Below are 64,922 nucleotides of genomic sequence, written 5' to 3'. Positions count from 1 at the left end.
AACTTTTCTCAGCAATGCGGGCACATAGAAACATGGGACCAACACGGATGTCTTCAGCTGCCAAGCGCACATGTAATAGGTCAGCCAGTATCATAGGTACTAATCTGCTGACAGATGCCCTTTTAAATACACTCAGGTGGGTGCAACTAGCCCCATTTCGGTATCCATTCACAAGGTGGTGACTGAGCCATGAGAGAGAAATGTCACAGCTGCCCTGTGAATGGATGGGTTGGGCTCCAGCGACACGACTGCTTCCACAATCTGATGCGCAGCGCATTTATAGGTCAGGGCTTTATTCCTCTTCTCTGTTCATTCATTTTAACCAAATTGTTGAAGTTTCTTCCACTTTTTTTGACCTAATAGGATGTTTTGTAAAAATGGGAAGGATGCTGGAGTGTCTGATTTTTCTCATGCCCATTTTAATTAACTCTTAAACTAGTTTATTACATAACCCCATCAGAACATTTCAAGTATTGACCTGTGATGTGTTACCTTTTTAATCAGGAACTTTAAAGGTTTTACACAGCGCTGTAATGTTTTATACCACGGTATTGTATGTAGTGGTTGGTCGGCCATTATTCTGCCCCTTCCTCTATGCTGTCTGTAGTATGATCCTGTTTCTTCTGACTACATTTTCAGTGCACAGAGTTACTGAGATTGTGGAGCAGCATGTCCATGGTGCTCCTAAATTTCCAACTTGTCCGCCATGACCCCTCCCTGAAAACTGTATAGTCGGCCTTTCATTTAGTAGCGAAGGGTGTGGCAGTGAAATTCTGTAAGCTGTTCATTAATAAAACCCAAAGGAAAACTTTTAAATAAAGGGAATCTGTCACCACATGCCTCTCACTTAAACCGGCTGACGTGGGCCATGTGCCAGCTGAATCAAATGCTGTTGGTCCCATATACACATTAGGCCCTTGTGCAAGGCTTAAGGCTCGTCTCACTTCTCGTCCACCTCTTTAGGGCCAGGCAGTGAACCTGTATTCATTCCAGCGCATTCGACTATGCGATCGGCACAGTACAGAAGATTAACAGCGAATGGGTTCTGTACCGCGCATGCTCCAGCGATTTTCCGTACTGCACCTTCTGCGATCACAGTCAAATGTACAGGCTTGAGACTTTAGGAGTAGGCGTGATTTTTTGTCTTCGCTGCCTGGCTCTGTCAGTGCTAGGGGCGCAGACTACAAGTGAGTGAGCGGAGCCTCTGGATGCAATGTCACTGCCCTCATTGCACCAAGGCGCTAATTAGCATATTATAGAAATGCTGATTACTCCACATTGCGGTCACTGATTGAGATGGCACCAACAGCATTTGCTTCAGTTGACATGTGCACATCTTCCATGTCAGCTGATTTGATTGAGAGGTATGTGGGGACACATGGCTTGCTCAGCTTTTCTTATATCTCCAGCAGTTATTGAATGGATTGTTTAGGTTTAGAAAAACATTGCTGTTTCATCCAAAAACTGCACCACACCTGTCCACTGCTTGTTTATGGTATTGCAGCTTGGCTCTATTGAAGTGAATAGGAATGACTACCATGCTCTACACCCAACCTGTGGACAGGTGCAGGGATGGTTTTGGTTGTCAGCAAACATGTTGTGTCCCTCTAAGAGTGGATAGCACTTAGTTCATGGATGATGTGTGTTTGTGATTGTGGCTCTCCTGGCGGCCCTGGCTCCAGATTACTGCAGTTGGTATTTTCTTACATACCAAGGCAGAAGTGACATCTGAAGTGAAGGCGGCTAAAGAGCAATGGTGGGAATGTGTATTTTTAGGATCGCCACCAACAGATTTATAAATGGTCAAAGAACAATCATATCCCCCAATTGTTACAAGGGACTGTAATGCTGTCAAGTATGCATGTCCTGGCCTTCACCTGCAAGCTGATAATCATTATGGTATTGTTCTGATGGTCTCAAGGTTCAGATATTGGTCACAGGACAACCCCAAGCCTATTGTTTTCAGTGCACGTACAACGTATATGAATATATGGCGTGCAGCGTTGGACGCATGTAGTAGCAGATAACACATCCCATGAAACTTTGTAGTTTGGCATCTGGTGCTCAGTGCATCATTTTTACTGTAGGTTTTCCTATCGGACCTCGTCTTGAGGTCTTTCTATTGCTGCTTGAGGACTTTGGTTTTCCTTTACAGTTACGTCAGCGTGTAGCGTACATATGGTCAGCTAAGATTTCAGTCTGGTCTCCTGGACTCAAGATCAATGAAGTAGTAGGTCTTGGCCTTGTACGGCTGGTTTCTCTACGCTGTGGTTGTATGAGTGTGCATTTATGTGGAAGGTGGCTTTTCTGGCAACTTCTTCATACTCTGTGACATATGTTGGACCTTGTTCTATCAAAAGTGAGGAGAAAACTAAAAAAAAAAAAAAAGCCTTTAAACTACCGTAAATAAATGCAGACAGTGGGGACGCAAGGCTAAGTTTTTCTGATATGGGAGGGTTGGTGGCTGCACCCTGGACCGCCAAACTCCCATTATCTGCATTACGGGTTTGTGTTTCTGTTGAAATTTGTGTTCCAGTTGCAATTACATTTTGTTTAAATCATTTGCTGTAAATCAATCACAAAATCAATTAATAGACTCTCTAAGCTATAAAGCTGAAGAAAAGCTCCATGTCTGTGACTGAGCCAGGAAGTTCTGCTCCTCGCACAAGCACTGGTGCCCCGCGGTGAGGAAACATCGAAGGCCTCATGCACACGGCCTTCAAAATACAGATAAACAGCCCCATAGACTTCAGTGGGCATGTAGTCCGTGTTTTGGGGCCAAGTATAGGACACATTCTATTTTTTGTGGATTGGAAGTACAATGCGGAAAAAAACACGAATCATCCTTGTGCGTTCTGCATCCGTATGTCCGTTCTGCAAAAAGATGAAATAAGTCTGAAAAATGGAATACATCTGTATTTTGCTGATTTGCGCATCGCAAAACTGATACGATCATGTGCATGAGGCCTAAAAAAACGTAGATTTGTTAGGCTACCTTCAGATCTGTTTTTATCTTCCAGTACAGAAGCAGAAAAACGGCAGCAGCGGTTATCGGCATATGCCAGACGCAAACGCTGCTCACCTGATCCGGTGGGTTTCCTATCACTTGCTCAGTCATGACAGCTATATCATTTTTCAAGAAATCAGTCATAATATCTGGTTTTCTGGGGAATCTGCATATCCTAATTAAATCTATGTGTAGTTGTCTTATCGAGTGATATATCTGCATACATTGGTTACAGTTGTCTTGCACTGCAACCTACAGTATACAGGTACGGCTGTATTTGCATGGAGGGATATAGCTATATGAAAGTGTTACCTCCTATACATGTACAGGATGTATCCTGTGATGAGTACACTTACCTTCAGTGTTTGGTGCAAGGTAAATTACAGAAACAGCACCACTCTTATCCCATGGCTGTCTCTGGTATTGCAGCTCAGTTCGGTTCACTTTCTTTTAAGCAGTTCACCTCATTCAGTTTTTCAGATTAGTCTAATTATTATTATTTTTCCTTTTTAAGGGTTGTGTTGCACACGGGGGTTTTATGGCAGTGTTTTTTTTTTTTTTTTGTTTTTTTTTTTTCTTCTAACCAAAGCCAGAAGGAGAAGTAGAGGTTCTTCCTTTATATTTTTTTTTTTCCCTTCCAACTTCCACTTCTGATTTTGGCTGAAAAACTGCATCAAAAATTGCCCCAGAAGGCTGAGTGCACCCTAAAGGATTCGTCGTCTAGAGCCGCCATCTCAGATACCTTTATTTTACTTCTTGTTCTGATTGGTGGTATCCCAGCCTTAAATAGTATATTTTATTTTTTATCATTGTCATTTTGGTTCTATATTGTAAGACGTTTTGAATTATTTTTCTCGGCTGAAATGACATGTACAATTTTAAAATGTCAAGTTATTAAAAATGTTCATCAAAGGTGTTTTGTAAGTTTTTCGTTATGGCTGTGTGAATGTGGTAGAGAGGTTTGGAATAGCAAGTTGTGCCTCATGTGCACACAGTTATCGACCTGGGAAACAGTCCGTCGGTCCCATCTCCCAGGCGGAATACTGTACTCATCATATGAGCAGTGTACAGCAGACCTGCAATCTCGTATAAACTGTGTTGTAACACTGAGGGGGCTGTGGCCGACACGGACTGTTTTCCAGTCAAATCACAGTTGCCTGTATCTTCTCTTCAGGCATTTTCTTACTCAGGGCTCATGCACTCGGCTGTTGTTCAACCGTTCCATGCATTGGGGGCTGAAATTTGCTGCTGTGACATTTCCAGACCCTTTTAACTTGAATGGGTCCCATGATCCGTCCATACTGCAAAAAAAAATAAACATGCTTCCTTGGGGTTCCGCGTTGACCTTCCGGATTGCGGATCCACTTCCGTGATGCACACGGCCGGTGCCCATATATTGCGGACCTGCTGTTTGCGGGCTGCAATACAGGCACGGCCGAACAACGACTGTGTGCATGAGCCCTTAGAAGCATTGCCACTGTGGGAACCAACCTCCATAATACCCTAGCGACGGAACATATTTCATATGTGTCCATGAGAGCCTCTGTAAGAAACTGGAGATTTAAAGAGTTCAAAGCTATGGACACTTTGGAATCCATTTTTATTATTATTGCATTCTACTTATTTTGGGTAAAACAATGCTGTCCTTGACGTGGGAGATGGTTCATGAGAGCGACCACGGTAGGAGCCTTTAGGCTGGGGTTGCATGGCTACCTTGGCTGTGAGGCACAACATTTTGTGTCATTTGGGATCTGCAGCTTCTAATAAAATCATGTTTAGCCCAGAATACATCTGAATCAATAAAAAAATGGCCCTAAAGATATGTTCTATCTTTAGCCGCATCTTGTGTATTGCAGACCCATTAAAATCAATCTGCACTGCAATGTGGAGCGCCTGCGCCCATGTTTTGTGGGTCTATGATTTGTGGCCTGCAACACGGACCTGGTCGTCTGAATGGACCCTTAATGTGTATATTAACCTTGATTTAATTCTTGGAATGTTCCTGTTGGGTAAGGGCTATATACGGTCCCATGAGTTACACCACAACCCTCTATTTAAAAAAAAAAAAAAAGTGACAGGATATACACCAATCAACTGCAACATTCAAACTACCTGGCAGATATCTTGTAGGTCCTCCTGCCACAGCAACACAGATGCTCGATCACATTGAGAGCTGAACCTTGAACTCTTTGCACAAAGGCCACTGACATTAGGGAATACAGTTGCCATGAAGGGGTGTACTTAGTTTGTGACCATGTTTAGATAAGTGGTATGTGTCAAAGTAGCATCTACGTGAATGCCAGGACCCAAGGTTTCCCAGCAGATAAGTGTCCAGAGCATCACACTGCCTCCACCACCTTGTCGTCTTCCCATAGGGTAAGCCATGCACACTCACCTGATATAAAAGATGTGATTGACCAGACCACGCCACCTTCTTCCATTGCCTCCATAATTTAGTTCTGATGCCTATCTGCCAATTGTTGGGACTTTTGGTGGTGAACATGGTCAGCAGGAGCATTCTGGTCAGTCTGTGGTCTACAGCCCCATAGGCAGCAAGCTGGGATTCCCTGTGTTCAGTGGCTCTTTGTATTGGATTGGACCAGACTGGCTAGCCTTCGCTCCACACACACATTGAGCCTTGGGCATCCATGATCCTTGTCCTGGTTTACCAGCTGTCCTTCACTTTTGGTAGGTACTAACTGCTGTGTACCTGAAGCAGCACACAGGACCTGCTGATAGCCGTGCGGCTGCTGCGACGGATCCAAACATTTTTAACTTGAATGGGTCTGATCTGTCCACACCGCAATTTTTTTTTTAAAATAGAACAAGTTTGTAGTGCTTCCATGGCGTTCCGTGCCTCCATTCCGCACCAAGTGAATAGGTCCTCATCCGTGATGCGATGAGCACATGGGCGGTGCCTGCATATTGTGGACCCGCTGTTTGTGGGCTGCAATACGGTCAACGGCTGTGTGTGAGGCCTTAGAGGTACTCTCCTAGTTGCCTAGCCATCACAAAATCACTCCGTCCTGCTGTGTCTGTAGTAACACGCGTCTCTTCGTAATTATGTAAGGGCCAAGTTAGAGATGCATCAGATACGTGTCCGTCACCTTTATCTATGGAACACATAGCTTCTGTCTAGTATGATAAAAGACTGAGCTGCTTCCACCCAAAAAAAAAATAAAAAGGGAAAGGTTGGCGGTACTGGCCACTGCTGTGGGATGGGGGTTGGGGGCGGTGCATGATTTCCCATGACCCGTTCTCTACCATGATTTTAAACTGATGTAACTGCTCGGGCGTCATTGAGTCCATCAAACCGATCATGTTTAGCCCATAATGGTAGTTTGGGCTGCGTTGATACGCCGACTCCGCCCCTTCCCAGCGGCGAATCAAGTCAGCACCAAACTCCATTTGATGTCGGGCAAAACCTTCTAGAGCGTCTGAAACGACCTCTACAAGGTTCGCATAATCGGCTCGACTTGGCCTACCAGATCTCTGCCCGCTCACCAGGGCTCTTAAATTTTTGACGGAAACCTAAGAGCCTCTGTTGAGCGGAGGGACCCGGTAGAGGACCCGGATTAGCCTGAGCCGATGCATCAGGGACAGGAGGGCTGGCGCTGGCGATCTGTACTGGTTCCGCCTCAGGAGGTTGGTCAGGCTCCCAAGTGCTGCTGGCACTTCTGTAGAAAAAAAAAAAGGAAAGTTAGGAATTGTTCTTTAAATAAAACATCCATGTTCTATGCTATGTCTACCGTATAGCATAGGGGGCTGGCCAAAACAGGGGAGCCAAACGCTCTGTTGTCTCAGACAGCCCCTTACACTCAGACAGAGAGAACAGTGGTCCAGCTGACTGGGGGGGCCTGTCCAAAACAGGGGAGCCAAACGCTACCCTGTCTCAGACAGCCCCTTACACTCAGATGGAGAGAACAGTTGTCCATCTGACTGTGGGGGGCTGTCTAAAACAGGGGAGCCCCTTTACAATTTATTTTTTAAACAGTTGTTATAAATATTTACCTTTTTGGTGCCATAGCCTTTCGTAGGAACCCCAGGGCCGCCGTATGGATGTATGTGGCCCCTGAGGTTCCTCCGGGGCCTGACCCTCCTTGTTGTAATCCCTCCTGAAGCGGTCACGGATAGATCGTCAACGCGTTATAACCAGTTTGACTATGGAAAAAAACAATAAAAACTAAAATCAGCATGATGAAAGGAAAACAATAATATTTTAATTTATTAAAATGCATATTGTTTTACTTACCATATTTCTCCTGAGCCGCCGCATCTAGATCCCCCCAGGTCTCTAAAACTTCTGCAGAGATGTCCCTCCAGAGCCGCTGGGTATGGCGATAATCGGAGTGGTCCCATAACGCTGGACGCGCCTCCACCAGTCGGATGAGGAGCAGGTTATCGATGCTCGGAACCCCGAACTCCTCATCCTCCCTGGTGGAGCCTAGGGAACCCTGAAAAAAAAGGAAATACAAAATTTCATGTAAATCCTAATACAAAATGCTAATTAAAACTACTAAATTCAATACTTACACGTCTACGACTGCCACGATCATTCCCGCGGACTCTGGAGGCGACTGGGGGATCCTCGCTGGCGGCTCTAGGTGCAGATTGCTAATACAAATTTAAAAAAAATTTAGAAGACTGTACTTAAACCAATTTTTAAGAAATCTATATATACAGACGTGGACAAAATTGTTGGTACCCTTTGGTCAATGAAAGAAAAAGTCACAATGGTCACAGAAATAACTTTAATCTGACAAAAGTAATAATAAATTAAAATTCTATAAATGTTAACCAATGAAAGTCAGACATTGTTTTTCAACCATGCTTCAACAGAATTATGTAAAAAAATAAACTCATGAAACAGGCATGGACAAAAATGATGGTACCCCTAGAAAACACAGAACATAATGTGACCAAAGGGACATGTTAATTCAAGGTGTGTCCACTAATTAGCATCACAGGTGTCTACAACCTTGTAATCAGCCATTGGGCCTATATATATGGCTCCAGGTAATCACTGTGTTGTTTGGTGATATGGTGTGTACCACACTCGACATGGACCAGAGGAAGCAAAGGAAAGAGCTGTCTCAAGAGATCAGAAAGAAAATTATAGACAAGCATGTTAAAGGTAAAGGCTATAAGACCATCTCCAAGCAACTAGATGTTCCTGTGAGTACAGTTGCACATATTATTCATAAGTTTAAGATCCATGGGACTGTAGCCAACCTCCCTGGACGTGGCCGCAGGAGGAAAATTGATGACAAATCTAAGAGACGGATAATCCGAATGGTAACAAAAGAGCCTAGAAAGACTTCTAAAGAGATTCAAGGTGAACTTCATGCTCAAGGAACATCAGTGTCAGATCGCACCATCCGTCGTTGTTTGAGCCAAAGTGGACTACATGGGAGACGACCAAGGAGGACACCATTGTTGAAAACGAATCATAAAAAAGCAAGACTGGAATATGCCAAACTACATGTTGACAAGCCACAAAGCTTCTGGGAGAATGTCCTGTGGACAGATGAGACAAAAATCGAAGTTTTTGCCAAGGCACATCAGCTGTATGTTCACAGACGAAAAAATGAAGCATATCAAGAAAAGAACACTGTCCCTACTGTGAAACATGGAGGAGGCTCTGTTATGTTCTGGGGCTGCTTTGCTGCGTCTGGCACAGGGTGTCTTGAATCTGTGCAGGGTACAATGAAATCTCAAGACTATCAAGGAATTCTAGAGAGAAATGTACTAGCCAGTGTCAGAAAGCTTGGTCTCAGTCGCAGGTCATGGGTCTTGCAACAGGACAATGACCCAAAACACACCGCTAAAAACACCCAAGAATGGCTAAGAGGAAAAAATTGGACTATTCTAAAGTGGCCTTCTATGAGCCCTGACCTCAATCCTATTGAGCATCTTTGGAAGGAGCTGAAACATGCAGTCTGGAAAAGGCACCCTTCAAACCGGACACAACTGGAGCAGTTTGCTCATGAGGAGTGGGCCAAAATACCTGCTGAGAGGTGCAGATGTCTCATTGACAGTTACAGGAAGCGTTTGATTGCAGTGATTGCCTCAAAAGGTTGCGCAACAAAATATTAAGTTAGGGGTACCATCATTTTTGTCCATGCCTGTTTCACGAGTTTATTTTTTTACATAATTCTGTTGAAGCATGGTTGAAAAACAATGTCTGACTTTCATTGGTTAACATTTATAGAATTTTAATTTATTATTACTTTTGTCAGATTAAAGTTATTTCTGTGACCATTGTGACTTTTTCTTTCATTGACCAAAGGGTACCAACAATTTTGTCCACGTCTGTATATATATATATACATACATATACACTTACTTCTTGACAGCCCCGGTCCGGGCTTGGTCCACCTCCCCTGGACGCTGGTGAGCTGGCCCCGGCAGCCACTTCGGGAGAGCCCTCCGCAGAAGATGATGAAGAAATCTATAATAAGAGCACATACTGATTAATGCAACGAATCAAACAGTAAAAAGTCCAAGTGTTGATTTTATACTTATGGGCCACTGGATACGGCGGCGCCTTCTGGGTGGGTTACGCCAGTCTATGGTTGTCTTCTTTGATGACATCTGTACGCAACAGAATACCAGACAAAATGCAGATAACGTTAAAGGAACTTGTAGAGCACTATTTCCTCATATATCACCATTTTTTTTAGTTTTTTTTACTTACTTTTTAAAATATGGATATGGGCTTCCCCACCGCAGATGTCTCTTTCTTTTTTTTTTTTCTTTTTTTGGAACGACCCTAATAATAAAATGATTAAAAAGATTAATCCGACAGAAGCCATAATCCCCCCAAGTTACATAAACACCCCGAGAGACAGCAGCCCCGCATAGTGCCAGCAGCCCCCCACAATGACATCAGGCCCCCAGTTCCAAACAACTCTCCCACAGTGCCCTCAGCCCCCCCAATGCCAGCAGCCCCCACAGTTCCAGTCACAAACACCCCCGCAGTGCCAGCAAACTGCACAGTTCCAGCCACAAACACCACCGCACTGCCAGCAAACCGCACAGTTCCAGCCACAAACACCCCCGCAGTTCCAGCAAACCGCACTGTTCCAGCCACAAACACCCCCGCAGTGCCAGCAGCAACCACAGTTCCAGCCACACGCGCCCTCCCCCCCCGGTGCCAGAAGCCCCCCATAAAGGCAGCCCACACCACCAGTGCCAGCGGCTCCCATTGTTCCAGACACACCCACCCCTTCCCAAGTGCCAGCAGCCCCCCCACCCTAGAAATAGAGAGAGAGAGAGATAGATAGATAGATGGATAGATAGTAAAAAAAGAGAGAGAGACAAAACTTCATACACTTACCAGTCTCACCAAGTCGATTATCCAAAATGGCCGACGATGAGGGGGAGGGACAGATGAGGGGGAGGGACAGGAAGTTACTGGGCATGCGCAGAAACATGAACGTTTTCGAACGGATCCGTGTCAAAGCGGAGCCAGGACAGACGGATCCGTCCCCATTGACTTCCATTGTAACTATGAACGGATCCGTACGCCTCCGCACGGCCAGGCGGACACCAAAACGCTGCAAGCTGCGTTCGGGTGTCCGCCTGCTGAGCGGAACGGAGGCCAAACGCTGCCAGACTGATGCATTCTGAGTGGATCCTTATCCATTCAGAATGCATTGGGGCTGGACGGATCCGTTCGGGGCCGCTTGTGAGAGCCTTTGAACGGAACTCACAAGCGGAGCCCCGAACGCAAGTGTGAAAGTAGCCTCATCAGGGTGAGTACACTTAGGGCTATTGTACGAGGCCTCGTCCAGGTAAAATCACCAGGTATGGCCGACATAAGTTTGAGAGCTTACCGTAGCCAGGGTTGTGGTGGACCATATAGTTTTTCTTGCATTTTAAGGGCTAAGGCACTTGACCTCTCCATGTTTTGCTGTCCACATCTTTTGTGGCCCCATTGAAATGAAAGCATGAGGCCTTACACTGGGGAAAAAACTAAAACGTTGACTTTTTTTTTTTATGTTTGTCATATTCTGATTCCCATAACTTTTTTTTTTTTAATAGTTCTGTCTACTGAGCTGTGTGGGGGCTTTATCGATACTATTTTAGTGTGTGTGACTTTTTTATGACATTTTATTATTTATTTTTTTTGGTAAGAGAAGCGACCATTCAAAATCGACTAATTTGATATTTTTACGCCATTCGTTGTATGGTATAAATATTTTTATATTTTATAGTATGGGCGTTTTTCGGGCGCAGCAACGCCCATGTTTTTTTTATTTTTATTTATTGTAGGGAAAGGGGGGGATTATTTAAATAAATAAATTAATTAATTTTTAACTTTTGTTAACTTTTTTGTAGCCCTTCTAGGAAGCTACAATATACAGTACTCAGATTTTATACAGCTTATACGGTATTTCCATAAAACTACAGTATAAACTCTAATTGCTGTTATCCTATGTTGGCCAGCCACCTGCTGGCCAACATAGGAACTGCAGCTCAGAGAGAGAGAAAGAGAGACTCACCATATTAGAATAAATGACCAGCTTCCCCATTTGCCGCACGGGGGAGCCAGTCTTAACCCGGAAGCGCGCAATTCCACTTTTTCCACCATTTAGATACTGTGGTCATGCGTAAGGTGCTGATGTGTGTGGGAATATATATCTATCTATCTATCAGGCGGTTAGGAACGGGTCACTGCAGTGTTACTGCAGCAGCCAGTTACAGTCTATGGGGCTATTTACATGGACACCTAACAGCCATTTATTTTAGCGTCTATACAGGCAGTGATTCGCCCAGTGAAAAGTGGCCATCAAAAAGTAGGGCATGTTCTATTTGTGTCAGTTTTCACAGCCAAATGCACCCTATTGAAATCAACTGGCCTGTTTTTAATGGCCTTATAGACAGGAGTGCACCTGTGACGAATACCATGCCTGGTGCCCGCTTGACGTGACCTACGTTGAGCTCACGAGACGCAGTATGGTCACTTGTTACCAAAGTGTGATGTTACGCCCTCCAGAGGAGCAGCTAAGGTCAGTCTTGGTACAGTTTACACAGACGCCTCCTGTACACGCGGGCCAAGAGAGGCAACAAGCTGAGAGAGCCTCTTCACTGCCGCAGTGAAACAGCGCGTTCTCAGCCCGGGAAATCTGCCACCAGCTCTCGTTTGATATAGGCCCGGTCCGCTAACGAGATTATATAGGGTTAGAAACCAACCCGCGGTGGCTTATAACTAGGCCGAAACACGGACTTGGGGATTAGTGATCGAGATACAAGATAGCACAAGATTAAATATATATTTAATCGCTGTAAGGGCACACTAGATATAACACAATATACACAGTGGTCTGAGGTTACAGATACAGGTTATATGGGTACAACAGGGTTAAGCAGAGTAAAAGTCAGTTACCGGGAAGATGAAAGGTTCCTTATGAGGGTGGAATAGTCCTTGGCTGCAGTCACGTGGGGGCAGTGATGTCAGCTGGTTCCTGGTCTCTCCAAACACATTGGCACGATGTGACCCCTTTCAGAAAAGACACCGCCCGCTGGCTTGCATAGGGTTATGACCTGTAGCCGGCCGCTCCCCTCCCCGCCTATGGGTAGGGTCCACTCTTCCTTCTCTGGTGCTGGCCAAAAATGACCGATAAAACCCCCTTAGGGCTCATAGCCCCAGACCAGAATGTTGCAGGAAGATGGTTCCAGGCTCAATTGATCCGCCTGGGTTCCGGCTACAACTAGAGTCCAAGCATGGTACCGTTATTTGGTTTCTGTGGAGAGATATGTATATCTTCCCTCCCGGGCATCCTGGCATTAAGCCAGGACCACGTGGATGTTTGGCTTTGCACCAGGATCGCAAAAAGATAAACTAATTATGCCTGGGATGGACGGACGATTCATAATTCCTTATGAAATCTAGGTGCTAACATGTCTGGGAGGTATCATTGGGCAAGAGCTGAGACCCCCTGCTGGGGGTTTTCCTGCAGGATTAGTTTGCCTCCAACCTGGCTGGTTGAGGTGTGACTATCCACCTGGGGCCTCCTTGAAGCCTGGACCCCTGGGGCTTTCTCCTTTTGCTAGCTGACGGCAGATGGCTGTGGGGTGAGAACATATTTTGCATGTACACTGACTCGGTACATGCCAAAAGGTGAAATAAATGATAATCCATATTCCTCACAGCACCCATTTAATGGCCGTTAAAAACAGCTATAAGGGTTTTCAGGAATTAAAATAAAAACAATTCTTCATCCACTTGAGTGAGCAGGGGCACTTGCTCCTCAAACCCTTGCAATTCACTGAGTGCAGCAGGACCTGTGCTCCAGTGTTGTAAGGTCACATGACGCTGGGAACATCAGGTCCTGCTGCATCCAGTGAATAGTGAGGGTTCGAGGACCAGATGTCCTCAAACGTTCAAGTGGATGAGGTGAGTATTTTAATTTAATGTCTACACAGATATAATGAATGGGAGCACAACTGATCACCTAAGGATTGCTATCAAAACAGTGCGGTCTGACACCCCGCACCCCCACTGATCAGCTGCTCTGCAGCAGCTCCAGACTAGATAGCTCCATCTGTTGTGCAATGGATGGAGCAACTGCAGAACAGCGGATCTGTGGAGGACCTGGGTGTGTAGGACCCCCACCAGTGTTCATATACCGACGCCTACCCTGAGCATAGGCCATCACTGGTACAAGAGGTGACCACCCCTTTAAACTTTAAACTTTGGTGGTCACCCCTTAGTGACCACCAAATACGCCTTTTTATGGCGCTCACTAAGGGGCTTCTTTACAGCAGCCTAGTCTAAGCACAGCACGGGTCTCACATGACAGCCAGGCTCCTGCTCTATCGGCCTGATCCCGGCCATTTAACCCCTTAGATAGTGTGGTCAAGTGACCATGGAATTGATTTTAAAGGGAAAGGGCCCCCTCTGTCAGGCATTGGCACTGCCGCATAAAAAAAAAAATGCTTTTCAATTAAAAAAATTCCCCTCCACATATTTGGTATCTCCGCATCCGTAATGACCCAAGCTATACAATTATCCCATCATTTATCCAGCACGGTAAACACCGTAACAAAAAAAAAGCCTGAATTGCTGTTTTATTTGCTTCTTCACCACCAAAAAAATTTAATAAAAAGGTTTCAAAATGTGGGGATTAAGCAACATTTCGGGTAGTTTCACACTTGTTTTAGGATAAACACAGCTTTTTTTTATTGCAACTTTTTTCAATTTTTTTTTTAATGGCGGTGGGTGAAAAACAGTGTGGCCAAATGTACGGTGAAAGTCAATAATGAAATATAGTCATTATTTTTTTTTGTGGGGTTTGATATTTCTAAAGATGAAACAAATTACAGCCCAAGACGTTTTTGTTAATCGTGCCGCACTGGTCAGGTTCACGGGTCACTATAACAGCACTCCTTCTTCTGTAACATACCTCCCAACTTTTTGGACGGTCAAAGGGAGGGGACACTTATGGTTCATTGTGTGAAAGTCCATTTTTCCTGTATAATTATACACTTTAGGCTACATGCACATGACCGTGCTATGTTTTGCGGATCTGTGTGCGTTACGGAACGGACGACTCATTATAGAACTGCCTAAAACGGACACAAATAGGACATGTTCTATTTTTTTTTTTTTTTTTTTTTGCGGGGCCACGAAACAGAGCAAGGGATGTAGACAACACACGGTGTGCTCTCCGCATCTTTTGCAGCCCCATTAAAGTGAACGGGTCCGCATCCGAGCCGCCTCATGCACACGACCCAGTGTGCATGAGGCCTTAATAGTTTTATTTTACACAGTAGTGCAACACTTATCTGAATACATTCCTCCCAACTTTTGAAAATCACAGAGGGACAATATGTGCGCTGTGCATCACGGCAATGTTTTCATAATAGGCCACGCCTCTAACTCCGCCCAAAGCATAATTACTGACTCCGTCAGAACTACAGCAGCTGGGGATCAATAAGGTGAGCGTAAGGCCCCTTTCACACGGGCAAGAATTTCGCGCGGGTGCAATGCGTGAGGTGAACGCATTGCACCCGCACTGAATCCGGACCCATTCACTTCAATGGGGCTGTGCACATGAGCGGTGATTTTCACGCATCACTTGTGCGTTGCGTGAAAATCACAGAATGTTCTATAGTCTGCATTTTTCACGCAACGCAGGCCCCATACAAAATGAATGGGTCTGCGTGAAAATCGCAAGCAAAAAAAAAACACGTAACTCACCTCATCCACTTGATCGCGCAGCCGGCATCGTCTTCTTTAAGGACCTGCAAAAGGACCTTTGATCACGTAATCGCGCTCACCACATGGTGATGTCAGCGCAGGTCCTGCTGAATGAAGATAGAAGGATCTTCTATTTTCATTTAGCAGGGCCTGCGCTGACGTCACAGCGCGCTCCACGTGGTGAGCGCGATTATGTCATCAAAGGTCCTTTTACAGGTCCTGAAAGAAGACGATGCCGGCTGCGCGATCAAGTGGATGAGGTTAGTTATGTTTTTTTTAACCCCTCAAGCCACATTTTAGTAAGCATTCTGTATTAAACAATGCTATTATTTTCCATTATAACCATAAGCGAAAATAAAACGAATAGAACACCTAAACCAAACCCGAACTTCAGTGAAGAAGTCTGGGTTCGGGTCTGGGTTCCACAGTCAGTTTTTTCTCATGCGTGTGCAAAACGCATCGCATTTGCGTGGAAAAAAGATCGGAACGCAATGAAAACTGACTGCAATTTTGTGCCTACTCGCGTGGGTTTCCCACACTGCATCCGGAGCAAATCCGGGACACCCGTGTGAAAGAGGCCTAAGTTCCTTAATTTTTTTTTTACAGCATGTGGAGCCCCCGGGACAATATTTTTCTTGCGCTTCAATGTCCATTTAAATATTTGCACATAAATCATCAGATTAGAGACATTTTAAGGTCCAAATTGCACCAAATAATGAAGTTGTGGTGTAATCTACAGGTAGACACCATACAGATAGTTTAGTACGGAGCAATTTATTAATGCACATTTATGTATTAATTCCCCAGGTCAAAAAGAGGGACACTGCTCTAAGTATTACACCCGGTAATATCAATGAGCTCCAGTCTTCTGCTCTACTCCCCCACAGGGCAGGGAACTACAACTCCCACAATCCCTCCGCCCAACACAGCCGCATGGCATCTCCTCAGCTTCCGCTACCACGAGCAGCCTATAGGAAGTAAATCTGCTACGCTAAAGGTCCCCGCCCATCGTCTTGTCCAATCATCGTGGACTGGTGCTTGATTGACTTCTACAGTAGCCAACCAGACTGTTCCGTAGCAGAAGTGTACAAGAAGCGGGCAAGCGTGCGTTTGACAGAAAAGGGGCCTACATTTCCCGGTGGAAGCTGCTCAGCGGCCGTGCGGGGACGGACAGGAGCCGCTATTCCAGGTTTGTTATGGATGCATATAGGATATCCAGTTTTATGTGCGGACGGTGTGTACATACGCCTGTAGTACTTGCCGTGACACTATCCTTTATGTGAGTAATGCCATTTACTGGTCCTCCATGAGATGTGTAAGAATTGCGCCCCCTAGAAGGAAAAAAGGCCGTGTCTGGAATGAGCCCACGCTGCCCGCGGTCATTCCCGTGTCACGTGAGGACACGGACTTACCGTATTTTTATCGGGCCGTGCACACATCCGTTTTAGTAGCGTCTGTTTTTATGACTCTTATTCCTGTTAGAAGTTATCAATGGATTGCCATCAGTTTGCAATGAAGGTCCAGCTGGGTGTTACTAGTTGGGGGTCTTTACTCTGGCAGCACTGATTGGATAGTGTCGGACTGTGCAGGCCCCCCAACTGGTAATGCCAAGCTGGACCTTCATTGCAGACTGCTAGTTATTCATTCATAACTTCTAGCAGGAATAATAAAGGAACGGCACAACGCAGAGCCACAAGACTAGATGCTGCATTATTGTTATTACATGGGGAATGCAAGTAGTTACTAAAGCAGGCGTCAGGCCCTACCGCTATTACAGCTTCCATAGACTTCTATGTATGCCTCCGATTGCGGACAAAATAGGACTGTATATTTTTATTTTTTTGTGGAACTACGGATGCGGACCGCACACAGTGTGCTGTCTGCATCTTTTGCGGCCCCGTTGGAATGAATGGGTCTGCAGAGTTGCGGAATGGGTGCGGACCCATTCATACAGCTGTCTGGATGGGCCCTAAGACTAAAGTTTGTTACACCGGCATTAGTAGAAAGAGAGAAAGGGAGGGGGGGGGGGGGGGGAGAGAAGCAGTTGGACCATTAAAGGGGTTGTCCAGTTTCATGATATACCTGTTCTCAGGATGGTCCAACTCCTGAACCTCTTGCTGATCAGCTGTTTGTGACTGTGGCGAAGATGCAGAGTGATTCCAGCTTTTTGTCCCATTCACTTGGGTGAGCGGGGAAGCTGTGGTTACTAGAGCCACCGCTACAAAGTAGAGGATGTGCAGGTAAGCAAAGTGGACACAAATAGCTGATCGTCAAGGGGTGTCGGGTGTCGGACCCCCGCCTATCTAATCTTGATGACCTATCCTGAGGATAGGTCTCTAATATAATGAATCTAAACAACCCCTTTAAGACGCCCGCTTGTTGCACTTCAGCCTAGCCGTCTGCCACAGACTGAGCTCGGCCCAACAGAATATAGCAATAACTTACAGTACTTGTTGACCCTTACGCTAAGCTCCACCCACGTATTTTTTTGGGAAAGTGCCACGGACGGCAAATTGAAGCGTTTTGTGCTAAAACGTTTGACTCTTCTTTGCCAGGAAATGGCATACAGATGCGTTAATTTCCTCCAGGCCATACCGTGGCACAGAGGGGCTGCCGCCCTGTGGTCTGAAGACGAGGGGGCTCCGTGCAGCCTCTCTTGGGGGATTCGGCTGCTGCACTCATCTACATGTGTTCATCTTATATCCTTCTTCTGTTTCCTTGCTGTAACTCAGGGCCGAGACGCGCAGCAGCGGCTTGTGGGATACAGTGTGCGGATGATGGAGGAAAACGCAGAAGAATCGGACGTGGTGGCAGCCGTACGGCAGGAGGACACTGACCGTGAGTTACTGTCCTATGTCCGGTATTACAGGATTAGGGCTCATGCACACAACGGTATTTTGGGTCCATGTCTGATCCGCATTGTGCACGGACCCATAAGGCTCCATTCACTCGTCCGGACAAGAATAGGACATGTTCTATTTTTTTCGGGAACAGAAATGTGGACCCATAAGTGCGGGTCCGCATATCGTGCGGCCCCATAGAAATGAATGGGTCCGTAATTCCGTTCCGCAAAATGCGGAACGAAATTGCAGACGTGTGAATAAAGCCTTAATGTCTATGGGCTTACACATAATGCGGGCAGCTCACAGATGTTATCTGTGGTGGTCGTTCTGTAAATTATAGAACATGTCCTGTTCCTGTCTGTTTTACAATAAGCAGTTCTGTTAGGTAAATGTGGCATGCACACGGCGGTATCCGTATTTTGCTTATTTGCGGCCTGCAGAATACGTACCGTCCTGTGCATGAGGCGTAATCCTGTCTTAGAACATCTTATAAAAACAGTGCACAGCATTATGAAAAGAAAAATAATTCACGTTTGTGAAGGATTTGCGCAGATCTCACCTTTCACACTTTGTAGCATCAGTTGACTTGCTGTGGAGGTCAATTTACTTTAAGATTTTCTTTTTTGCACTATGCGGATGATTTTTTCTTAGTCTCATTTACTTCACTGGTTCTATAAAACGCAGTGGATTTGGCAAACACAAATTTAAAGTGTTTCTTTCCTGGGTGGACGTACTCTTAAAGTGAACTGGCACAAAAAATCTCCCTCTTGTGTCTTTGTACACTTCTTTTTACCCAAATAGTTCCAAAATAACTTTCTCCTCTCATTCTCTGCCTGCGTACAGAGGCTACCACCCCAGGCAGGTCGGGCGATCCCCGTTGTCCACCTACCAGACATTTATGACCTATCTCCTTAACCCAGTGTTCCTCCACTATAATCCTCAGGGCCCACCTGCCGGTCATGATTTGAGAATGCCCCACAGAATGGACACTAGTTATATCACCTGCTGAATGCCAAGCGAATCCTGAAAGGTGGTAGGTGGGCCCCGAGGACCGGAGTTGGCCATAACAGTGCTCGGGTGGCAGGGTGATGGGTGAGAGGCCCGCTTTAACCCCTTTATATCTTGAGACAAGACCAGAATCACAGCATTATTGCGTCTACTTTGGGAGATATATTAGAAATTGGGTTGGGAGTGATGGCAGCTAAAAAGGGGAAAACAGGCTTCAGCTGCTTTCACGTCCAACCCGATTTCTAACAGCTGTATGTCCCTATGTAGTGGAGATAATGCTGTGATTCCAGCGTGCCGCTTGGCTGTTCTCGGCGCTCCCATAGGAATGAATATAGGATGGCCGCAACAATGTCTGAGAAATAACCCTTTAAAGGGGACATTTATCAAGCCCTATATGCCACAATTGTGGCCTAAAAAGTTGCACATTTAACTTTCCTGAAGTGCGGGGGAATGGGGTGTGACTTAACAGAAGGGGGCGTGGCTTCACAGCAACCGGCGGCTTTTATTATAACTTTTGCTAGAAAGTGTTGCAAGTTATAACTGAAGTGTACGCCAGCGAGACTTCACTTTCTGGCGCACAGCAGGGCAGAGATGCGCGTGATTTATTAAAAAGCTTCTGCCTCTTAACAAATCAGGCGCGTCTAACACCAGCACGGAGTCAAGACTGCCGTGTGGCTACACCATGAACGGTAAGGAGCTTTTTTATTGGTCGGTCTGAGCGGGCTGTTGGAGTGTATGGCACACCGCTCTGAAGTGAGGAGGGAGGTGCGTGATCTTCACTAGCAGGGTAAGTGGCCTTACTATGTAGGTCCCAGCTCTGAGCCCCCCGCTGATCTCTATAATGAGGAGTCTGAAGCGCTTAGCCGAGCGCTGCTTCTTATCACTGCTGAACGCGATACTGCAAAAGGCCTCAATAATAAGTCTATGGGACCTTCACTACCGCGCTCAGCAGTGGGAAGAAGCGGCTGAGCGCTTCAGACTCCTGTTTATAGAGATCAGCAGGGGTCTCGGCGCTGGACAAGCAACCTCGGACATGGATCTGGTTGCAAGACAGCGAGGACAGGGGACGCCCTCAGGGCATCTCATTCTATTGTCCTGTAGCTGGAAAAATACAGGAGTAGTTTATAGATGCAGCAGACTGTGATGTGACTGTGTACCCAGTGCGGGGCCCAGCCCAAGCCCCCCCGGCTGATACACCAATGTCACAGCATGGCTGACTTACAGATACCCCCTCCTCTCATTGCCAGTGCTAATCCTGGAGATGGCAGGGGGAGAAGAGGAGGCTGCAAGCACCATGAAACAGGAGGCTGCATGAGGGGTAGGGTCAGGTTCACACACGGGCAGTATTGGCCAAGGAAAAGCATCACTGTCCCACTATATGCAGGACACTATCACACTATATACCATATGCTATAACAGTATATATAGTACAGTCACAGTATGTACACTGACTAATATATACATTGCGCAATCACACCACATACACTCAATGTACACTATAGACAGTATTCTATTACACTACACAGTACACTATCACACTATATGCTATACACTATATACAGAACACTCACACTAGATATAGTACATGATATTCAGTACGCTACTACACCACATGCTTTATCAGACTATGTATTATTTGTACACTGTACACTGTATACTATTATACCATGTACAGTATTACTGTCACTATGTCCAATATATAAAGTTTGCCATCATACAATGTACACTATATACAGTACGCCATCACACACATCATATGGTGTATGATTGGGGGGGGTCCATGCAGTGGCAGCATAGCGCCAAAAAAATATAGGTGGCACCATGCAACACCCCGGTGTACAGAGTGGTATTGGGGTATGGCCACATGGAGCTGCCATGATACGGTTGTTCTGCAGTCATATGCCACAGCAGCCAATTAGCCCCCAGCTTCCTTACAGTTAACTAATGACCACACTACATGATCGGTCTTCATTGTTAATGGCCGCGCTGCCATTAACAATGAAGACTATGCAGTGCAGTCTGGAGTGAATGCACTGCAGGCTATTATAGCCAAGTGATAAAGTACAGTCTAATATGGTGGATCTTCCCTGTACTTTACCACTTGGCTATAATAACCTGCCTGTATTCGCTCCAGGGGCATATTAAGCCTATCGTGGAGGGAGGGGAGCAATGTTATTTACATAGGACTGTATTTTGGAGAAGCTGACGCGTGGGCATGTTCACACCGCCACTATTTATTTCTGTTGTTCTGCTCCGTTAGATGAGGAAGTGCTGGGTCGGGCACATAACTGATAGGCATGGAGCTGAGCAGACTCCACTGACTATAATGAAGTCCGTTCAGGATCTTGTCTTTTTAACAGACAAAAAAAAAATCCTACAAGTGAGGCTTTTTTTGTCTGGTCTTTTTGACAGAATCTGTTACAGACTCCTCGAACGGAGCCTCCTACCCAGATGTGAACAATTGTAGGCCTACGTATTATGTATTTGTATTACTGCAACTTTTGTGCTCATCCTAGGGTAAAAATACTCCTCAAAAATGGTAAGAGAAGTATTTTTACTCTTCCAGAAAAAATGTACTGCAATCTCTGGTCCCTTGAGTTGTGCGCCAACTAGACTTACCTCGGACATAAATTCAAAATCTACAATGAAAAAGTGACATTTTCAGGAGGGTTTTTGAAGTTTTAATTTGACTGTTAAAGGGGTTGTCTGGGTTCAGAGCTGAACCCGTACATCCCTCCATTTTCACCCAGGCAGCCCCCCTGACTTCAGCATTGGAGCAGTTCATGCTCCGATGCTCTCCTTTGCCCTGTGCTAAATCGTGCAGGGCATAGACATTTTCAGGAGTTCCAGTGACATCCCGTGGCTCTCCATGGGCCTGCCAGGAAGCCTGGTGATGTCACCGGCACTGATGGGCGGGCTCTAGCTGAACACACCGTCACTGAACACACTGCCGGGCGGAAGCCTCTGCCCGGCGGTGTTACTGTAAATTAAAGAGACATGAAATGCTCCGATGCTAACATCGGGGGTTCTGCCTGGGTGAAAATATGGGTATGTCCGGGTTCAGCTCTGACAACCCCTTGTAAATTATACAATTATAGTGTAAAAAAGTGAAGGTTTATCTGAAGCCCGAAGGATCGTTCTTCATGTTGGTCAGAAGTATAAGAGGTGCTGTAAATGAATCCTCAGTAATGTAATTTTATATTCCTTTTTTATTTGCAGCTGACCCATCAAACCTAGAAGAATTAAAAATCACACAGACTTTAAGTGAGGCCGACATCAAGAGGGAGAATGACGTGGTACCCGAAGATGCTGCAGGTGCACAAAGCTGAATAGTATTGCAAAATGCTCTATACATGTATATAAGGGGACACCACCATCGCAAATTGTATAGCATATTAACAGCCTGTATATGACTATTCTGTGCACCAATTTTCTTTATTTTATTTTTTTACAAAAAACAGGTGGATTATTTTCTGCATATAATTTTTGAAGCCCCCCCCCCCATGTATTCTACTTCCTGTCCTGACTCTTTAACTTCTTCCTCTGTTTGGATGTTTAGCACAGCAACACTTTCTTGGTCAGACCATTCACTGTGACTAGAGAGGGAAGGCAATAGTCATGATACTGTTATCCTAATTTGGTAATTACTATTTTACTAACAGATAACATTTTCCACACAGCAGTAAACTGACAATAGAATCCCTGTCTATATCTGAGTTTTATCTCTGTGCTGACTGCTACAGAAGGAGAATATCTTGTCTATAATTTTCAATGGCACAGAACTGCCGAAATGACAAAAAAAAATAGTTTTCTATGAATATTGAATTGAAAAAAAATCCTCCTTCTGATGATCTTGTCCCTTTTTTTTAAAGGGGTATTCCTGTGTTAAAGCAGATTGTTCAAAATGTATTATAGGAACAGGGCCTTTATCTGAAATAGATGTTGTGCCATCTGGCTGACTTGGCTATACACCTGACTGGTTAATAGTCTGCTATATTCTGTAGGGAGGCACTCCTGCATTAAGGAGGTTCTCCTGGCTTTTTCATGTTTGAGTTATCCTCAGGATAGGTCATCAATATCAGATCAGCGGGGTTCTGACACCCAGCACCCCTGCTGAGGAGATGGCTCGCACGTGCGGCCTCCCGTGTCTCTTCCTACTCGCTGCTGTGTGTCTATGGGACAGCATATCCTGAGGAAAAAGCCCGGAGAACCCCTTTAATGTAGTGGACTGACTTGTCTTGCTTAGGGAGCTTACTATGAGGAAAGATCCTGGTTAAACATTTATGGTGTATCACCTATAAGTCTTTAATGGCTGTTTCTGCGGGTATACATGACAAGCTATGTACAGACGTTGGACTCTTCTTGGCAGAAGTTTCTGAAGTGGATAGAGGTGTGTGTGTGTGTGTGTGTGGTTTTTTTTTTTTCTTCCTGCTGACTCCTACGTTTTTCTTCAGCCTAACAAAATAGAGAGTGTTGACATTGCAAGTCCGTTATGCTCGCAAATCATTTTAATTTCATGTGACAGCCGTGAACGGAGCTATCCTCTGGTCAAGTTTAGGGTGGATTCACACTGCATTTGGAAAGCTCCTGGCATGAATGTCAATGTAGCCATATATCCTTAGGCGAGGCCACAAAATTGTTTCATAAAAAAATCGGATTATTAATTTTTTTTTTAAACAAGTATTCAAGATACAGAACAAATCGAGAGGAAAAAAAGTGATGAGTATAGATAGACTATCAAATTTGGCATTCAGATAATTGTCAAGACTTTTTCTATACTCATCCATATTTTAAAAAAAATACAAATATACCATTCCAGATGTAACTCCAAAATAAAATAAACCGCACACACCACCTCCCAGCGATGAGACGGGTACTATAACACTTGTATAGGTAGTGTGTGTCAGCACGTTGAAGAAGATAGAACAGTCGCCCTGGATAATGTCTTAGCCCCTTCACTTTCCATGATAAACGTGTCTCTCAACTCCTCCGCCCCAGATCACCCACCATAGTTGTCATTCACTCCGAAACCAGGTACAGCTCCGAGGCCTCTCCTCCCCTCACAGCCAAGGTTATCATATGCCAAACTATGCCGCATTGATCCTATAATATACCCACTTGTCCCAGATTTTTGTGAACTTGGCCAAGCACTGCCTTTTAATATATACTCCCTTTTCCAGACACAGAATCTCGTCCATTCTGTTAAAAAATTCAACCCTAGAAGGGGGCTGGGGTCTAAGCCAGTATTTAGCAATTCATTTCCTGGCCTGGAAGAGCGAACGCTGCACCCCCAGACTCGAATTGCTATTTGTTATGTCCAACAGTCCCAACACACACATGTCCTCGGACCAGGCGGGACCACAATGTGATAAGCCTATTTAATACAGGTTAGCACGCCTGTCCAGAAATTCCGAAGCTCCGCACACACTCCCAGAACATGTGCATCAGCGATGCAGGACTCTCCTAACATCTAGGGCAGGAGGCATCATTCCCAACCCGATCTTGAACAGAAAGGATGGAGTCCGGTATACGCGGTGAACAAGAAGTAATTGGGACATACGCTGGTCCTCGCAGACGAAGGTGTTAGTGCGGCTTTCCATTGAGCCTCTGATTATATAACCAACCTCCCCCCCCTCCCATTTCTTGTACTTTTTTCCATTGGGGGACACAGACCATGGGTATAGCTTAGAGGTATTAGTAGGAGGGACACTATGCAAATGAAAGAGCTCCTCCTCCTCGGGCTATACCCCCCGACTCCACCAGGAGGAACTCAGTCTTTGCTTAGTGTCTGGTGAAGGAGGTTGACACTCTCTGATTCTACTCCTTTTTGTTATTTTTATTCTAGATGGGGACACAGGTCGGCATGGCGCCTTCCTGGTCCCCCGTGGAGTGCCCGCCGCCGTCTTTGGGACGTTGCCTGGCTGCCTCCATTTCCCCCCAAGAAGATAAGTGGATCCGGGCTCGACCTGTTAGCTCCGGCATCCCACCAGCTGCTGGGACGCCTGCTGCCTACCCTCCTCCAGAGCACTGTTCTCCTGGATTGGAGTCAGAAGTCTGAAGAGGCGCATCCCTGCTGGTCTGGACATCGAGGGAGCATGCTGAGCAGATAAGTATTGCCCAGTCCCTCCCCCTCCCTCTGTGTCTGTTTGTCTGTGGCTACCTGGGTGAGCTTGAAGAAGGATCCTGATGGGGCACTTTCTTCATTTTGGCACTGGAGTACTGGCATCTCTTCCCCCTTAAACTGTGGGCTTCAGCGCTTCTCTCGTCGGGCCTTGGCTGCTGCGCTCTCTCAGCGCCCGCCGGCAGGCCGCTCCTCCACATGGTGTTTGTTAAAATCACGCGCGCGCTTATTTTCGTGCATATTTTCGTGCGTGCGCTTATGTTCGCGCATATTTTTGCGCGCGATTATTTTTGCGCTTATTTTTCGTGCGCGCGCTTATTTTGCGCGCTTTTTTCGCGCCATAATGACGCGTTCGGGGAGGCGGAGCCTCGGCATGCCGCTCTGACTCTCCTTACACCGGAGACTCTGTTTGCTCACGGCCGTGCAGCTCCTCATCACTCTACTCCGTTTTGTGCCAGGCAAGCTGGTAGCTCAGTGGTAAATCTGCTGCTGCCCCATGTCCAGGCTTTCTGAGTTCAAAGCCCCTTTCAGCCTTCAAAAATTGTTTACATTATTCTAGATGGGGACACAGGTCGGCATGGCGCCTTCCTGGTCCCCCGTGGAATGCCCGCCGCCGTCCTTGGACGCTGCCTCCATTGCCCCCCAAAGAAAAGTGGATCCGGGCTCGACCTGCAGCCCTGGTATCCCACCAGCTACTGGGTCTCCTGCTGCCACCCTCCACCAGAACACTGCACTCCTGGACAAGGAGTCAGAAGCCTGAAGAGGTGCATCCCTGCTGGTCCTGGAGTCGAGGGAGAAGATCTGCAGGAGCAGATAAGTATTACCTGCATCCCTGCCTTACCCCCCTCCTCCACGTCCCTGGGAGCCTGCGGTCCCCGCTTGGGCATCTGCCATGTCCAGCGCGGCCGCTAAATTGGTCTTAGTCGCCAAGGCAACCATGTCCTTTAATCCTGTGGCGCTAACTACTCCATCTCTCTCAGTGGTCCCCACAGTGGGTGACTGACTACGAAGAGGCAGCGTGAGCGGCAGCATCCCACCTCGGATGTCTCCGTCTCTCCACCCCCCTCACCTCGCCGGTGGCGCTTGCGGACTGCTCTTCCCCCTCCCTAGGGAGAGTAATCCGAAGGAGAATTATCCGGCTCGGACGAGCCAGGTCCTTTTTGGACTATAGGGCATTTTCAAATCCTGTGACGCCAACCACCTCTCTAAGTGGTTTTCCACAGAAGACGCCCGACTACTAACAGGGAGCGTGAGCAGCAGCATCCCTCCTCGGATGGCTCTGGCTCTCCCCCCCCCCCCCCCCCCCCTCATCTAGAGGCGCGTTCGGGCGACTCTCCCCTCCCTTAGGGAGCGCAAGTCTGAAGGAGAATTTCCGGCTCTGATTAGGTCATGGAGCGGGACCCCTCGCCTAAGCTCTCCACCAGGGTGGCTGACTTAGTGGCGACTGTCCGAGACACCTTTATTCTCCAAGGGGATTCTCCTCCTTCCACTGGTCAGGAGTTCCCCCTTTTTCCGTCCAGGCAGTCGGAGACTACCATGTTCCCGGTCCATGAGGGATTTTTCCGCGGTCATGTCCAGGGCCTGGGGTAGTCTTAATAAGGTTCTCGACCACCCAGCGCATGAATATACTTTCCTTTCCCTGCTGACGGCGAGGAGAGGTGTCTCCTCCCCCTAAGGTGGATCCTCCGGTGGCCGGATTAGCCAATTATATGGCCCTTCCTGTCTTAGTCAGTTCCTCTTTCCAGGATGCTGTAGACAGACGCATAGACTCTCTTCCAGGTCCTTTTTTCGCTGGCAGCGCGTCCCTGTGACCTACCTTTCACTCAACAGGGGTAGCCAGTGCTCTCTCGGTGTGGTTACAGCACCACCACCAGGAACTGGCGGTACGAGATGCGGCTACTAACACACTGGAGTTGGTTCTCCAGATGTCTCAGGCTTCTAAGATTCTTTGCGAAGCTTCTAGGGACATTGTTTCCCTCTTTGCCCGCAGGTTGGCCATCTCTGTCACTCAGCGCGAAGAGATCTGATTGAAGGTGTGGGACGCTGACGCCTCCACCAAGCGTTCCCTTGCTAATCTCCCCTTTGGGGTTTCCAGACCTTATGGGGATCAGCTGGACGAGTTCATCTCTGCATGCCTTTTGCCGTTTCTCATCTGGTAGGCCGTCGCCTGCTTCCTCCGCCGGGGGTCTCAGGTCGCCCGCAAAGAGGCCTTCCTTTGCACCAGCCTTCCCGGCACTAGAGGGCCCAGTCAGCCCGCCCTGCTGCTCCTAGGCCTATCACATGTCCCGATTGCGGAATCCCACCATCGATTCCTGCGCTTAGCCATTATGGGTCGACACTGTCAGTTTGTCGCCCTTCCTTCGGGTTGGCGACCACCCCGCGGGTCCTTGCCACGGTCCTGGACCGCTCATGGCGCTTCTTCGTACCAGGGGCATTCCTTTGCTGCCCTATCGGGACGATATCCGGATAGAGGCCCCCCTCTCTACCGCAGACCAAGGACAGCGTCCGGATCACTGTTCAGACCCTGGAACGGTTCGGCTGGCTGGTAACTTTCCCAAACTCCTGCCTCTTCCCGTCCCAGAGGCTCTCCTTCCGGAGGGTGATTTTGGACACCTCGGCTGCCAAAGTATTCTACCAGCCTTCAAGTCCTCCCAGGTCCAGGGGGCAGTGTCGCATCTGCTGCGCTCCCCGTGCCTCTCCATTCGGGAATACTTGCAGGTCCTGGGTCTTATGGTAGCCTCTTTCGAGGCCTTCCATATGCCCAGTTTCACACTCGCCTGGCGCAACAGGAGATCCTTTACCTTTTCAGCGGGTTCGGGCAGCTCTCCCTTGGTGGCTGTTCCCGATGAACCTGAGGTCGGGGAGTTCCTTTCTCGCATTCTCCTGGACGATCGCCACCACCGATGCCAGCATCCTGGGTTGGGGGGGCGTTTTCCAGTCTCGCACGGTTCAAGGGATTTGGTCGGCGGCAGAGTCTCGCCTTCCAATCAACTTTCTGGAACTGAGGGCGATTTTTTTTTTTTTTCCGCTCTCTCTCTCCTATTGGACCTCTCTCCTTGCGGGCCTCCCAGTGCGGGTTCAAACGGGCAATGCCGCGGCCGTGGCCTATATCGACCATAAGGGCGGGACCCGCAGCCGGATGGTGATGCAGGAGGTGAAGAGAATTCTGACGTGGGCGGAGACGCACGTTCCGGTGTTGTCAGCAGTTTGCATTCCAGGAGTGGACAACTGGACAGCGGACTTTCTAAGCCACAACACGGTGGATCCAAGCGAGTGGTCTCTGCATCCAGAAGGGTTCGAAGAAATCTGCCACAGATGGGACCGTCCGGATGTGGACTTAATGGCGTCCGGGTTCAACAACAAGATCCCAGTGGTCCTGGCTCGCGCCCGAGATCCGGAGGCGTACGGATGGATGCGCAGGTGTCTCCGTGGCAGGACTTCAGCCTCCTCTGTTTTCCTCTCCTACCAAAGGGTCTACGCCAGTTCGAGGCGGAAGGGACTCCGACCGTTCTCATCACCCCAGAGTGGCCTCGCCGCGCGTGGTTTTTCGGACGTGGCTCGGTTGCTGGCGGACGCCTCATGGCCTCTTCCCGACGGACAGGACCTACTGTCTCAGGGCCCGTTCTTCCACCGGAATTTGCGGTCTCTTCGTTTACCGGCGTGACTGTTGAAACCGCCATCCTGATGAAGATGGGGTTCTCGGATTCAGTGGTTAGGACCATGATCAGTCCGGGGAAGTCTTCTTCCTCCCGGATTTACTATCGTACCTGGATGGCCTTCCTGTCCTTTTGTGAGGGTTCGGGGTTCCCTCCCCTTCGGTTTTCCATCTTGATGGTACTGTCTTTTTTCTTCAGTCTGGGCTTGTGCAGGGACTGTCGCTTAGTTCCCTGTAAGGTCAGGTTTCGGCGCGGGCCGTCAGAGGTCCCTTGCTCTTAAGGGTCCGGTGGTGACCTTTCTTCGGGGGTGGCGCATTCGGTTCCCTGTATGTTCCCCCTTTGTCTCCTTGGGATCTCAATTTGGTTCTGCGCGCTCTGCAGTCGGCCCCCTTCGAGCCTTTGAGGAGGGTCTCTCTGACTGTTCTCATCTGGACTTCCTTGTGACCATAGCTTCTGATACAGCTACATAGCGTAGTGATTAAAGTTCTGGGCTATTATGCAGTGGCTGTGAGTTCACATCCCATCACGAGCTTTTAAGTCAGACTGGTGTCGAAGCTGGCCGCTCTTTCCTGTCAGGAGCCTTTCTGGTTTTCCACCAGGATTAAGTTGTGCTCCGTCCAGTCCCCTTTTTGCCCAGGGTGGTCTCTCCCTTCCACCTTGATGAGGATCTTGTCCTGCCTTTCTTTTGTCCTTCTCCGGCTAACCCCAAGAAACGCACTCTGCATTTCCTGGATGTTGTACGGGTCCTGAAGGTGTATCTCGCGGCTACTGCTTCCGTCCGCCGTTCTTGGCGCTCTGGATCTGCTTGGCTATTTCCGCGGCTTGTCACGCTTGTGGTGGAGTTCCCCCGGCTAGGATTGCCGCTCGCTCCACTGGGGCGGAGGGGGCTTCCTGGGCAAGACGCAATCGTGCCTCTGCGTCTCAGCTGTGTACGGCGGCCACCTGGTCGTCCTTGCATACCTTTGCAAATTTTTGTCAGTTGCATTCACTGGCTTCGGCTGATGCGGCTTTGGCCGCAGGGTTTTGCAGGCTGTGGTTCCTGTTTGACCGTTGGGCGTTCCTCCTGGCGGTGCTGATATTTTTTCCCACCCCATGGACTGCTTTTGGACGTCCCATGGTCTGTGTCCCCCAATGGAAAAAAGTACGAGAAAAGGAGATTTTTGTGAAACTCACCTGTAAAATCTTTTTCTCGTCTTTTCCATTGGGGGACACAGCTCCCACCCATTATTCCTGTTGCAGGAGGGGTCTTTAGTTCAGTTTTTCTGTTTCTGGTTGGACCTTATGGCTTGGTCCGATGGTTTCCATGATTTTTTCTTGCTCCTTCTCCTACTGCTTGTGCAACGCCTGAGTTCCTCCTGGTGGAGTCGGGGGGGTATAGCCCGAGGAGGAGGAGCTCTTTCATTTGCATAGTGTCCCTCCTACTAATACCTCTAAGCTATACCCATGGTCTGTGTCCCCCAATGGAAAAGACGAGAAAAAGATTTTACAGGTGAGTTTCACAAAAATCTCCTTTTTTGTGTGACCACAAAGGAGTCATGCCTCACAGATTTCACAAACAGATTCCTGTATATGGGAGATATTCGTCCACTCGAGGAGCCACATCTGCTGAAGCAATGGGACTGTTGTACATGTAAGCGACAGATTGTTTGTACCTGAAATGCATGTCTTAATTGCAAAAATTGAAAGAAGACTGTATGATGAAGGGCAAACTCATTCCTGAATTGTTCAAATGATTTAAACACGCCATCTCTTTGCAGTTGATAGAGGAACACCACACCCTTCCGCCCCCATGGGGAGAACCCCTTTAGGTGAAACATTTCGGGCAACTGGGGATTTCTCCATAGAGGAGTGACCTGGGTGAAGCCCTGTAGACACAGCAAGTCACAACATTTATACCAAACCTAGCACATCAAATTAAGTGTAGGGTGAGGTAGAGAGACCACTATGTTCTAGTTAGCCTATAGGGGATTCATTTTCTATAATGTGGGCTATCAGCCGCTCAGATGTGTTGTCCACAGGAGTCCTCCCCCAATCCCTCAATTGCTGCAGCTGAGAGGAAATAAAATATAACCGTGGATTAGGAATACAGTATCATTTTACTTCTACCTATTTCAGACATTGGGAGTTTACACCACGCACTGATTTTATAATTTTTTTTTCCAGATGTTTAGGAGTGGATGCACATTATTTTTCACGTAGTGCCCAATATTCGATGAGACCACAATTCCCAAGTACTTTAAACTGTGAGCAACCTGCAAACGGGTGGACAGGAGGGAGAGGCGGGCCGGGGCCGGGTCCAACAGAAACAGAATTGACTTGTCCCAGTTTATACGAAGACCAGACCGGTCTCAAGTCTTGTATAAGGGACATTAATGGGCCTAACGACCCCTCCACATCCCCCACATATGAGCATAACAGGTTCCTCTCTGACTCCCTTTGGGAACCCCACAATTCTATTAGATGATCGAAGCAAGCGTGCAAGTAGCTCAATTGCAATGGCGAATAGAAGAGAGGATAGCTGGCATCCCTGACGGGTACCCCTCCCCAACTCAAAGGCTTCCGATGAACCACCATTGGCTCTGATCCTAGCTTTGGGGTCGCAATATAGTAATTGAACCCAGGAAATAAAAGTATCCCCAAATCCCATGACTCTTAATACCTCCCATAGGTAGTGCCATTCAACACTATTGAAGGATTTGGCGGCATCAAGGGATAGTATAGCCCGACTTCCTGCTGATTCCGACTGCCTCTGGATATTAAGCAATAGCCTTCGAAGGTTAATTGAAGTAGGTCAGGCAAAAACCAGCTTAACCAGTATGTATAATGGTCGAGATTACGGCTTGTAGCCTGTTTGCCAGGACCTTCGCCAGAATCTTAACATCAGATGTTAACAGGGAGATTGTTCTATATGAATCGGGTAGAGTCGGGTCTTTCCCGGGTTTTGGCAATACAAACATTATTGCCTCCTTCATAGAAGCAGGTAATTCTCCTTTTTTGAAGGGAGTCGAACACTGATGGCAACTGAGGTAGTAAAAGGGTGCTTCATTTTATTTAAGAACTCCACCGGTAGTCCATCTTAACCCGGCAGCTTTCTCATTTGGGAATGATTTAAGCACCACTTCTAAATCTGTTAATGACAGAGGTTGATCTAAGTAGGCCGCGCACATTCTGCTGAGAGCCGTGGGTAGAGATCCCAGCAAGGTATCGGAGCCTGCTGTGACCAAAGATCCATCAGCTCTCTGGATGGACAGTATTTTTGATGGAGCATCTTGCGCCTGAACAATTCTGGCGAGCAGCCTGCAAAAAATTGCCTAGCAAAAGCCAAAACCGATGACTCCTGCTGGGCCCAACCGCTGCATCCAGTGCATTGAGAACCATTGTACAATTCATTTAGAAGGCACAAGTGTCCTTAGGCAGATGCCTTTTCAATGTACATGACCTGCCTAAATTCATGAAGGTTTGTTTGTTCTTGTACTGGATCTAGAGAAGTCTTTCTTTGGATTTCAGGAGACCCCTTACAGAGTGGAGACCCCTTACAGAGTGGAGACCCCTTACAGAGTGGAGACCCCTTACAGAGTGGAGACCCCTGCATGGAAAAAATTGGTACAGAGGATGGAGAGAAGGTTCCCTTGGTTTTAGAGAGTGCAGGTTTGTAAGCCGATTTATATATTTTTTCTGCTTCTGAATTTAAGCAGATTTTCCTGCAGCAGGAGGGAGTAGTTTTGGCTGCAACATCTGTAGGGAAATCTGCCTCAAAGCCTTCTCCAGGTAGGGCACTTTCTCTCCTTAAAGAGACCAGCCCTGTATGGAGACTTACTGGAAGTGCTTCATGGTATGGAGACTTCTTGGCAGTGCTGCATGTGAAAACAATATGCAAAGAGGTATCTCCCAAGGAAGGAGAACCAGCTCGCTAGCACCACCTTGTGGAAGTGGCTCCCTGGGATTCAAAATCTTTAACAATCTTTGGGGCATGACTAGGGAAAATGGCCAATTTTGGTTTTGCTATTTTCACTTGTCATGTCCCATGGCTCGTTAAAATGTCTGATTTTGATGTGTAAGGAGCTTCTTCCACAAGGTGGTGGTGAGATGGTTCTCTTTCCTTGGGAGATACCTCTGTGCTGGTTGAAATACGATGATGGTAATGAAGGCGGCTGGGCTGGATGCATTGTAGAAGTTGCACATGTAAATTGATGCACACTCGTTGTAATGCCAAATAATTAGATACTACCTAGAGCTGGCCAGACATCGGGCAGCTATAATGTACGTCCATAGGATATCATTCAGCTCATGTATGAATCGCCTCCTTCAGCACAGATGAACAATCGTATTGTAGATTTGTCTGTTACTTGCAGTAATAATCGTTAGTGCTTGTGTTTATATTTTGAATGATGATCGCTTCACGTAGGTGGTCCTCTCCACCGACTGCACTTGTTTTGTGTTTCAGGAAAGCACATATCTATCCAGCAGGAACTTTCTCACTTAGAAGCTTTAGCTGAACAAACTGATGGTAAGTTTTTGTTTTCTTGGGTTTTTAATACCACCATGATTGGGTCGCCACTACGGTTCCAGCTTCCAGGCCCCCCCTTCACCTGATGGTTCTCTGCAGCAAATGACGTCTCATTAAATGAAAGGCTGTTAATGTAATTTGTGGACGACAGAGTCTGCCAGACTGATGGCTTGCTGCTTCTGTTCGCTATGGTCCAGTAGAGCATATGTATAGGGTTCCATCTTTGAGGGGGACACAATCTGCAGGAAGGTAGTTTAAATAATAAAAACCTTAAACTCTCCTTCCGAAGACCCCTCTGATCCCGCACCAGTGTTCTGTCCTCGCTACCAGGCTGCAGCTGTGATGTAATGTTTTGACTGCCAAGATAACATCCCGAATATAGCTGCAGCCAGTCACTGTACCATGCACTGCTGAGTCCTGTGACTGACTGCAGTGATATATGAGAGGTCACTGCTACAACCAGTACATTGCATCATGGCTGCAGCTCAACAGAGAGGGTGGAGCAGCTCTAAAAGAGGGGTTTTTCATAAACCTTTTTTTTAAATATTGACTAATATTGCATTTGTCCCCAAAAGTTAGAGCTGGGATTACCCCTTTAATGGTATTAACCCTATGTGATAGAAAATATTTACAAGTTGAAGTTATTCATCAAATCCGTTTTTATCTTTTCCTGTGCACCTCTCGTTCAATGTAGGCGACAAGAAACCTTGCCCTTTGTGTCCTGAGCACAGATTCAGGTCCTGTCATATCAATAAGCTCCTTAGACACCTGCAGAACCTACACTGGAAAGTCTCTGTTGAATTTGAAGGTGAGTGTTCGCAGACTGTCCCCATTGCAGTTCTATGTTTCTGTCTAGATTTGTAAGTGAACCATCCATTTTTCGCAACTTGTTTTTATTTAAAAACCTTTTTTCCCTGTTCAGGCTACAGAATGTGCATCTGTTGTTTACCCTGCGTACAGACTACACCGCAAAATGAAAACGAGGTAATGCATGTTTTATCTTGACTTTTTGTAGTCTATCCAGAAGATAAAGGGGTTTATGCCAGGATAAAAAAACCTATTCCCTATTCACCATATACTGGATAGGCATCTACTTAGCGGTGGACTGACAGCTAGGACCCCCACCAATCTGGAGAACAGGGTCCTGATACCCCTGAAGGAACGTAGTGGTGGTGGAGCATGCGTGCCGCTCCATTCATTATCTATGGGAATACTAAAAGTAGCCAAGTACAGCGCTCGCCTACTTCTGGCAGTCCTATTGAGAATGAATGGAGCTGGGGAACATGTGCTTAACCGCCGCTCCATTTATTCAGAGAAATCTGGACACCTGTTCTTGGTATTTGTGGGGGTTGCCATGAGTGGACCCTCACAGATCAGATGCTTATCTCCTATCCTGTGGATAGGGGATAAGTGTTAATCTTGACACAAATAACTGCTGGCCCTCCCTTTTTATGCATCGGCAGTCCAAGACCCTTTCCTGCTTGTCCATGAGCGGTACTGGCCAATCTAAGGGCAGCAGGACATGTCTTGGATGACCAATGCACAGTGTGCTTCAGGCAGTCTGAGAAGAGGCCATCTTGGATGGCAGAAATTGAGTCTGACAGCTGGTGTATCAGCAGATGAAAAGGAGGGCATAAGGTGGTCTGTTTGTTCCCCGGTTAGGTTTCCATTATTTTAATCATAGATGAAATCAAAGTTGTATGGCATATCAGTGCCCACCCTTTACCCACTGCTTCATTCAACTTGCTCCAGAGGTGCTGAAGGGTAGAGAGTGTGGACAGGGGTCCCCTTTTCTAATGAATGGTGGGAGTCCTGTGGATAGGTGATAAAATGTTAATGGATGGAATAACCCTTTCGGGCTGGATTTACGGTGGACCCGAGTGAATTCAAAGAGGTTGCAGCTCAGCGTTTCCTTTTTTATATGTGTCCTTGGTTTATGATCAGTTTCTTGAAAGAACAAAAATTGGTTGGCCCCTCATTTGTATTAATAGTATGGTGCTCAGTGATGGGGTGTAGCCCATGTGAAATCAAATTCTATAAATCCCGGCACTCAATACCAGATATCTTTATGGATGGAATAAGAACTTTTTTCAAATATAAGGTACACATGACCACTAACAATAAATGTGTACTTTGCGGATGGAATAATTTTTTATTTTATTTTTTTCAAATATAGTGATCTCTGGAATTGAGTGCTGTGATTTATAGAATATGATCAGTTTCTTGCCTCTGCTTCAAAAACGGCATAGAAAACCTAAACGTGTAAACCCGGCCTCACATTTTTCACCACACGAGACTAATTGTATTTGATCATTTTTAAGTTACGGAATATCAGCCAAATCATGTGATTTGGTCCTCATGATTTGCCCATTACTTTCCTTGTTGTTTCAGATGCCTGGTAAGATGAGCGCTCATTACCATTGTATTATCTGCTCTGAAGCTGTGGCCCGAAGAAGAACAGAAATGATAAGGCACGTAAAGCGACATGTCGAGAAAGGGGAGACCAAAACAACATCATTGTATGGTAAATAACTCTGCTGGCTGTATACATAGGAATATTGTAGACATGATTTATTTATATCCTTCTCCGCCTACAACCCCCCCCCCCCCTCCTTTCCTGCATCTTGATTGATGTTCTCTTGTAAGGGGAACATCATCCTCTGGTCCCATGAGATCCCACACATGCTCCATTCACTAGCATTTCTGGCGCATGCCCAAATTCTGTGTTCTATAGTGGCACTTGCCAGTATCAGAATTTCTCGCCCATTTTCCTTGGGGGACACAGACCTTGGGTATAGCTCAGCTCCCTAGGAGGCGTGACACTAAGTAAAACTGTTAAGCCCCTCCTCCATTAGCTATACCCTCAGCCTGGAGATAGAGGCTACCAGTTTTAGCTTAGTGTCCAAGGAGGCAAGACACTCCCTGCTACTGCAGGGCTGTTTTCTCCTTGTTATTTTTACTTTTTCTTCTAATTTTGTTATTTTATTTTTTCCTAGGGATACCAGAGACGCATTAGACCTCTCTGCTCTCCCGGGGTTGAGCTGCGCCAGTGCCAACTTATCTGCACTGCTGCCTCCCCCACAGAAGCAATAGGAGGATCTGGGCAGCAATGGCTCCCCTACATCCCGCCAGCTAGGGGGTCGCCCGCACGCCAAGCCCCTCTTCCAGCTTCCTGCCACTGCGGTGCCAGTGGCTGAAGGGGCGACCCTGCTGGAAAGGACTGAGGGTGAAGACGTCGGACGGTGAGATGGCTATTCCAGCCCATACCCCGTCCCTATCTGCAGCATCTACCCCTCTGGGCGCTCATCTGCAGGACAATGCAGCACAGCAGCATCCTCAGCACCCCCACGCCGTTCCCCCCCCACGCTGCTATCTTTCTCCCCCTCATTCAGGGCTGACTCCATTTTTCTCTTCTCTCTCTCCCCCTTCCCGCCGAGAACGGGGGGCGGGGCTTAGCGGGCCCGGCAGGGGGCGGGGCTTACGCGCGCGTCATTTTGGGGGCGGAGCTACGTTCTCCTTCACAGGAGACATTTCAAGCGCTGGAGGGGGCGGAGCTTGTTCCCCGTGCTTTCTGCTGAGGTTTCCCGCGCTTCCTCACTCCTGACAGGAAGCTGGGACACGGTGGGGGACTCTAACCTCCTGTGTACATCGCTCGGCTTCTGTGGGCGCTCTCTGCTGCTCACTGCTGTTCACTGCTTCTCTGCTGCTGCTGCTGCTGATCTGGGCCATCTCCTGACGTTCTTCTGAGGCACTGGTAGGACAGTTAACCCTCTCCTAACCCTCCTGGTCATAGCTGCTATAACCCTTTGTGGTCTCTATATTAGAGTACAACCACACTTCAGCATGTCAGATCCCACAGGTGCCCCCAAACCCTGGTACCATGCCTGTACCGCCTGTAAGGAACTTTTTCCGCGTGGGCAATCTGAGCCGCATTGCCTTGCATGTCAGGCCCCGGTGCAGGGCCCGCTTCCCGCTGCGCCCCCCGGTGCCTCTGAACCCCCTGACTGGGCTAGGTCTCTGTCTCAGGCGGTGGAAAGCCTTACACACGTAGTGGGCCGTCTCGTGGATAGACCGCCTCTCCCGCAGGCTGCCACAATCCCTGTCGCACCCGCTGGGACTACCGTTTCTGCCGCCCCCACTGGTTCCCTGCCTCCCAGCGAATCTTCCAGGGCCCGGCATACTCAGATACGTTCAAGGGTTGAGCGCACATCTTCTCCAGATGCTTCGCTCTCTCCGCCATGCGTGCGAGCTCAGTCAAGTCTATCCTCTCAAAGGGATACGCTTTCTGAGGGAGAACTGGCGGATTCGGACGTGGACATGGACTCAGAGCTTCCGTCCAAATTGGCGTCCGCGGTGGGGCATCTTGTCACTAGCATCCGTGATACCTTTCAGCTACACGATGACCCCCCCAGCTCTGAACAGGCCGGCGTGTCCTTTCTCCGCCCCAAACAGGCCTCCAAGGTTTTTCCCATTCACGCTGATTTTTCTTCTGTGGTATCCAAGGCTTGGACTCGGCCTAACGTCCGCTTTATTACACCCAAAAAGCTGGACATTTGTTATCCCTTTCCAGCGGATTCTGTGACCACGTGGACATCCCCGCCTAAGGTTGATCCTCCCGTGGCTCGCCTGTCCAAAAGCACTACTATTCCTGTACAGGACGGATCTTCCCTCCAGTCTGTTGAGGACCGTCGTACGGAATCCCTCTCCAAGGCCATATTTACTGCCTCTGGTTCGGCCCTTAGACCGGTCTTTGCCTCCGCCTGGGTTGGCAAAGCGGTCTCTGAATGGGGTTTGCAACTGGAACGGGAGTTAGGGTCGGACGTCCCTGTTCAGGACCTCCGTTCCTTAGCCCAACTAATTGTTCAGGCCGGAAAATTCGTCTGTGAGGCCTCCCTTGATGCGGGTGCCGTCATTGCCCGTTCCTCTGCCCTGGCAGTTTCTGTCAGGAGGGAACTCTGGCTGAAGGTTTGGGCGGCGGACGCCGCTTCCAAACGCTCTTTGGCCGGCCTACCATTCACGGGTTCCCGCCTGTTCGGAACCCGTCTGGACGAACTTATATCAGAGGCCACGGGTGGGAAGAGTACTCACCTCCCCCAGTCCAGGCCAATGGGCGCCCCCCGTGGTCGCGCTGGTTCGTCCCGTTTTCGGTCCTTTCGCAACCCCACCGGGTCTAGACCCGCGGCCAGTTCTTCTTCCTCTGGCCCAGCCCAGGATAGACGCAAGAAGCCGGTTTTTTTTCGGACGCAACCTACCTGGCGCAAGTCCCAGCCTGCACGGGCTCCCACAGGCCAGCAGCCCTCTGCCTGAAGGTGCGCCCCCACCCACCCGGGTGGGGGGCCGCCTTCTCCTATTCAGGAACGTATGGCGGGCCCACATCTCAGACGCATGGGCGCTCGAGATTGTATCTTGCGGATACAAAATCGAATTTGCGTCCATTCCGCCAGACCGTTTCTTCCGATCCCGTCCTCCGCGAGATCCCGTACGAGTGGCCGCCTTCTTCGCGGCCATTCACTCTCTAATGGACAAGGGTGTCGTCGCCCCCGTGCCTCCGACGGAAAGGTTCAGGGGGTTCTACTCGAACCTCTTTGTGGTTCCCAAGAAGGAAGGCTCAGTGCGTCCGATCTTGGACCTAAAACGCCTGAACCGTTTTCTCCGACTGCAGAGATTCCGGATGGAGTCTCTCAGGTCCGCAGTGGCCTCCCTGGAAAGAGGGGATTTCATGGCCTCAATCGACATTCAGGATGCATACCTCCACGTTCCGGTTGCTCCATGTCATCACCGCTTCCTGCGCTTCGCGGTGGGGGACGATCACTTCCAATTCGTCGCCCTTCCCTTTGGTCTGGCGACGGCTCCTCGAGTGTTCACCAAGGTCCTGGCCCCTGTCTTGGCCCTTCTACGTTCAAGAAGTGTTTTTCTTCTCCCATACTTGGACGACATCCTGGTCAAGGCACCCTCCTTCTCTCAGACATCCCGCAGTGTGGAACTCACTCTGGAGACCCTGACGCGGTTCGGTTGGATTATCAACCACCCCAAATCTTCCCTTACCCCCTCCAGACGGCTGATCTTCCTGGGGATGCTCCTGGATACAGAGTTGGCGGAGGTCCGCCTTCCGTCGGACAAGCGTCTGGCCCTTCGCGGGTCGGTTCGCAGTCTCCTCCGTCATCACCACCCTTCCCTCAGATCCAGCATGCGGTTGTTGGGAAAGATGGTTGCCTGTTTCGAAGCGGTGCCGTTCGCACAATTCCGATCCCGCACCTTTCAGAGGGCAATTCTGTCGGCCTGGGACAAATCACCGAGGAGTCTGGACAGGACCTTTCTTCTGCCTCCCCTGGCTCGGGCTTCCCTCGGCTGGTGGTTGCATATCCCTCTAAGGGGGAAGTCCTTCCTTCCACTGAACTGGCTGGTGATTACCACAGATGCCAGCTTACGGGGGTGGGGGTGGGTTTTCCCTCCCCGGTCCGTCCAGGGCGTTTGGTCTCTATCGGAGTCCAGACTTCCAATCAATATTCTGGAACTGAGGGCGATTCTTCTGTCCCTCAGACACTGGACCCATCTGCTGAGGGGCCACCCTGTTCGGATCCAATCGGACAATGCCACGGCTGTGGCATACATAAACCATCAGGGAGGCACTCGCAGCGCTGCAGCGATGCAAGAGGTGACCCTCATTCTCATCTGGGCGGAGACGCACGTGCCGGCCTTATCTGCGATTTACATCCCGGGGGTGGACAACTGGGCGGCGGATTTCCTCAGCCGGTCCACCATCGACCCGGGAGAATGGTCCCTGCACCCAGAGGTGTTCGAAGCCCTTTGTCTTCGCTGGGGTCGCCCCGACGTGGACCTCATGGCCTCCAAATTCAACCACAAGGTCCCCCTATACCTGGCCAGGGCACGGGACCCGAAGGCATACGGCGCCGACGCGCTCGTCCTTCCGTGGCGCGAATTCTCCCTTCTGTACGTCTTTCCTCCTTTTCCCCTCCTGCCACGGGTTCTTCGGAGGATCGCGGCAGAGGGCGTCCCCGCGATTCTAATCGCCCCGGATTGGCCCCGCCGGTCTTGGTACGCCGACCTAATGTTGCTGTTGGCAGACGCACCGTGGCCACTGCCCTTCAGGGAAGACCTTCTCTCTCAGGGACCGATCTTCCACGAGCATTTAGGCTCGCTACGTTTGACGGCGTGGCTATTGAGACCGCCGTCTTAACGCGACGGGGTTTCTCCGCGGACGTAGTCCGCACCATGATCCGGGCTCGTAAGCCCGTATCCTCTAGGATCTACTATCGGGTTTGGAGGTCCTATCTGGGGTTCTGTGAGTCCCGGAGCATCCCACCTCTCCGGTTTTCTCTTCCCACAATCCTGTCCTTCCTCCAGTCGGGTCTGGACCTGGGGCTGTGCCTCAGTTCTCTGAAGGGTCAGATTTCGGCGCTGTCTATTCTTCTCCAGCGTCCCCTGGCCCCTCTAGGGCCAATTAAGACCTTTTTACAAGGGGTGGCTCACTCTGTTCCGCCGTACCGCCCTCCAGTTCCTTCCTGGGACCTGAATGTGGTGCTCTCGTCGCTCCAATCAGCCCCCTTCGAGCCTTTACGGGAGGTCTCCCTTCGCCTTCTGTCCTGCAAGGTCATCTTTCTTGTGGCCGTCACGTCTCTCCGACGGGTGTCGGAGTTAGCGGCTCTTTCTTGCTCCGAACCTTTCCTGATCTTCCACCAGGATAAGGTTGTGCTTCGGCCTGTCCCGACTTTCCTGCCAAAGGTGGTCTCCGCCTTTCACATCAATGAGGACATCGTCCTTCCGTCGCTCTGTCCCTCTCCTTCCCACCCCAGAGAACGGGAACTGCACCGTCTGGATGTGGTCAGGGCGTTGAGGATTTACTTGGAGGTCTCCGGGTCCTTTCGGCGCACGGACTCCCTGTTTGTGGTTCCGGAGGGTTCGCGCAAAGGGTTGGCGGTCTCCAAGGTGGCTATTGCCCGTTTCATTAAACTGGCGGTGTCTGAGGCTTATCGAGCCAAGGGCAGACCTCCGCCTTTCGGCGTCACTGCTCATTCCACCAGAGCAGTCGGAGCTTCCTGGGCGCAGAGGCATCGGGCCTCGGCTGAACAGTTGTGCAAAGCAGCCACTTGGTCCTCTCTGCACACTTCACAAAGTTCTATAGGGTGCATACGCATGCATCAGCGGATGCTGCTTTGGGCCGCCTGGTTTTGGTCCCTCCCTTCTTGGACTGCTCTTGAACGTCCCAAGGTCTGTGTCCCCCAAGGAAAATGGGCGAGAAAAGGAGATTTTTGTATAACTTACCAGTTAAATCTCTTTCTCGCTCTTCCTTGGGGGACACAGCACCCACCCTTCTGTGTTTGGTTACAGGGTTATGGTCTGGCGACCCGTTGGGTTGCTGGCTGGTTGTTTCCGTTATTGGTTGTTATCCTTTCACTACTTGGACACGCAACTGGTAGCCTCTATCTCCAGGCTGAGGGTATAGCTGATGGAGGAGGGGCTTAACAGTTTTACTTAGTGTCACGCCTCCTAGGGAGCTGAGCTATACCCAAGGTCTGTGTCCCCCAAGGAAGAGCGAGAAAGAGATTTAACTGGTAAGTTATACAAAAATCTCCTTTTTTCACAGAAGTCTTTTTCATTTATGTAATTTTATTCCACACTGCAGGTACACCTCAAGAAATTTTACAGGAGTCCAACACTGAGGTACAGATTCTGCCTAATTCTGACACTCCACAGAAATCTGGTACTTTTTTTAATCCTGTAATGAAAACGAACAGGTGAGAAGATTTTCATACCTCTTCGAGCGTGACGCTTGGGGGGGGGGGTTCTAGAGATACCTGCTGTCACAACGAATTTCTGACCTGAGTCGGGCACACTAGCGTTTTAACTGGATCCGGCAGGGTTCAGCAAAAAACGCTTCTGTTACGGATTGTACAACATTCTGCATCTGTTAAAACAAACGGATCCGTTCATATCTTTAACAGTGTCAAGACTGATCCGTCATGAAGTCCATTGAAACTCAATGGGGGACGGATCCGATTTCTATTGTCGGAGAAAACTGATCTGTCCCCATTGACTTTCATTGGGGGTCATGCCAGATCCGCCTTTCTCCGCATCCTAGGACGGAAAGCAAACTACAACATGTTGCGCTATGGGAACGCAACTGAATGGAATGTATTTTGGAGCGTTCCGTTCTGTTAAGTTTTCTCCCCATTAACAATGAATGTGGACAAAATCGAAGCTTCCCCCCCCCCCCCCCCCCCCCCCCCATTATTGAGCCCCTATGACGGATCTCAATACCGAAAAACTAAAATGCTACTGTGAAAGTAGCCTCAGTCTTTAATGGGATTGTCCATCCCTCTACAATTGATGGTCTATCCATCACTATCTGATCTGCGGGGCTCTGACACCCCACCCTCCCACTGATCAGCTGATCTCCAGTATTTCTGGAACTAAACGGCTTCATCCAGTGTGTAGTGGACGGAGACAGTGACTGCAGCGCTCCTCACATTTTCTTGTTGGACAGCCATCTTTTAAAGGGGATTCTCCCTTTCTGAGTAGTAGAATATTGTTAGGAAATGCCATCACTTGCTGATCATTGGAGATCCAACTTCTGGGACCCCCCACCAGCCCTCAAAATGAAACCGCAGGGGTGCTTGTTAAGCCTGGGGCACTACTGTGCAGGGAATAAGTCACAAGGACCTATGTCTCATTGTTCCTATTATCGACTTGGTCCTAGAGGTCGGTCCCCCATAGATTATAATGCTATGGCATGGGATATGTTATAACAGTACAAGATGGGAGTACCATTTTAAATGATGGCAGAATGGCAGCATGCTTTTGTTTTCAGGATATAAATATGTGTCTGCTTTCATCCAGGCAGCTGATATTTTGTGCTCTTGCGGTACTGACAGAAGAGAGGAAACCTTTGGAGTGTCTGGATGCCTTTAGTTCCACAGGTATGGTCGTAGATGGTGATTGTGGTAAAAAAAAACTGAATATTTTTTTCTTTACTGATTGCTAACCTGCTGAACAGTAGACGGCGTGTGATCCAGTTCACTTCCTGTGAACTGGATCACACACAGGTGAAAACTGAGAACAATAGCTCCTCCTTACCACTGCGGTCAGTCTATGGGATTACATTGTTTGCCATATACTGTATAAAAGCATTGTTTGTATTTGCAGGCATTATGGGATTGCAGTGGGCAAAGCACCTTCGGGGTTCCGTTAAGGTCACCCTTAATGACATCAGTGACAGCTCAGTAGCTGTGATCCAAGGAAATTGCCACCTTAACAAAATTAGGGCAGTCATGAAGATTGACAAGACTGATGAAGCAGAGTGTGAAATAAAAGACGAAGACTTTGAGGGCACCATAGAAGTTACTCAGATGGATGCCAACGTCTTGATGCACATGCGGGCGTTTGATTTCATGTAAATGATTACTTTTCATAAGCCTTTAGTGATTCATTTTTGTGGTTGATGCTGTAGTTCAGTATCTTGTTTACGCTTCTCTGCAGACACTTGGATCCCTTTGGCACGTCTGTGAACTATTTGGATGCAGCTTTCCGTAACGTCCGGAACTTGGGCATTGTATCTGTGACGTCAACTGACACCAGCTCTCTGTATGCCAAGACGGTGCATGTGGCAAAGCGCCATTATGGCTGCAACATCATCAGGACTGAGTACTACAAGGAGCTAGCAGCTCGAGTGGTCCTCTCAGCCGTAGCAAGGTGGGTGGTAGGTGCTTCAATGCTGTGTTCTGCAGTAGCCTAGAAACCTCGCTAATACAGTATATTTGTTCAATTAGGGCTGCTGCTCGATGTAATAAAGGCATTGAAGTTCTGCTCTCAGTGGCTCTTGAGCACTTTGTGTTGGTGATAGTCCGTGTCCTAAGAGGTCCCTCTCTAGCTGATGAAAGTACAAAGATGATTAATAATGTGATTCACTGCCATTGGTGTGAGGAACGAATCTTTCAGAAGGAGGGGAACATGATAGAAGGTAACAAAGGGCACCTGTCACCATATACCACTATGTAAAATGGTTGGCAGCTGCCTGTCCTCGCTTGTAGGCAGAGTCCAAAGATGTATCTAGCATCTCCATATCTTGTCAATCCTCAAAAAAAAAAAAAAAAAGTTTTTATAATATACAAATTAACTACTTGGTGCAACAAGGGCGGTGCCGCTGCACCCAGGGGTTCCTCTCCCTGTCTTCTATGCTGCGGCACCACCGCTGTGACGGACAGTCCCTGAAGTCTCACAGGATTGTGTTCTGCACATGAGCAGTAAAGGAATGGAGTCTGCCAGGCAGATGGGCAGTCTCCATCCCTTTACTGCGCATGTACAGAATGCAAGACTTCAGGGATTGCCTGGCCTGTTCTTCACAGCCCTGAGGGAGCAGCATAGAAGAGAGGGAAGGGAGCCTCGGGTGCAATGAGGCACACCTCTCCTTGCACCTAGGTGGGTAGTGTGTGTGTGTGTGTGTGTGTGTGTGTGTGTGTGTGTATATATATCCTCAGAGGTTTGACAGAACTGGGGATTAACTGTTGTTAATGGGAAAGTTGGGGCCAGACAGACATTTATAATGTAACACAGAGATGGGCTGACTCTGCCAGGAGGGGGGCAGCTGATACTCTGCAACTGTGTACTCTTCTATGGCATCCATGAGCTCTAATAGGGCATTTTGAAAAGGGGATGCCACATTTGGATGACTGAACACCATAGATCTGTATTCTAGCTCCCTGAATTGGGTGGATTGTAAGGCCATATGACAACATTGTACCCGGTCGTTGTCTGTGTGAAAATCTGTTCAAGCTGTGGACCAAGAATCTGCAATCGCTAAACTTACTATTGATATTATTGTTTGCCTTCAAGAAAACCCATACAAACTACTACCATGTGACTGCCACCTGAGCATGCCAGGGAGATCTGCAGTCATGCTTGGTCCAGTGTGGTGAGTACCCTGATTTTATGTCTCTACGCAGTCAAGTTTAAAAGCTACCGTATGTTCTTCTCAACCGTTATTTTTATTGCTTCAATGCTGCTGAAAAGGAAAATGTAGCAACTTTGCTCATAATCGGCTCCTAAGAGGATCAGACTACACATTGGTCCAGTCATACTCCCTTCCATTCCTTCCCCGGTTCAGCCTAACATACATTAGGTAGGGTTGGCAAGAAGTAGGGGACAGGTGAATAGCAGTGTGAGTGTAGGATTGTAGTCTGTTACCATGATACAGAAGTAGGCATAGCAGCTGTAGACTCAGAACAATAGGGCATTTTTAATTAAAACTCGTCAAAGCTGCTTCAAGGGGAATCTGTCATGTTTCAAATATAGTCTGACGTGCAGGCCGCATGTTATAGAACAGGAGCTGAGCAGAATAAGGAATGAAGGGGAGGGGGGGGAGACATGGAAGGTTGTCAGTTATTGTTTGATACCACCCACTGGACTCCTTAGCCGAAATTATTATGCAGATTTTGTGATCAGTCAATGAAAAGTTATACCGAAATTTTATTTTTCTGAAAAAAATCTATATATCAATTTGCTCAGCTCCTCCTGCTGTATAACATGCTGCCTGTAGATCAGACTACATGCTCAATGTGAGAGGTTCCCTTAAAGCTATGTTTGTGTGACATTAGTGGACATACATGTAATGATGTGATTAGTCACCCCCCCCCCCCCCCAAAAAAAAACATAACGGCCCTTTACACGGGTGAGAATCCGCCAGATAATTGCAAACAAGCTTTCATAGAAACACTTATTAGCAGTTATCTGGCAGAGTAAAGGTGCCGCCAATTACCCGATGAACGAGCAAAGCACTTGTTTGTCAGGTAATTGGATTGTTTGTGTAGACACCTAAGGGTCCATTAACAATTTGCAGACCCATTCACTTTCAATGGGGCTGGAATGGATGCAAATCTTTTTTTTGGGGGGGATCTGCAATTCCGTTCCTAAAAAAAAAAAAATAGATGTCCTATTCTTGTCCGCAATTGTGGACCAGAAAATGCATTTTCTATTAGTGTCTATGATGTGCGGTCCACAAATTGCGGTTCGCACATTGCAGGTCTGCGTGTTTTGCGGATCCGCAAAACACAGATGTGTGATTGGACCCGAAGTTGTTTGCAAGCAGCAGATCATGCTGTGTAATCACACTTTGTCACTGGTAAACAACGAGTCTGTATGGGGACAAGTGATGTCATTAGCAATCACTCCTCTCCATACTGTGGAGGAGATCGCTGCATGCAGCGGTCTCCTTCATTACCAAGCAGGCACTTGCTGGAAAGGAATGCTTCCTTCCTGACAATCGCCTGTATAAAGGGACATTTATGCTGTATTAGAACAATCTGTTCCTCTAAAACCGTAGGTAAAAGCAAAGATTGATGCCAGTATAATTCTGTTTGGTTGCCAGGTCCGGATCCTTGTTTAATGCAGGGTTCTTGAGGAGAATGCTGTTTGAAGCAACAACACGAGGGCTTTCAGACTTGCAGGCCATACTAAAGACATTGATCTGTGAATCTGAATGCACGACGCCTAAACAGTTCGCTGTTCAACCAAGTCAAGGCAATCAAGGTAGAATGTTGTTTTTTAATAAAGCTGCAAACAATAAAATCCTGTGTTTTGGCCACTTCTTAAGACAGGATATGTGATAAATGTCTAATGGGTGGGAATTCATTTATTACCTGTCCACACTATAGGTGGCATGCTTACTCTCTGAGGTCCGAGTGTTGGGACTTCCACCAATTACGAAAATGGGGGTCCCTGAGCTGTATTGTGCATGTGTGACCAAAGCTCCATTCATTGTCTGTGGGATTGCAGAAGACGATACTTGAGCATTTGTCAGTCCCACAGAATTGAATGAGTCCCAGTGGTCATACATTTGCCACCTATTCTGTTCATAGGTGGTAAATTTGGGCTGTGGGCCATCCTTTTAGGAAAGTGCCAAGCATGTACTTTACTAGAGGGAGCAGCCGCCCTTTCATTTTAATTGAGTGCAACACGTGTCCGTATGTCACAAGTGCTTCAGATGACATTACCCCTTCAGTTAGCATTGAATTGGAAGCGTTAAATTGTGTAGGAGCTGTTCTTCCTGGTGTGTCCACCTTTTTTAATTTTATTTATTTTATTCAGCCTTGAAACATTTAGTAACATGTCTGCATGAATGTAACATGTGAAAGTTGGGTATGTCCTGCCATAGATGGGAGTGGATATAGTCAAAGTATGAAGCTGGCCTAATCAACAAGCGATTCATTTGACTCTAGAGTTGTTGAAGTTGCTTTAATTAACCCCTTAAGGACTCAGGGCATACCGGTACGTCCTAACTTGTCGGCGGTCAATTCAGACCTGCGGTCTGACCGCGGGGATTAGAAACTTTTGAGTGCCTAAAATAGAGATTTTTCATGCCGGCGATCCCCTGCCCGCCTCCCCTTGAAAATTCATTGGCTTCTAGTGGGTATACCAGGCACATTGCTGACACCCTGGTATAAACGGCTGACATCTGTGCAGATGTCAGCCGTTTAACCCTTTCCATACCACGGACCGCGGTATGGAAAAGGTTAACGGTCATCAGTCAGGGAGCTCCCTCCCTCTCAATCGGGGGGCTGCTGTGCCTTTGCAGCCCCCCGAGGGAGAGAGCCCCCCTCAGCCCTCCGTAACGACCTGATCTATAAAATGGTCATGTTACTTTCCCCGCACGGTGAACGCCATAATAAAAAAACTGAGAAAATTGAAATTTCTCGCTCATATCATTGGGGGACACAGGACCATGGGTATAGCTTGCTGCTGCCACTAGGAGGCGACACTAGGCTGAAAGCTGTTTGCTCCTCCCCTGCAGGCTATACCCCCTCCAGCCTGGAGAGAGCATATCAGTTTTTAGCTTAGTGTCGTAGGAGGCAGACCTCCCTGCTTTGCAGGGTGGCACTTTGATTATTTTATTTTTTATTTTTCCAGAATCCGGATGGGGGGTCCAGGGTCGCTTGCGTCCCTGCATCCCCGGGAGGCGGGCCGGTGTACCTCGTTCACCGCCTTGCCGCCCCAAGAAGAAAAAGCGGACCAGGGCAGCCTCGCTCCCCTGCTTCCCCCCAGCTACAGGACTACCCTTTCTTCAGCCCTCTTCTGCCCGGACCCCTGTTGCCTGGTGCCAGCGGTCGTAGGGTGGTCCTGCTGGTGTTACAACTGAGGGTGAAGTCTACAGATGAAGATAGGTAAGTGACTCATCCCAGGCCCCCACTCGCGGTATAACAGCATGCCGTACTGCACGGCACCAGTGCCCCTGAGCGGCCCCCCCCCCGCCCGCCCGCCCGCCCGCCCGCACCCTGTGCGTTCCGCCGGCACCTTCGCGGACCTATCCGCTCCGTCTCCCTCCGTTCTTCGCCGCTGCATAGCGCACGGCAGCGTCTTTCCGTGCGGTCGCAGACGGCACTGCGCAGGGCAGATGCGCTATTCGCGGCGCGCCGGGACCTTCGCGGCCGCACGGCGGTGTCGGGTTCTTCCCCTCTGCTGCAGCGAAGCGGCCCCTTCTGGACAGCCATGTTATCGGGGACTTTAGGCACGCTGGCCGCGGCTGCGGTCACGTGCACAGGGGTGGGCGGCGCTTGCGGCCTTCTTCGTTATCCTGCCGCTCCCGGGCTGTCAGGGGGCGTGGCTTATTCTCCCGCCCTGCTGAAACTTCCTCTTCCTCCCAGCGCAGCGTGGTGGACACAGGACCTTGGCTCCCGCTCCACTCTGGTAGGAGATAGATACCCCGTTCAGCAGGATATCAAACCATGTCTGACCCGGCCACTGACCCCCCTCAGGCAACCTGTGTGACCACTCACTATGCCTGCTCAGTGTGTTCAGCCAAATTCCCTCGGGGCCAGTCACTCTCACTGTGCTCGGCTTGTCAGAAGCCTGCGCAGAGCAATCCCCCTAGAACACTGCAGCCCACAGAAGCCTTAGATCGCCCTGTTCAGGGGGAACCAGACTGGGCAAGGTCCCTGTCTCGGGCAGTGGAGGACCTCTCTAAGGTTTCCCATTCCACCCTTTCTCTGTTGGGTCGTTTGGTAGATAAATCGCCACCGGTGCAATCCGCGCAACCGCATTGCACGCAAACCAGAGGCAGACCTCCTAGTAAGCGCCCCAGAGCAGGTAACCGTTCCTCCTCTGACGCCTCTGCATCCCCCCCTGCTCCTGGATCCCAGTCACAGGCGTCCTCCCTGCTAGGCGACGCACTGTCAGAGGGTGAGCTCGGGGATTCCGATGCGGATATGGATCTGGAGCACTCTTCTCAGATTGCTTCCATGGTGGATAGCCTGATTTCGGCAATAAGGGACACCTTCCGGGTTCAGGAGGATCTTCCCTCCACTAGCCAACAAGGGGTGTCGTTTCTGCGTGCGAAACAGACTCCTAAGGCTTTCCCGTTGCACGAGGATTTTTCTATTGTGGTTAACAAGGCTTGGGACCAGCCAGGTTTGCGTTTTGCTATCCCAAAGCGCCTGGACCTTCTCTACCCCTTTCCACGCGAGACAGTGGAACTGTGGTCCTCCCCGCCGAAGGTGGATCCGCCGGTGGCTCGACTGGCAAAATCTACGACCATTCCGGTAGCGGATGGTTCGTCACTCCAGGACCCGGTGGACCGTCGCGTAGAGTCGCTCTCCAAGTCAATCTTTACGGCGAGCGGTTCGGCGCTGCGTCCGATTTTCGCGTCCGCCTGGGTAGCCAAGGCGGTTTCGGAGTGGTCCATCCGGTTAAGCCAGGACATTTTGTCCAACCTCCCGCCTGCTGAGCTCGAGTTGTCTGCGCTCCAAATTTCACATGCGGGAAAATATATCTGTGAAGCGGCACTGGATGCTGGATCGATGGTCGCTCGTGCCTCAGCTCTCACCACCTCGGTACGCAGGGAGTTATGGCTCAAGGCCTGGAAGGCTGATTCTTCCTCTAAACGCTCTCTCCTAAAGCTTCCGTTTTCTGGGGCTCGGCTTTTCGGGCCGAAACTGGATGTCATAATCTCAGAAGCTACGGGTGGCAAAAGCACCCATCTGCCCCAACCCAAAGCGAAGCGGCCTTTTCAGTCCAGACCTGCGTCCTCACGCTTCCAGTCCTTTCGCCGTTTCTCGGGCACCCGTTCAGTCCCCACCTCCGCGGCGGGACCACCCAACCAGGATCGGCGGAAGGGCCCATCCTTTAAGCCCCAGCAGGCTTGGCGTCCACGTGCCCAGCAACCTCGCCCAGCGCCAGGTAAGCAGCCTTCCGCATGAAGGTTTGTCCCCACCTTCTCAGGTGGGGGGGCGTCTTCTCCTGTTCCAGGACATTTGGCACGCCCACATTCCGGACGCATGGGCGCTCGAGGTAGTTTCCTCGGGCTACAAAATAGAATTCAGGTCCCTTCCCCCCAACCGTTTCTTCCCTTCCCAGCCTCCCAGGGATCCCGTCCGGGCCGCGGCTTTCTTGAACGCCGTCCAGTCCTTACTTCTGCGGGGGGTTATTTCTCCGGTACCTCCAGAAGAGCGGTTCACAGGTTTTTATTCCAACCTGTTTGTGGTCCCCAAGAAGGAGGGCGATGTGAGACCGGTGCTGGACCTCAAACTTCTGAATCGCTATCTACGGGTTCAGAGGTTCAGAATGGAATCCCTTCGTTCCGTTGTAGCCTCGTTGGTGCAGGGGGAGCACATGGCGTCTTTGGACGTACAAGATGCCTATCTCCACATACCTATTGCTACCATGCACCAACGTTTCCTCCGATTTGCCATCCAGTCGGATCACTTCCAATTCGTCGCGCTGCCATTCGGTCTGGCGACGGCCCCGTGGGTGTTCACGAAGGTTCTGGCACCCCTTCTGGGGATTCTGCGGTCCAGGGGCATTACCCTTCTCCCATACCTGGACGACATCTTAGTCAAAGCCCCGTCAGCGCCGCAATGCGCAGACAGCCTTCGGATTACGATGAGCACGCTCACTCGCTTCGGCTGGATTCTCAACCGAAGGAAGTCATGCCTGTTTCCGACCACTCGGATCAGGTTCCTGGGTATGACGTTGGATTCCGAGGCCGCCGTGGTCCGTCTCCCTCTGGACAAGAGATTGAGCATTCGGAATGCAGTGGTTCTGCTCAACCGGCATCGCAAGGTATCGATTCGCAACTGCATGCGAGTTCTGGGGCTGATGGTGGCCTCATTCGAGGCGGTACCGTTCGCCCAGTTCCACACCAGGGATTTTCAGCGGCTCATCCTGTCCTCCTGGGACAAGTCCCGGGATTCTCTGGACCTCAGGATCTCGCTGCCTCAGCCCGTTCGCGAGGCTCTCGCCTGGTGGATGGTTCCGGACAACCTGTCGTCAGGGAAGTCGTTCCTGCCGGTGTCATGGACGGTGATTACGACCGACGCCAGCCTCCGCGGTTGGGGAGGGGTCTTCGGTACTCGGACAGCCCAAGGTGTCTGGTCTCTGTCGGAGTCCAGACTACCCATCAATATCCTGGAGCTCCGGGCCATCTACCTCTCCCTTTGCCATTGGACCACCGATTTGCGGGGCCGTCCGGTCAGGATACAGTCGGACAACGCCACAGCGGTCGCCTACATCAATCACCAGGGGGGGACGCGCAGCGGACCGGTGATGGACGAGGCCGCGAGGATTCTGCAGTGGGCGGAAGCCCATGTCCCGATGGTCTCGGCGGTCTTCATCCCGGGCGTGGACAATTGGACGGCGGATTTCCTCAGCCGAACGACGGTGGACTCGGGGGAGTGGGCTCTCCACCCGGAGGTGTTCGAGGACCTTTGCCTCCGGTGGGGTCGCCCGGAAGTGGACCTAATGGCATCTCGGTTGAATCACAAACTCCCGTGCTTCCTGTCTCGCGCAAGGGATCCGATGGCCTACGACGTGGACGCACTCGTGGCGCCGTGGGGCGTCTTCAGTTTTCTGTATGTATTCCCGCCGCTGCCGCTCCTACCGCGGATTCTTCGCAGAATCAGGATGGAGGGTGTTCAAACGCTCCTGATTGCCCCAGACTGGCCGCGCCGAGCTTGGTACTCGGAGCTCGTTCTGCTCCTGGGCGACGCGCCGTGGCCTCTTCCACTCAGGCCCGACCTGCTCTCACAGGGCCCAGTCTTCCACCAGGGTTTACATACGCTGCGTTTGACGGCGTGGCTATTGAAACCTTCCTGCTGAAGAACAGGGGTTTCTCGGATGCGGTCGTTCGAACGATGATTAGGGCTCGGAAGCCCTCCTCTGCGAGAATCTACTATCGTACGTGGAGGTCGTTCTTGAAATTCTGTGAGGACAGGGGCCTCCCCTCCAGGAGGTTTTCCCTCCCTACGGTGTTGGCCTTTCTTCAAGCGGGTTTGGAGCTGGGTCTGTCCCTAAGTTCGCTGAAAGGGCAGGTTTCGGCCCTTTCCATATTTTTCCAGCGTACGCTGGCGGTGCTGGGGCCCGTCAAGACCTTCATGCAGGGTGTTGCGCACACCGCGGTTCCATATCGGCCACCGTTACATTCCTGGGATCTGAATTTGGTGCTGGTGGCACTTCAGTCCGAGCCGTTTGAACCCCTGCGGGAAGTCTCCCTCCGCATGTTGTCGTGGAAGGTCGCATTCCTGGTTGCCATTACGTCCATCCGTCGGGTGTCGGAACTGGCGGCACTGTCGTGCAAGGAGCCTTTCTTGGTGTTCCATCAGGAAAAGGTGGTGCTCCGGACGGTGCCGTCGTTTCTGCCGAAGGTGGTGTCGGCGTTCCATGTCAATGAGGACATTGTCCTCCCCTCGCTTTGCCCTAAACCTTCTCATCCTAGGGAAGTGGCGCTTCATCGTCTGGATGTAGTGCGGGCCTTACGGATCTACCTGGCCGCGGTCGCCTCCTTTCGGCGAGCGGACTCTCTGTTCCTAGTTCCGGAGGGTCCTCGGAAGGGTTTGGCGGCATCCAAGGTGGCGATTGCTCGGTGGATTAGATCGGCCATTCACGAGGCCTACCGCTCCAAAGGCAGGGTTCCTCCGCCTGGCGTCACGGCTCACTCGACCAGGGCGGTCGGGGCTTCTTGGGCACACTTTCACCACGCTTCGGCGTCTCAATTGTGTAAGGCAGCGACTTGGTCTTCGTTGCACACCTTCACCAAGTTCTACAAGGTGCATTCGTTCGCATCGGCGGATGCTGCTCTTGGCCGTAGGATCTTACAGGCCGCAGTGTAGTGGCTCGACTGTGGAGGTGGAGTCAGCGGTTTTCCCACCCTGGGGACTGCTTTAGGACGTCCCATGGTCCTGTGTCCCCCAATGATATGAGCGAGAAAACGAGATTTTTGTGAACTCACCTTGTAAAATCTCTTTCTCGCTTTATTCATTGGGGGACACAGCACCCACCCATTGTTGTTGGTTTCTACTGAGACCAGTGGTCCAAGTTACCGGTTGGGACTGAGGTCAGGTTCGGTTGTTTGGTTGGACTGTGGTCTTCCTGTTTTGTTTTGTTTCGGTATGTTTCTCCTACTGCTGGAGCACAAACTGATATGCTCTCTCCAGGCTGGAGGGGGTATAGCCTGCAGGGGAGGAGCAAACAGCTTTCAGCCTAGTGTCGCCTCCTAGTGGCAGCAGCAAGCTATACCCATGGTCCTGTGTCCCCCAATGAATAAAGCGAGAAAGAGATTTTACAAGGTGAGTTCACAAAAATCTCGTTTTTGCCCACCTTACTTCCCAAAAAAGGTAATAAAAGTGATCAAAAAAGTTGCATGTATGCCAAAATAGTACCAATCAAACCGTCATCTCATCCCACTAAAAATGAGACCCTACTAAAGATAATGGCCCAAAAACTGAAAACTATGGCTCTTAGACTATGGAAACACTAAAACATTTTTTTGGTTTTAAAAATGAAGTTATTGTATAAAACTTACATAAATAAAAAAAATATTTACATATTGGGTATCGCCGTGTCCGTGACAACCTGCTCTATAAAATTACCACATGATCTAACCTGTCAGATGAATGTTGTAAATAACAACAAAAAAAGTGCCAAAAAAAGCTATTTCTTGTTACCTTGCCGCACAAAAAGTGTAATATAGAGCAACCAAAAATCATATGTACCCTAAACTAGTACCAACAAAGCTGCCACCCTATTCCGTACTTTCTAAAATGGGGTCACTTTTTTGGAGTTTCTACTCTAGGGGTGCAAACAGGGGGGCTTCAAATGGGACATGGTGTCAAAAAAACCAGTCCAGCAAAATCTGCCTTCCAAAAACCGTATGGCTTTCCTTCTGCGCCCTGCCGTGTGCCCGTACAGCAGTTTACGACCACATATGGGGTGTTTCTGTAAACTACAGAATCGGGGCCATAAATAATGAGTTTTGTTTGGCTGTTAACCCTTGCTTTGTAACTGGAAAAAAAATATTAAAATGGAAAATCTGCCAAAAAAGTGAAATTGTATCTCTATTTTCCATTAAATCTTGTGCAACACCTAAAGGGTTAACAAAGTTTGTCAAATCAGTTTTGAATACCTTGAGGGGTTTAGTTTCTTAGATGGGGTCACTTTCATGGAGTTTCTACTCTAGGGGTGCATCAGGGGGGCTTCAAATGGGACATGGTGTCAAAAAAACAGTCCAGCAAAATCTGGCTTCCAAAAACCATACAGCGCACCTTTCACTCTACGCCCCGCTGTGTGGCCGTACAGTAGTTTACGGCCACATATGGGGTGTTTCTGTAAACTGCAGAGTCAGGGCAATAAAGATAGTCTTGCTTGGCTGTTAACCCTTGCTTTGTTAGTGGAAAAAATGGGTTAAAATGGAAAATTAGGCAAAAAAATGAAATTCTCAAATTTCATCCCCATTTGCCAATAACTCTTGCGCAACACCTAAAGGGTTAACAAAGTTTGTAAAATCAGTTTTGAATACCTTGAGGGGTGTAGTTTATAGAATGGGGTCATTTTTGGGCGGTTTCTATTATGTAAGCCTCGCAAAGTGACTTCAGACCTGTAGTTGACCCTAAAAATTGGGTTTTTGTAAATTTTCTGAAAAATTTCAAGATTTGCTTCTAAACTTCTAAGCCTTGTAACATCCCCAAAAAATAAAATATCATTCCCAAAATAATTCAAGCATGAAGTAGACATATGGGGAATGTTAAGTCATCACAATTTTTGGGGGTATTAGAGAAGTAGAGAAACTGAAACTTTGAAATTTGCAAAGTTTTCCAAATTTTTGGTAAATTAGGTATTTTATTATTCAAAAATTTATATTTTTTTTTAACTTTTTACCAGTGTCGTGAAGTACAATATGTGACGAAAAAACAATCTAAGAACGGCCTGGATAAGTCAAAGCGTTTTAAAGTTATCAGCACTTAAAGTGACACTACAGATTTGCAAAAAATGGCCAAGTCCTTAAGGTGAAATAGGGCTGAGTCCTTAGGCCTCTTTCACACGGGCGTCAGTTTTTTTGCCTGGATAAGAGGCGGGTGCGTTGCGGGAAAATGCGTGAGTGCAAAACATTGTAATGAGTGAGAAAAATCGCGCATGTTTAGTACCCAAACACGAACTTCTTCACAGAAGTTCGGGTTTGGGATTGATGTTCTGAAGATTTGTATTATTTTCCCTTATAACATGGTTATAAGGGAAAATAATAGCATTCTGAATACAGAATGCATAGTACAATAGGGCTGGAGGGGTTAAAAAAAATTAATAAAAATAAAGTTAACTCACCTTCTCCTCTTGATCGCGTAGTTCCCGGGAACTACGCGATCAAGAGAAGGTGAGTTAACTTTATTTTTTTTAACCCCTCCAGCCCTATTGTACTATGCATTCTGTATTCAGAATGCTATTATTTTCCCTTATAACCATGTTATAAGGGAAAATAATACAAATCTTCAGAACATCAATCCCAAGCCCGAACTTCTGTGAAGAAGTTCGGGTTTGGGTACTAAACATGCGCGATTATAAGGGAAAATAATACATGTTATAAGGAAAAATAATACAGTGAATAGACTGTCACCTAGCAACCATGCGTGAAAATCGCACCGCATCCGCACTTGCTTGTGGATGCTATGCGATTTTTCACGCACCCCATTCACTTCTATGGGGCCTGCGTCGCGTGAAAATCACACAATATAGAGCATACTGCGATTTTCACTCAACGCACAAGTGATGCATGAAAATCACCGCTTATGTGCACAGCCCCATAGAAATGAATGGGTCAGGATTCGGTGCGGGTGCAATGCGTTCACCGCACGCATCGCACCCGCACGGAAAACTCGCCCGTGTGAAAGGGGCCTTAAGGGGTTAAAGTGGTTCTGCACTTTCATTTAACTGATGATCTATCCTCTGGATAGATCATCAGCTTCTGATCGGTGGGGGTCCAACACCCGGGACCCCCGCCGATCAGCTGTTTGAGAAGGCAGCAGCGCCGCGGCCTTCTCACTGTTTACCGCCGGGCCACCGGCCCACTGACGTCACTACTAGTATCAACTAGTGTGGGCGCGGCTAAGCTCCATTCAAGTGAACAGAGCTTAGCCCCGCCCACGCTAGTCGATACTAGTCGTGATGTCAGTGGGCGGGCGGCGGTAAACAGTGAGAAGGCCTTGGCGCTGCTGCCTTCTCAAACAGCTGATCGGCGGGGGTCCCGGGTGTCGGACCCCCGCCGATCAGAAGCTGATCTATCCAGAGGATAGATCATCAGTTAAATGAAAGTGCAGAACCCCTTTAAAGCATTTAAGATGCACTCTAGTGCTCCAAATAGGGGTACCACAAGGGGTTAATATCCACACGTGGCCAAGAGACTAGACGCTGACACAAGCTTGTCAAAGACAATCACTTTGTTTATTACAATGAGCAAAGCCGTTTTACATCTACAGAGGGGGCGGGGCGTCAGGGCTCCAGACAAAAAAAAAAAATCAATGAGCCATTGGCTCCTAACCTGAAAAATTTAGTTGCCAAATTTAAAATGCATATAATTACGGTATAATAACAAAAAAAACTTCTTGTCACGATACCAAAATTTTGACTCTATTTCGATACCATAAAAAAGTATTGCGATGCTAGATACCACGTGAAAAAAAATAAACACCAAAAAAGCTGCGTGCATTCCAGACGTTATGGAATGTCTGGACCATAATAGAACAGTCAGATCCTAATTTTTGTCGGGAGAAGGTGACAAAAAATGGGAAATTGCACTTTTTTCTTTTTTTCTTTTTTCTGTTACGGTGTTCACCGCGTAGGAGCTATTTTTTAATAGTTCACACTTTTTCGGGCTTGGCGATATGTAATTTTTTTATTATTGTTTATATGTAAAATTGGGCAAGGGGGTGATTTAAACTTAATATTTTGGTGTGTGTGGGTGTTTTTTTTTTTTTTTTTTTTTTTTTTACCCCTCCTTTTTATTTAATAAACATTTCCCCCCCTTAGGGTCTAGAATGTGAGGTCTTTCATCTCTTGTCCTATTCACCCCGATAGAGCTCTATCGGGGTGAATAGGACCGCACACAGCAGCATAGAGCTGACTATGGCAGCCAAGGCTTCAGTGCCACACCTGAGGGGTTAATAGTGGCAGATCGCAGCGCGCAGTCAGAGACTGGGTATGGGATATGGCCAGCACCCGCAGCGCAGCCTGCTTTTGTATTAAGCATAAACTATATTCATTGGTGGTGCAGTGGCCACAGCCCCTCCTCTCTTCAATAGGCCTATTGGTGGCAGCGGTGCAGGGGGGGAGGGACTGCCTCCTTCTCCCCTGTGCTGTTGAGAAGAACATGGCACGCGATGACAGAAGCGCGTGCCATGTCAGTTTAATGTGAAAGCAGCAGGGCAGCGGAGGGTCTAGGTGCAAATGGCGACAAGACTAGTCTTGTCGCCATTTAGCAATTCTAAGTCACATTGGTGACCATTTTGGTCGCCATCTGGAGCCCTGGGCGTCCCTCTCTGAGGCTCATGCCATTGTTTCATTGGCTAAGAAGGAAAGAGATAAGACAGGAGATAACACTTGGAGTCTGTTCAGTGTGCACTCTTACAAACTTTGTGTAAACATCTGTGCATCGGTGCCATATTATAATGGAGTCTTACTAACGTTAATACTGTTTACGTCATGACACTTCAAGGAGGTGCTTTTTTTTATAGGCACTGAATATATGTCAATCTAGCTAAATAATTGACTCAAGCATTCTTCAACATCATTCTGTGGGAGAAGTGAGGGGCCTCTTGCAGCTTCGATTTCCCCCTCCGTTCTCACTTCAGTGTTGGACAAATATCTTGAAGCAGAGGGGGAGGGGAGGCAGTTGAGATGAGGAACGAGCAGCTTAAAGGGAACCTGTCACCAGGATTTTGTGTATAGAGCTGAGGACATGGGCTGCTAGATGGCCACTAGCACATCCACACTACCCAGTCCCCATAGCTGCTGTACAAGGTGAGCGGAGAGAAGTCCACGGCTCTTAGGGAGCGCCCGTGCTGCCTCAAACAGCTGATTAGCGGGGGTTCCGGGTGTTTAACACCCACCAACCAAATACTGATGGCCGCTAGCACATCCGCAATACCCAGTCCCCATAGCTGTGTGCTTTTATTGTGTAAAAAACGATTTGATACATATGCAAATTAACCTGAGATGAGTCCTGTCCCTGACTCGACTCACGTACAGGACACATCTCAGGTTATTTTGCATATGTATAAAATCGTTTTTTACACAATAAAAGCACAGAGCTATGGGGACTGGGTATTGCGGATGTGCTAGCGGCGATCTAGCAACCCATGTCCTCAGCTCTATACCCCAAATCCAGGTGACGGGTTCCCTTTGATTTTCTTATGTAGTTGCTTTAATCTAGTTACATGAAAGAGATTCACACATCTCTATCATATTCCTATTGCTAAAAAAACTAAAATTGTACCAAACGAGTGGTCACAGAAGGATATCCCCTGCCCTATTAGGCCAGGCCACCCCCCTGTGGGTCTTACTTGGGCCATCCACTACATACATGGCTGTTATGCTTTTAATGCTGGGAAATTCACAGTAGTCTCAATTTCCCCTGGCAGAATCGGCCATTTTGTTGGGGATCTCGGGTAGAGTGACATGGCTTATAACTGTTTCTAATCATCTGTGTTTTATGTCTGTAGCGGAAGAAAGTGGCGTTTTCATTAAAATTCCAGAAGGAGAAGTTTCCGCAGCCCCAGGTATGTACCCTAAAATATTGGAGTTTTTTCTGTACTTAAGGGTTTGTTTGGTTTGCACTATCCTTTTGAGTGAATGGGGGTAATTTGCTGGATGCAGTTGTCCACGGTAGACTGGCTCACTGAAAGCTCATATACCCTGCGCCATCAGGATAAGGCAAGGATCCCATTGAATGCACTAAATTCCACTCCAGAGTCAGAGATCTGCATAACACACTATTGTATATCTAGGATACAGCAATATACTGATTTATGGAGTGCCAGAATAGTGTGGGCCAAACTTTTAACAATGGATTCAGTAACCATGAAAGAAAAACTGAACAAGTAGGAACAGCATCTGGTGTTCTAGAAAAACCCCAGGGGCATGCATGACCTATATGGTCTGGTACACTCTGTTCTCTACGACACCTCCCGTTTCTGGTGCAGTATGAATACTATATAGGAAGGCATGGCATTCAACAAATATACATTGTTGCATTTAAAAGGGTTGTCCCGGGTTTTTAATACTGATGACCTATCCTCAGGATACGTCATCAGTATGCGATCAGTGGTGTTCTGTCTCCCAACCCCCCCCCTTCCCCTTCCAATCAGCTGTTTAAAGTGACCTCACCAAATACTGATGACCTATCCTGTGGGTAGGTCGTCATTATTAAACACTCGGACAAGCTCTTTACTAGATCACTGGTTACTTCTATGTTCCTATTCTTTCATTCCTCTCCAGGGAAAAGAAAAGGCCCAGACATGAACACGGCTGCCCCTAAACGAATGAAGACGGAAGTCCGCGCAGAGCATCCTCCGTTCTATTACAGTATTCACAGGCATGCTATTGGAGGACTAAATATTCCAAAGTAAGTTCTCAGGCAGGGTTCAGATACCACACATTCAGCAGAAAAAAATACAACAAACCTAACTCGCACAGAAAACTGCATCAAATTGCAGGCATGTTAAGCATTTTCATATTAGCATGACCTATCTGCAGACTTGCTGTGCAACAAACGTCTGAATCTGGTCAAAAAAATGACTGAGTATGACCGAGATATGTTATATTCAAGGGCAATTTATATATTACTGTTGTGGTCCAATCCTTACTGCACTGGGCATTACTGGTTGGTAAAATGTTTGATTAGTTCTTGAACATCCTCTGACATACCTAGCTCCCAGTGTTACTCAAAAGTGATGGCTGGCTACTATTCCATCTTTCCTTTGTATATACAGTATTTCTGTTTATATTGCAGATTAAACAAAATTTTGCAGTACCTCTCAGAAGCTGGATATCTAGTGAGTCGTACCCATTTTGACCCTACGGGAATACGAACAAATGCATCACTGGCCTCGCTGAAGGAAATCCTCAAAAAGAATAGCAGCCTCTCAAATACATCACAGGTCAGCAGCTGCAAGGAGGAAAGCCAGAGTGAGGAGACCCCTCTGCAGGAGGCCACCACCTTGTCTGACCTGAAGTAAATTTAGTTTGTTTGTTAAGAATCCCTAAATGGAAATCTACTATTCTTCTACAAAAGGAACAAACTGTTCTTTCATGTAATAAACATAATTTTACTTTCAAACGTGTCATCGTCAGCCATTTTATTATCCTAATTTTCATATACATGTCCAAAGCATTGTGATGATTGCTTTTTGCAGATACTGGAGAAGAGGGGCTCACTCTGCCTATCCGCCAGCAGCATGTCACTGTGGAGAGTTCTCCCCTTACAAGTAATTTTAAGTCCAATGTATTGTTTGATCAATCTTATTAGCCAAAATTGTAGTGCACTTTTATAGTTACAAGAGAACAGACCTGTTTCTGTATTATCGTACATGGGGCAGCAAATTCAGATGAGAGATCTGCGTTAATCTTAAAATGCAACCCTTTACTGCCCAAACCCTATAGAACCAGCTTCCATGGTATTTGGTAATGGCTGAAAGTGTGGATTGAGTTTAGACAGACTCCTTTCTTGTGAAACGCAATATACAGGATTAGGCCTCATGCACATGACCGTTGTGTGTTTTGTCATCCGCAAAACACAGATGGCGTCTGTGTGTGTGTGTTCTGCAATTTGTGGAACGGCGCGGACAGCCATTAATATAACTGCCTATTCTTGTCTGCAAAACAGACAAGAAAAGGACAGGTCATATTTATACTTTTTTTTTTTTTTTTTTTTTTTTTTTTTTTTTGCAGACCATGGAACGGAGCAACTAATGCAGACAGCTGTCCGCATCTTTTCTCGTTCTTTTTTCCATTGGGGGACACAGACCATGGGTATAGCTTAGAGGTATTAGTAGGAGGGACACTATGCAAATGAAAGAGCTCCTCCTCCTCGGGCTATACCCCCAGACTCCACCAGGAGGAACTCAGTCTTTGCTTAGTGTCTGGTGAAGGAGGTTGACACTCTCTGATTCTACTCCTTTTTGTTATTTTTATTCTAGATGGGGACACAGGTCGGCATGGCGCCTTCCTGGTCCCCCGTGGAGTGCCCGCCGCCGTCTTTGGGACGTTGCCTGGCTGCCTCCATTTCCCCCCAAGAAGATAAGTGGATCCGGGCTCGACCTGTTAGCTCCGGCATCCCACCAGCTGCTGGGACGCCTGCTGCCTACCCTCCTCCAGAGCACTGTTCTCCTGGATTGGAGTCAGAAGTCTGAAGAGGCGCATCCCTGCTGGTCTGGACATCGAGGGAGCATGCTGAGCAGATAAGTGTTGCCCAATCCCTCCCCCTCCCTCTGTGTCTGTTTGTCTGTGGCTACCTGGGTGAGCTTGAAGAAGGATCCTGATGGGGCACTTTCTTCATTTTGGCACTGGAGTACTGGCATCTCTTCCCCCTTAAACTGTGGGCTTCAGCGCTTCTCTCGTCGGGCCTTGGCTGCTGCGCTCCCTCAGCGCCCGCCGGCAGGCCGCTCCTCCACGTGGTGTTTGTTGAAATCACGCGCGTGCTTATTTCCGCGCGCGCGCGCTTATTTTCGCGCGCGCTTATTTCCGCGCATATTTTCGCGCGCGCGCTTATTTTCGCGCGCTTATTTTCGCGCGCTTTTTTCGCGCCATAATGACGCGTTCGGGGAGGCGGAGCCTCGGCATGCCGCTCTGACTCTCCTTACACCGGAGACTCTGTTTGCTCATGGCCGTGCAGCTCCTCATCACTCTACTCCGTTTTGTGCCAGGCAAGCTGGTAGCTCAGTGGTACTGCTGCTGCTGCCCCATGTCCAGGCTTTCTGAGTTCAAAACCCCTTTCAGCCTTCAAAAATTGTTTACATTATTCTAGATGGGGACACAGGTCGGCATGGCGCCTTCCTGGTCCCCCGTGGAATGCCCGCTGCCGTCCTTGGACGCTGCCTGGCTGCCTCCATTGCCCCCCAAAGAAGACAAGTGGATCCGGGCTCGACCTGCAGCTCCGGTATCCCACCAGCTACTGGGTCTCCTGCTGCCACCCTCCACCAGAACACTGCACTCCTGGACAAGGAGTCAGACGCCTGAAGAGGTGCATCCCTGCTGGTCCTGGAGTCGAGGGAGAAGATCTGCAGGAGCAGATAAGTATTACCTGCATCCCTGCCTTACCCCCCTCCTCCACCCCTCCTCCACGTCCCTGGGGGCCTGCGGTCCCCGCTTGAGCATCTGCCATGTCCAGCGCGGCCGCTAAATTGGTCTTAGTCGCCAAGGCAACCATGTCTTTTAATCCTGTGGCGCTAACGACTCCATCTCTCTCAGTGGTCCCCACAGTGGGTGACTGACTACGAAGAGGCAGCGTGAGCGGCAGCATCCCACCTTGGATGTCTCCGTCTCTCCACCCCCCTCACCTCGCCGGTGGCGCTTGCGGACTGCTCTTCCCCCTCCCTAGGGAGAGTAATCCGAAGGAGAATTATCCGGCTCGGACGAGCCAGGTCCTTTTTGGACTATAGGGCATTTTCAAATCCTGTGACGCCAACCACCTCTCTAAGTGGTTTTCCACAGAAGACGCCCGACTACTAACAGGGAGCGTGAGCAGCAGCATCCCTCCTCGGATGGCTCTGGCTCTCCCCCCCCCCTCGTCTAGAGGCGCGTTCGGGCGACTCTCCCCTCCCTTAGGGAGCGCAAGTCTGAAGGAGAATTTCCGGCTCTGATTAGGTCATGGAGCGGGACCCCTCGCCTAAGCTCTCCACCAGGGTGGCTGACTTAGTGGTGACTGTCCGAGACACCTTTATTCTCCAAGGGGATTTTCCTCCTTCCACTGGTCAGGAGTTCCCCCTTTTTCCGTCCAGGCAGTCGGAGACTACCATGTTCCCGGTCCATGAGGGATTTTTCCGCGGTCATGTCCAGGGCCTGGGGTAGTCTTAATAAGGTTCTCGACCACCCAGCGCATGAATATACTTTCCTTTCCCTGCTGACGGCGAGGAGAGGTGTCTCCTCCCCCTAAGGTGGATCCTCCGGTGGCCGGATTAGCCAATTATGTGGCCCTTCCTGTCTTAGTCAGTTCCTCTTTCCAGGATGCTGTAGACAGACGCATAGACTCTCTTCCAGGTCCTTTTTTCGCTGGCAGCGCGTCCCTGTGACCTACCTTTCACTCAGCAGGGGTAGCCAGTGCTCTCTCGGTGTGGTTACAACACCACCACCAGGAACTGGCGGTACGAGATGCGGCTACTAACACACTGGAGTTGGTTCTCCAGATGTCTCAGGCTTCTAAGATTCTTTGCGAAGCTTCTAGGGACATTGTTTCCCTCTTTGCCCGCAGGTTGGCCATCTCTGTCACTCAGCGCGAAGAGATCTGATTGAAGGTGTGGGACGCTGACGCCTCCACCAAGCGTTCCCTTGCTAATCTCCCCTTTGGGGTTTCCAGACCTTATGGGGATCAGCTGGACGAGTTCATCTCTGCATGCCTTTTGCCGTTTCTCATCTGGTAGGCCGTCGCCTGCTTCCTCCGCCGGGGGTCTCAGGTCGCCCGCAAAGAGGCCTTCCTTTGCACCAGCCTTCCCGGCACTAGAGGGCCCAGTCAGCCCGCCCTGCTGCTCCTAGGCCTATCACATGTCCCGATTGCGGAATCCCACCATCGATTCCTGCGCTTCGCCATTATGGGTCGACACTGTCAGTTTGTCGCCCTTCATTCGGGTTGGCGACCACCCCGCGGGTCCTTGCCACGGTCCTGGACCGCTCATGGCGCTTCTTCGTACCAGGGGCATTCCTTTGCTGCCCTATCGGGACGATATCCGGATAGAGGCCCCCCTCTCTACCGCAGACCAAGGACAGCGTCCGGATCACTGTTCAGACCCTGGAACGGTTCGGCTGGCTGGTAACTTTCCCAAACTCCTGCCTCTTCCCGTCCCAGAGGCTCTCCTTCCGGAGGGTGATTTTGGACACCTCGGCTGCCAAAGTATTCTACCAGCCTTCAAGTCCTCCCAGGTCCAGGGGGCAGTGTCGCATCTGCTGCGCTCCCCGTGCCTCTCCATTCGGGAATACTTGCAGGTCCTGGGTCTTATGGTAGCCTCTTTCGAGGCCTTCCATATGCCCAGTTTCACACTCGCCTGGCGCAACAGGAGATCCTTTACCTTTCAGCGGGTTCGGGCAGCTCTCCCTTGG

At 48.7% G+C, this 64,922-nt stretch overlaps 1 protein-coding gene across 4 annotated transcripts; it reads left to right on the top strand.

The window, feature by feature from the left end:
• Nucleotides 1-16,274: 16,274 nt before the first annotated feature.
• Nucleotides 16,275-60,951, top strand: TRMT1L (tRNA methyltransferase 1 like). Of its 4 annotated transcripts, none has more exons than XM_044296964.1 (18): nt 16,275-16,404; nt 17,948-18,053; nt 22,286-22,381; nt 32,369-32,491; nt 33,288-33,350; nt 34,045-34,158; nt 34,273-34,334; nt 35,742-35,874; nt 41,995-42,106; nt 43,209-43,288; nt 43,515-43,761; nt 43,848-44,060; nt 44,138-44,328; nt 45,201-45,279; nt 46,732-46,892; nt 59,336-59,392; nt 60,111-60,237; nt 60,625-60,951. In XM_044296964.1, exons 2-18 carry the CDS (start codon nt 17,990-17,992, stop codon nt 60,848-60,850), a joined length of 2,148 nt encoding a protein of 715 aa, XP_044152899.1. In that variant the 5' UTR covers nt 16,275-16,404; nt 17,948-17,989; the 3' UTR covers nt 60,851-60,951. The 4 variants fall into 4 exon arrangements, with proteins under 4 accessions (XP_044152899.1, XP_044152897.1, XP_044152898.1 ...); XM_044296962.1 differs by having other exon boundaries at nt 33,249-33,350; XM_044296963.1 differs by having other exon boundaries at nt 32,351-32,491.
• Nucleotides 60,952-64,922: the final 3,971 nt, after the last annotated feature.

The sequence above is a fragment of the Bufo gargarizans genome, chromosome 6 (genome assembly GCF_014858855.1).
Source record: "Bufo gargarizans isolate SCDJY-AF-19 chromosome 6, ASM1485885v1, whole genome shotgun sequence".
In the NCBI taxonomy this organism is placed as follows: Eukaryota; Metazoa; Chordata; class Amphibia; order Anura; family Bufonidae; genus Bufo; species Bufo gargarizans.
This window is presented reverse-complemented; position numbering and strand designations above follow the sequence as displayed.

Bases quoted from the DNA above. Each gene is read 5' to 3' on its own strand.
- TRMT1L (XM_044296960.1), top strand. From the start codon at position 17,990: ATGATGGAGGAAAACGCAGAAGAATCGGACGTGGTGGCAGCCGTACGG. The intron at 32,492-33,248 runs GTTTGTAAGCCG...CGCTTCACGTAG, and splicing joins CTTGGTTTTAGAGAGTGCAG to GTGGTCCTCTCCACCGACTG. The intron at 42,107-43,208 runs GTGAGAAGATTT...GCTTTCATCCAG, and splicing joins CCTGTAATGAAAACGAACAG to GCAGCTGATATTTTGTGCTC.